This window comes from Mustelus asterias, chromosome 19 (genome assembly GCF_964213995.1).
Source record: "Mustelus asterias chromosome 19, sMusAst1.hap1.1, whole genome shotgun sequence".
NCBI lineage: Eukaryota > Metazoa > Chordata > Chondrichthyes > Carcharhiniformes > Triakidae > Mustelus > Mustelus asterias.
The window spans coordinates 30028312-30100400 of NC_135819.1; the positions used below are offsets into that span (position 1 = coordinate 30028312).

Here is a 72089-nt window from a genome sequence, read left to right on the forward strand (position 1 = left end):
TGGAATGTAACAAGCCTATTTAGTAGCTCATTGTTATCAATTCATTATGTTAACATAATAAAATCTTAAAATAAGATTTTTTCATCTTATTATTACCAACTTTGAGTTTTAAATAATTTGAATTGAATGGCTACTCTTTCAATCGACAAGTTTGAGATATGTGTCCATGTGAAGGCAGATGGAGATGAACTGGGCACCATTGATTTAAGACCTAACCTAGACTGTCTTGTCACTCCCTGGGGGCTTAATTCTATGTTTTTTCTGGATTGAGTAACGACAGAGTGCACCTAGAGACAATTGTATCAAAGGCAGATGCTGCAAAAAATACTGACAAGTATTCCAGAGAATGGGTATTGCAAGGTAGTGACAAAAGCAATGTTAGGATTAAGGAATCTAAATTATGTTAAAACGTTTTAGGAAGTTGGTCATGTCCTCTTAAAGACTCAGAAACGACTGAAAAGAAGCATGCTCTTCACCCCGGAAGCCTCGGATGAACCTGTATCTGGGGGTCACCATTGAAGATGTCAGAGCAGCCTTCTCGAAGGTCAACCCACAGAAAGCGACTGGCCCGGATGGGGTACCCGGACCAGCACTCGGATCCTGTGCAGATCAGTTGGCGGGGGTATTCGCAGACATCTTCAACCTCTCTTTACAACAATCTGAGGTCCCTATCTGTTTCCTGAAGACGACCATCATCCCAGTACCAAAGAAAAGCCAAGCAGCGTGCCTTAATGACTATTAGCCAGTGGCTCTGACATCCATCATTATGAAGTGCTTCAAAAGGTTAGTCATGGCATGAATCAATTCCAGCCTCTCGGATCCACTACAGCACGCCGCAACAGGTCCACGGCAGACACCATCTCTTGGCCCTATACTCAACCCTGGAACACCTAAGTAACAAAGGCACCTATCTCAGTCTCCTATTTATTGACTACAATTCAGCCTTCAACACCATTATTCCTACGAAACTCATCTCCAAACTCCGTGGCCTGGGCCTCGGCTCCTCCCTCTGCGACTGGATCCTGAACTTCCTAACCCACAGACCACAATCAGTAAGGATAGACAATAACACCACCTCCACGATCACCCTCAACACTGGTGCCCCACAAGGCTGTGTCCTCAACCCCCAAGTATACTCCTTTTATACACCTATAACTGTGTGGCCAAATTCCTCTCCAACTCAATTTTCAAGTTTGTTGATGACACCACCGTAGTAGGTCGGATCTCAAACAACGATGAGACAGTACAGGAAAAAGATAGAGAATCTGGTGTGACGACAATGATCTCTCCCGCAATGTTAACAAGATGAAGGAGATAGTCATTGACATCGGGAAGTGTAGTGGAGAACATGCCCCTACATCAATGGAGACCAAGTAGAAATGGTTGATAACTTCAAGTTTTTAGGTGTCCGGATCACCAACAATCTGTCCCGGTCCCCCCCATGTCGACACTATAGTTATGAAAGTCCACCAATGCCTCTACTTTCTCAGAAGACTAAGAAAATTTGGCATGTCAGCTACGACTTACAAATGCACCATAGCAAGCTTTCTTTCTGGTTGTATCATAGCTTGGTATGACTCCTGCTCTGTCCAAGACCACAAGAAACTACTAAGAGTTGTGAATGTAGCCTAGCCCATCTCGCAAACCAGCCTTGCATCCATTGACTCTACACTTGCTGCTGCCTCTGAAAAGCAGCCAGCATAATTAAGGACCCCATGCACCCTGGACATACTGTCAGTCACTTTCTTCCGTCAGGAAAAAGATACAAAAGTCTGAGATCACGTACCATCCGACTCAAGAACAGCTTCTTCCCTGCTGCCATCAGACTTTTGAACGGACCTACCTCGCATTTTGATCTTGCTCTACATTCGAACTATGACTGGAACACATTCTGCGCACACTCCTTCTCTATTAACGGTATGTTTTGTCTGTATAGCGTGCAAGGAACAATACTTTTCACTGCATACTAATACATGTGACAATAAATCAAATCAAAATCCAAATGATAAAAATGCCATGATTTTTAAACTATTTTATTGCTCTGCTAATGTCATTGAGTTCTCTGTATATGACAGTCATTCACATGACACGAGTACATGAGATTAGTTACAGTACTGGTAATACAGAGGTCAGAACAATTGATCCAGAGACATATGTTCAAATTCCATCATGGCAGTTCGGGAAATCAAATTAATTTAAGTAAATCTGGAAAAATAGATAATAGTGACTATGAAACTACTGGATTATCATCACAACCTGTCTGGTACACCAAAGTCCTTTTTGGGATAGGAAAGCTGCCATCCTTACCCAGTGTGGCCTTTGTGACTTCAACTCCACAGCAATGCCCAGGGCACACAGGATATGATGCACCCACAACATTATGGATGGTCTTGCTGGTCTTGCTGGCAATGTCCTCATCTCATGAATGAATGAATTTACAAACAATGTAGAATATTTGCAGAGGTTCACAGATCTTTAGTTTTGGAAGATCAGCATAAATGGCAGTTTCTTCAGAGTTTCCACCAAAGTTCATTGAGAAAGCATGCAGCAATTCTACCCCTGTGTTTCTTTGACAATATTATGCTTTGACCTACTACTTTTGGAAAAAGTGAGAGGGCATGGGATCCCAGGGGCTGCTGCCCGGTGGATCCAGAACTGGCTTGCCCAAAGGAGGCAGAGAGTGGGTATAGATGGGTCTTTTTCTAATTGGAGGTTGGTCACCAGTGGTGTGCCCCAGGGATCTGTTCTGGGACCCTTGCTGTTTGTCATTTTCATAAATGACCTGGATGAGGAAGCGGAGGGATGGGTTGGTAAGTTTGCCGATGACACGAAGGTTGGTGGGGTTGTGGATAGTCTGGAGGGATGTCAGAAGTTACAGAGGGACATAGATAGGATGCAAGACTGGGCGGAGAAGTGGCAGATGGACTTCAACCCAGATAAATGCGTAGTGGTCCATTTTGGTAGGTCAAATGGGATGAAGGAGTACAATATAAAGGGAAAGACTCTTAGTACGGTAGAGGATCAGAAGGACCTTGGGGTCCAGGTCCATAGGACTCTAAAATCAGCCCCGCAGGTGGAGGAAGTGGTTAAGAAGGCGTATGGTGTGCTGGCCTTTATCAATCGAGGGATTGAGTTTAGGAGTCCGGGGATAATGATGCAGCTATATAAGACCCTCATCAGACCCCACTTGGAGTACTGTGCTCAGTTCTGGTCGCCTCACTATAGGAAGGATGTGGAAAAGATTGAAAGGGTGCAGAGGAGATTTACAAGGATGTTGCCTGGATTGAGTGGCATGCCTTATGAGGATAGGCTGAGGGAGCTCGGTCTTTTCTCCTTGGAGAGACGTAGGATGAGAGGAGACCTAATAGAGGTGTATAAGATGTTGAGAGGCATAGGTTGGGTGGACTCTCAGAGGCTTTTTCCCAGGGTGGAAATGGCTGCTCCGAGAGGACACAGGTTTAAGGTGCTGGGAGGTAGGTACAGGGGAGATGTTAGGGGTAAGTTTTTCACACAGAGGGTGGTGGGCGAGTGGAATCGGCTGCTGTCAGTGGTGGTGGAGGCGAACTCAATAGGGTCTTTTAAGAGACTCCTGGATGAGTACATGGAGCTTAATAGGATGGAGGGTTATAGGTAGGTCTAGAAGGTAGGGATGTGTTCGGCACAACTTGTGGGCCGAAGGGCCTGTTTGTGCCGTAGTTTTTCTATGTTTCTACTACAGTTTATTGGAAAATGCTGACCATTCAAATTTTCCAACTTCAAATTTACCATTTTTATACTCTGCTGGACCATGTTTAAAGTTGGTGAAGTTTCTTCAGTTTGATTCTGTGATTTTATCTTGGAAATTTATGTCAGAGAAGGACGTTAATGCTGGGAGTTTGGTTAAATAAGGTTGAGTACAAATGAGCTGAATCAAGATCTACAGAGAGATGATATTGGAACTATTAGGTTACCATTGCTCTAGGGATCAATAATTTCAGCTTTGTTTGGATCTGCATTATATATTAGCTGTCCTCCAAGCAGAGCATTAAAAATAAATGTTCCTTTGCAAAGCAGGACCTGTATAATAATTGTACTCAACAAATGGGAAAGCTAAGTGTGACATTGAATGAGATTGAGAAGTGTTAGTAGACTTTCACTTCACATTGTCATTGAGAAGTTGTAATTAAGCAAACAAATACAACACTATTAGAATATAAAATCAGTAAAATTCAAATCAGAGGATGTTAGTGCTGTAATATAACAGCTTGGATACTCTGACTAGCTTTGAACACTTAAAGACACAAGGGAGATTTAAAGTCTCAGGATCAAAGGATTGAGCCACCAGAAAAGTCTGGAAAAAAACTTGGGCTTTTGTAAAGTGTGAATAAGATAAAATGTCAGAAACTGAAGAAACTTAATAGTGTATTAAAAAAATTAATCTGAAACACTTTCAAATTGAACTATTAGGCTAGAGCACAAGTTCAAATTAATGAAAATTTCCTGGAGGAGACCCATACTGACACAGGGAGAACGTGCAAACTCTACACAGACAGTTACCCAAGGTTGAAATTGAACCTGGGTCCCTGGTACTGCAAGGCAACCGTGCTAACCACACACCATGCCACCCATGTGTTGGAGATACTGAGAGGGCCATAATTATTCCCCATTATTAATTGCTCTGAGAAAGTGGGGTTGGTGGGCCCTTTTGAAGCGTTCTATCATAGAACATAGAGCAGTACAGCACAGAACAGGCCCTTCGGCCCACAATGTTGTACCGAGCTTTATCTGAAACCAAGATCAAGCTATCCCACTCCCTGTCATCCTGGTGTGCTCCGTGTGCCTATCCAATAACCGCTTAAATGTTCCTAAAGTGTCTGACTCCACTATCACTGCAGGCAGTCCATTCCACACCCCAGCCACTCTCTGAGTAAAGAACCTACCTCTGATATCCTTCCTGTATCTCCCACCATGAACCCTATAGTTATGCCCCCTTGTAATAGCTCCATCCACCCGAGGAAATAGTCTTTGAACGTTCACTCTATCTATCCTTTTTTTCTAAAAACAAATCCCCTTCATCATTTTATAAACCTCTATTAAGTCTCCCCTCAGCCTCCTCCGCTCCAGAAAGAACAGCCCTAGCTCCCTCAACTTTTCCTCATAAGACCTACCCTCCAAACCAGGCAGCATCCTGGTAAATCTCCTCTGCACTCTTTCCAGCGCTTCCACATCCTTCTTATAGTGAGGTGACCAGAACTGCACACAATATTCCAAATGTGGTCTCACCAAGGTCCTGTACAGTTGCAGCATAACCCCACAGCTCTTAAACTCCAACCCCCTATTAATAAAAGCTAACACACTATAGGCCTTCTTCACAGCTCTATCCACTTGAGTGGCAACCTTTAGAGATCTGTGGATATGGACCCCAAGATCTCTCTGTTCCTCCACAGTCTTCAGAACCCTACCGTTGACCCTGCAATCCACATTTAAATTAGTCCTACCAAAATGAATCACCTCACATTTATCAGGGTTAAACTCCATCTGCCATTTTTCAGCCCAGCTTTGCATCCTATCTATGTCTCTTTGCAGCCTACAACAGCCCTCCACCTTATCCACTACTCCACCAATCTTGGTGTCATCAGCAAATTTACTGATCCACCTATTCTGCCCCCTCCTCTAAGTCATTAATGAAAATCACAAAGAGCAGAGGACCAAGCACTGATCCCTGTGGCACTCCGCTAGCAACCTGCCTCCAGTCCGAAAATTTTCCATCCACCACCACCCTCTGTCTTCGATCAGATAGCCAGTTACCTATCCAATCGGCCAACTTTCCCTCTATCCCACACCTCCTTACTTTCATCATAAGCCGACCATGGGGGACCTTATCAAACGCCTTACTAAAATTCATGTATATGACATCAACTGCCCTACCTTCATCAACACACTTAGTTATCTCCTCAAAAAATTCAATCAAATTTGTGAGGCACGACTTGCCCTTCACGAATCCGTGCTGACTATCCCGGATTAATCCGCATCTTTCTAAATGGTCATAAATCCCATCCCTAAGGACCATTTCCATCAATTTACCAACCACCGAAGTAAGACTAACCGGTCTATAATTACCAGGGTCATTTCTATTCCCTTTCTTAAACAGAGGAACAACATTCGCCACCCTCCAGTCCTCTGGCACCATCCCCGTGGACAGTGAGGACCCAAAGATCAAAGCCAAAGGCTCTGCAATCTCATCCCTTGCCTCCCAAAGAATCCTAGGATATATTTCATCAGGCCCAGGGGACTTATCGACCTTCAGTTTATTCAAAACTGCCAGTACATCCTCCCTCCGAACATCTATTTCCTCCAGCATTTTAGCCTGTAACACCTTCTCTTCCTCAAAAACATGGCCCCTCTCCTTGGTGAACACTGAAGAAAAGTATTCATTCATCACCTCGCCTATCTCTACTGACTCCATACACAAGTTCCCACTACTGTCCTTGACTGGCCCTAACCTCACCCTGGTCATTCTTTTATTCCTCACATAAGAGTAAAAAGCCTTGGTGTTTTCCTTGATCCGACCCGCCAAGGACTTCTCGTGTCCCCTCCTAGCTCTCCTAAGCCCCTTTTTCAGCTCATTCCTTGCTAACTTGTAACTTGTAACCCTCAATCGAGCCATCTGAACCTTGTTTCCTCATCCCTACATAAGCTTCCCTCTTCCTTTTCACAAGACATTCCACCTCTTTCATGAACCATGGTTCCCTCAGTCGGCCATTTCCTCCCTGCCTGACAGGGACATACCTATCAAGGACACCCAGTATTTGTTCCTTGAAAAGGTTCCACTTTTCATTAGTGCCTTTCCCTGACAGTTTCTGTTCCCATCTTATGCCTCCTAATTCTTGCCTAATCGCATCATAATTACCTCTCCCCCAATTGTAGACCTTGCCCTGCTGTACGGCCCTATCCCTCCATTGCAATAACGAAAGACACCGAATTGTGGTCACTATCTCCAAAGTGCTCTCCCACAACCAAATCTAACACTTGGCCCGGTTCATTTCCCAGTACCAAATCCAATGTGGCCTCACCTCTTGTCGACTTATCCACATATTGTGTCAGGAAACCCTCCTGCACACACTGCACAAAAACTGCCCCATCCGAACTATTCAACCTACAAAGGTTCCAATCAATATTTGGAAAGTTAAAGTCCCCCATGACAACTATCCTGTGACCCCCACACATATCCATAATCTGCTTAGCAATTTCTTCCTCCACATCTCTATTATTATTTGGGAGCCTATAGTAAACTCCTAACAATGTGACCGCTCCTTTCCTATTTCTAACTTCAGCCCATATTACCTCAGTGTGCAGATCCCCCTCGAAGTGCCTTTCCGCAGCCGTTAAACTATCCTTGATTAACAATGCTACTCCTCCACCTCTTTTACCAGCTTCCCTACACGTACTGAAACATCGATACCCCGGAACATCCAACAACCATTCCTGTCCTTGTTCTACCCACGTCTCCGTAATGGCCACAACATCGTAGTCCCAAGTACCAATCCACGCCCCAAGTTCATCTACCTTGTTCCGGATGCTCCTTGCATTGAAGTAGACACAGTTCAACCCACCTTCCTGTCTACCGGTACCCACCCTTGACCTTGATACCTTCCCCAATACCTCACCACCCTCAACACTGACTTCTGGACTACAACTCCTTTTCCCACTCCCCTGACAAATTAGTTTAAACCCCCCTGAAGAGCCGTATCAAATTTCCCTCCCAGGATATTGGTGCCCCTCTGGTTCAGGTGCACCCGTCCTGTTTGTACAGGTCCCACCTTCCCCAGAATGTGTTCCAATTATCCATGTATCTGAAACCCTCCCTCCTACACCATCCCTGCAACCACATGTTTAACTGCACTCTCTCCCTGTTCCTCAACTCGCTATCACATGGCACCGGTAATGTACCAGAGGTGACCACATGTTTTGTCTTGGCTCTCAGCTTCCAGCCCAGCTCCCGAAATTCCTGTTTTAAATCCCCGTCCCTTCTCTTACCTATGTCGTTGGTACCAATGTGTACCACGACTTGTGACTGTTTCCCCTCCCCCTTAAGAATCCGGAAGACACGGTCCGAGACGTCATGACCCTGGCATCCAGTAGGCAACATACCATCCTCGAGTCTCTTTTGCTGCCACAGAACCTCCTATCTATCCCTCTAACTAACGAGTCCCCAATAACTATTGCCCTCCCGCTCTCCCCCTTACCCTCCCGAGCCACAGTGCTGGAGATCCTCTCACTGCAGCTCACCACTGGTATGTCGTCCTCCTCAACCGTATCCAAAGCGGAATACTTGTTGCTAAGGGGAACGACCACAGGGGATCCCTGCACTGACTGCTTCCTCCCAGCCCTTCTCACCGTCCCCCATCTATTTTCATTCCTCGGAGTAACTGTATCCCTAAAGCTTCTGTCTATGGCCACCTCTGCGTCCCTAATGATCCTAAGTTCATCCAACTCCAGCTCCAGTTCCCTAACACGGATTTGGAGGAGCTGCAGATGGGTGCACTTCCCACAGGTGTAATCAGCAGGGACACTGACGGAGTCCCTCACCTCAAATATACTGCAAGAGGAACATTGCAATGCCTGCACACCCATCCCCTCTAGATACCTTGCCAGTACCAGGTAGAAACAGCAAAAATGAATTAAACTCACCCCTGCTCACCCTGTCCCCCGAAGCCCTGTGAGCCAAAGCCCTTACAGCTCACACTCTACTTCCCACACACTCCACTGCCCGCTCCCGACGCAGCCCGCTGTATACTGCAGCCTACCTTTTATACTTCGCGCGCTTAAAAAACCCTTCCCAGACTCCTTAGCAGCCCACTTCCGGTTTTCACTTTAAACTTAAGAAAAATACTACTACAAAAGTAAAGGCCAAAAAAATACAAACTAACTGACTAAATAAATAAATAAATAATTCAATCAATCTCTCACCAGCACTCCTGCCTCAAATCACTCCCTCTCTGCTTGCTCCAGTGGAACAATCAAAAATCTAACTAAATCTATCCTAACTCTGATATTCCATTTGCAGCCCTCAAAAAATGCTTCAAGACTTGCATTGAGAGGGGCACCAAAGGGCCTGCACATTGACTAATAGAACAACTGAAACCTTTGCAGATTTTCATGTCAAATCCCAGATTGATTAGAAACATAAAAAAACTACAGCACAAAACAGGCCCTTCGGCCCCACCAGTTGTGCCGAACATATCCCTACCTTCTAGGCCTACCTATAACCCTCCATCCTATTAAATCCCATGTACTCATCCAGGAGTCTCTTAAAAGACCCTATTGAGTTTGCTGCCACCACCACTGACGGCAGCTGATTCCACTCGTCCACCACCCTCTTCCCCCTAACATTTCCCCTGTACCTACCCCCCAGCACCTTAAACCTGTGTCCTCTCGTAGCAGACATTTCCACCCTGGGAAAAAGCCTCTGAGAGTCCACCCAACCTATGCCTCTCAACATCTTAAGGCTGGAAATTTGGGCAAAGAAATGGCAGATGGAGTTCAATCCAGATAAATGCGAAGTGATGCATTTTGGTAGAACTAACATAGGGGGGAGCTATACGATAAATGGAAGAACCATAAAGGGTGTAGATACACACAGGGACCTGGGTGTGCAAGTCCACAGATCCTTGAAGGTGACGGCACAGGTGGAGAAGGTAGTGAAGAAGGCATATGGGCATGCTTGCCTTTATAGGACAGGGTATAGAGTATAAAAGTTGGGGTCTGATGTTGCAGTTGTATAGAACGTTGGTTCGGGCGCATTTGGAATACTGCGCCCAGTTCTGGTCGCCACATTACCAGAAGGACGTGGAGGCTTTGGAGAGAGTGCAGAGGAGGTTTACCAGGATGCTGCCTGGTATGGAAGGGCTTAGTTATGAGGAGAGATTGGGTAAACTGGGGTTGTTCTCACTGGAAAGACGGAGGATGAGGGGTGACCTAATAGAGGTGTATAAAATTATGAAAGGCATAGATAGGGTGAACGGTGGGAAACTTTTTCCCAGGTCGGTGTTGACGTTCACGAGGGGTCATAGGTTCAAGGTGAGTGGGTGGGAGGTTTAACACGGATATCAGAAGGACGTATTTTACACAGAGGGTGGTGGGGGCCTGGAATGCGCTGCCGGGCAAGGTGGTGGAGGCGGACACACTGGGAACGTTTAAGACTTATCTAGATAGCCACATGAACGGAGTGGGAATGGAGGGATACAAAAGAATGGTCTAGTTTGGACCAGGGAGCGGCGCGGGCTTGGAGGGCCGAAGGGCCTGTTCCAGTGCTGTATTGTTCTTTGACCTTGTCCAGGGATACAGTTTATCTTGGGTAATGATATAGCTGGATCACAGGAGGGAATGATGCCAGTGGAAAATCAAACAACTGAGTTACTAAAGGATGCTAGTTTGATAGAATTTGATATAACAAATATAACATTTGATAGAATTTTTTGAGGAGGTAACTAAGTATGTAGATGAAGGTAACGCAGTTGATGTCATATACATGGATTTTAGTAAGGCGTTTGATAAAGTCCCCTATGGTCGGCTTATGAAGAAAGTAAGGATGTGTGGTATGGAGGGAAGTTTGGCCGATTGGATAGGTAACTGGCAATCTATCAGAAGACAGAGGGTGGTGGTGGATGGAAAATTTTCGGACTGGAAACCGGTTACCAGCGGAGTGCCACAGGGATCAGTGCTTGGTCCTCTGCTCTTTGTGATTTTTATTAATGACTTAGAGGAGGGGGTTGAAGGGTGGATCAGTAAATTTGCTGATGACTCCAAGATTGGTGGAGTAGTGGATGAGGTGGAGGGCTGTTGTAGGCTGCAAAGAGACATAGATAGGATGCAGAGCTGGGCTGAAAAATGGCAAATGGAGTTTAACCCTGACAAATGCGAGGTGATTCATTTTGGTAGGACAAATTTAAATGTGGATTACAGGGTCAAAGGTAGGGTTCTGAAGAATGTGGAGGAACAGAGAGATCTTGGGGTTCATATCCATAGATCTCTGAAGGTTGCCACTCAAGTGGATAGAGCCGTGAAAAAGGCCTATAGTGTGTTGGCGTTCATTAAAAGGGGGTTTGAGTTTAAGAGCCGTGGGGTTATGCTGCAACTGTACAGGACCTTGGTGAGACCACATTTGGAATATTGTGTGCAGTTCTGGTCACCTCACTATAAGGAGGATGTGGAGACACTGGAAAGAGTGCAGAGGAGATTTACCAGGATGCTGCCTGGTTTGGAGGGTAGGTTTATGAGGAAAGGTTGAGGGAACTTGGGCTTTTCTCTTTGGAGCGGAGGAGGTCGAGAGGAGACTTGATAGAGGTTTATAAGATGATGAGGGGGATAGATAGAGTGAACGTTCAAAGACCATTTCCTCGGGTGAATGGAGTGGTAACTCGGGGGCATAACTATAGGGTTCATGGTGGGAGATATAGGAAGGATGTCCGAGGTAGGTTCTTTACTCAGAGAGTGGTTGGGGTGTGGAATGGACTGCCTGCAGTGATAGTGGAGTCAGAAACTTTAGGAACATTTAAGAAGCTATTGGATAGGCACATGGAGTACTTCGGGATGATAGGGAGGAAATAGCTTGATCTGGGTTTCAGACAAAGCTCGGCACAACAATGTGGGCCGAAGGGCCTGTTCTGTGCTGTACTGTTCTATGTTCTATGATGCATAGCCTGGGATTTTTCCTGATTGTATGGCAACAAGGTCACAAAGCCACAGGTTAAGACAAGAGGAGACATCAAAGAGTGAAGATAAAGAGGTTGAAGTTCAATTATCAGAAACAAGTTTTGATCAGATAGTTGGAAAAGAACATGAACAGGTGGAGCATGAAGTGGATATTTTTAGTTCAGGAAAGCTGGCAGTGTTACAACAGGAAGATATAGAGATAAAACAGTTGCATCAGAAAGCATATACATAAGAAAAAGAATCTGTGTGTATACCAGAATGTTATTACCTTAAAAATGATGTCTTAATGAGGAAATGGAGACCTTTACATATTCAGGTGGATGAAAAATGGGCAGAAATTCATCAAGTGGTATTACCAGTTGGTTATAGAAAGGAGGTGTTGCATGATGTGCCAGTAGGAGGTCATTTGGGAGTAAGGAAAACGCAAGCTATAATACAAAAACATTTTTATTGGCCTGGATTGCATAAAGATATGGTTGAATTTTGCATGTCACACATCAGGTAATAGGGAAATCTCAAGCGGTGATAACGCCAGCATCCATAATACTCATTCCAACATTTGAGGAACTATTTACAATGGTCTTAATTGATTGCGTAGGACCCTCCCTAAAATGAAAAGTAGGAATCAATATCTATTGACCATAATGGATGCATCTATAGATTTCTAGAAGCCATTCCATGACAATTTGGCTGTAATATTACCACTGTAAAGGATTGTGGAGGAGTTACTTAATGTTTTTTACAAGCTACAGACTGCCCACAGAAATACAATCAGATCAAGGATTAAATTTTACAGCAAGGCTAATTAGGGAAGTTATGAATAGTTTAGGAGTAAAGCAATTTAAATCAACTGTGTACCATCTAGAATTGCAGGGAGCTTTGAAACGGTGGCATCAAACTTTAAACACCATGTTGAGGGCCTATAGTAAGGATTACCCAGAGGATTGGGATAAAGGAATTCCATTTGTACTTTTTGCAATTAGAGATATATGCAATGAATCAACTAAAATCAGTCAATTTGAATTAATTTTTGGTCATGAGGTAAGAGGACAACCTAAATTGAACAAGGAGAAATTGGTGAATCAGCGTTCTGAGACTACGTTGTTGGACTGTGTGTCAAACAGTAGGGAGTGATTAACTATGGCTGGTGAGTATATATCTTAGAGTACTAACAGTGTGAATACTAGAAGTTTTGAAAAATGAAGCCATCCTTTCATATTGTTGGTTCATTTTTTTAAGGGGGAAGGTGTAATGATACTGTACCTTTAAGATGTGTATTCATATCATTTTTCTTGAGGGGTATGTTTAAAATTAATCTGTTTTACACGGTGCCAATTTGTCTGCAAAACAGGCAGCCAGCTCACATGCTGAGAATGCAGGTGATTGATATTAGCTAGGGATGTGTTTGTGTTAACCTGAGTTAATACATTTTTGTTTATTCAGTTTTCCCCCTGGGGTTTCAGAGTAGGGTTTTTTTTAAAACAGAGACACTCATGTTCTTGATGGGAAGAACCAAGTTTTCAGGAAAACACACAGTTCTCTTTCATTTTAAAACAGTCAGTTTCTGCCTGGTTTTTCAGTGCATCTTCCTTCAAGGAAAATCTTCTTTATGTTTCAGCTGGCTAATCTGCAGACAGTTGTTCTCCTCTTCGAGTGACTTGCAAAATGCCATGCTAGTTCTTAAATATTGATAACCATTCTTTGCTGGCTCCAACTCTATTGGGGTGCTGGTATTTTCATTCATATGATGGCAAAAATTCTTAGAGCAAGCTTGAATTACAGGGTTGGAAATGCTTGCAGTTTTGGCTCTATGCTGGGTGAACCAAGGTGTATAAAGTGGACAAGAGGTGTCTTGTCAGCATTTTGGGTTTTCTTTCCTGCTTGGCCATCTACATGCATCTCCATTGACACCCTACTCAACATCTTTAAGCTCATAAAGCACTGATCCAACGATTTCCAGTGCTTGTGAAATGAATGTTTGCTACTGCCTTCCTTGATATGGGTATCAGTTTCTTGGCGATTGTGCAAGATTTCATCTTTCATAATTTGGTACTCTAGGGACAGAATTGTTCGAATACTGGAATTTCCCACCCCATAAGCAGGGAACACAGCCCTGCCAATTTTGGCAACCACATAGCCATTTACCACTGCTGGCTGGAGATAAGACCTCTGACCCTCACTCAGGAAGAAGTCCTGCCTCAGCCAGCTGGTGGCTCTGTAGCCTCAGATGTACCACCGGAGAGCTTCCTACTGTTGGGACTGCAGACAGATGCCAGATTCTAAGTGCCAGGAGTCCAGGACAAAGGTTGGTTTGGATATCTTGCAACAGGTATAAGAGAAAGTCCTGAGAGTGGAGAGGGAGGGAGCAGGCAAGAGGTGATGGAGGTTGTGAAGGCCAGAGTGGGAGGGACACTTGGGAAAGTGGGGCAAATCTCGTCAAGAATGAGCAGGAAGGCCACTTGCAAATCCATTAGTGAAGGCCCGTAAAATTTTGCCCATGATTTTCCATTATTGTTGCATGGATATCTGTAAAGTAAAATTTTTAAAGTTTATTTATTAGTCATAAGTAAGGCTTACATTAACACTATGCAAATTTGACTGGTATTTATACATAAAGTTAAGTCATGAGGCTGCCAGTTCATCGTATTTATACTTCAGTGTTCTGAATAAGTTCCACAATGATAAATTTAAATGAAAATCAAGGTCTAAGTTGAACCTGCATTATCCAGAATTGACTATAACGTACCGTGTTATGGAGTACCAGGGTATTTAAAGTAAAGTTTATTTATTAGTGTCACAATTAGGCTTACATTAACACTGCAATGAAGTTACTGCAAAAATCCCCTGGTCGCCATTCTCTGGCGCCTGTTCAGGTACACGGAGGGAGAATTTAGCATGGCCAATGCACCTAACCAGCACTTCTTTCGGACTGTGGGAGGAAACCAGAACACCCGGAGGAAACCCACGCAGACACGGGGAGAATGTGCAGACTCCGCACAGTGACCCAAGCCAGGAATTGAACCCGGGCCCTTGGTGCTGTGAGGCAGCAGTGCTAACCACTTTATTCACTGTTTTCCTACCCTAATAACATAAATGCATAAATTATCGAAATTAATGTTATAAAAATTAACTCTATAGATGGTTTATTGAGGAGCACGTAACATGACATCTCAATAATTTCATGCTGGTCTTTGTAATGCAGAAAAAGAAATTAAAACAAATATCTTAGCCCTTCATACATTCCACTAGTGATGATAATATGAGATGAGGGCAATGGTGAGCCCTCTGTTAACATTGATAGAGAAGGAGAGGACTTGCATCAACCTCCTCCTCTGCTGTTGACAAGGAAATCATCTAACGAAGGCAGTGTAAGCTTAAACTGAAATCAATCTAAACCTTAGCACAAACAGATATTATGAAACCACCATTGGCTCTAATCAGGTTTTAGGAGCTCGGGGAAACCTCCAAAGGTTAGTCTTAGATACTGCAGCGATATACTTGCAATACCACAGCTCAGTCACTTGTTACTTCTACGAGAAAATGCTCCATAATTGCACTAGTCAGTGCAGCTTTTTGGTATTATTCCCATTAAAATACTATATTTGAGTAAATTTTATTCAATTTTGCATACGTTTAAGTAAACAATGGCAATGGCAAACATTCAAGGAAGGCATGGGGGAACTGCAGAAACTGTTTATCCCTGTGATGCAGGATTGCAGTCCCATTGAGTGGATTCCACTACCTCTCCCAGGTGGCCATTCTTTATGTCAGCCTAGAATGAACAGTAGGCTATTTGCCCAATTCTCTTTAGTCATGCTGCATTTTCATCAAGCCATGGAATAATAATCAAGTAGGAACAAGTCAATTTTTCTCCCTTTTTAGCTACTCACTGGGAATGGTAGCATAGTGGTTAATCTAAGGGCTTGGTCTAATATTCTAGAGACACAAGTTCAAATTCAGCAAGGCAGCTGGAGCATCTAAATTCAGTAAATTAAATAGCCTAACATAAAAAGCTAGACTCTCTAACGATTACCATGAAACTAATGACCAGATTTTCATAAAGAACTATCTATTTCACTATCTTCCATGGGGAAGCAAATCTGCCATCCTTGTGGTCTGGTCTATATGCAATTCCAGACCCATGGCAAATGGTTGACTCTTAACTAAGCTCTGAAATGTCTAGCAAGTTACTCGGTTACACCAAATTGCTACGATGAAGGACTGTAGTGGTTCAAGAAGGCTCACCACCATCGTCTCAAGGGAAATAAATACTGACTTCATCAGTTTTGCAGCACTCCTATTATTTAAGGTCAGCCCAGATTACTAAATATTTCAAATGAAAAATATGCACCCCCTAACATTTTTGAGACCTCTTGTTAGAAAGTGTTCAAATTTCTCACACAGAACACAAACATAATCGTCTCATTTCCCAGTCTAGCTGATTTTAATGGGAGGACATTTGGGATCGACAATTGGTGCCTATGCCCTGCACTAGTTAAAAATAGAAAGAAAACTGCATTGAGTTTAAAAATTGGCAACTCGATGTTGCAGCTTTATAGAACCTTAGTTAGGCCACACTTGGAATATAGTGTTCAATTCCGGTCGCCACACTACCAGAAGGATGTGGAGGCTTTGGAAAGGGTACAGAAAAGATTTACCAGGATGGTGCCTGGTATGGAGGACATTAGCCATGAGGCAAGGTTGGAGAAACTTGGTTTGTTCTCACGGAGGTTGAGGGATGACCTGATAGAAGTCTACAAGATTATGAGGGGCATGGACAGAATGGATAGTCAGAAGCTTTTTCCCCAGGGTGGAAGAGTCAATTACTAGGGGTCATAGGTTTAAGGTGCGGGGTGGGGTGGGGTAAAGTATAAAGGAGATGTATGAGGCAAGTGTTTTTTTTGCACAGAGGGTGGTGGTTGCCTGGAACTCGCTGTCGGGGAAGGTAGTGGAAGCAGATACGATAGTGACTTTTAAGGGGCATCTTGACAAATACATGAATAGGATAGGAATAGAGGCATATGGTCCCCAGAAAGATAGGAGGTTTTAGTTCAGACTGGCAACATGATCGGTGCAGGCTTGGAGGGCCGAAGGGCCTGTTCCGGTGCTATAATTTTTTTTGTTCACTATCTGGAGACCCCGTACAGGGAAGTGCATGCAAATTGATGTCAGGTGATGCTGAAATTGCATTGAGGCATGATGACAAATAGATTGTGGGTACAAGCTGTCTGAGCTCACAAAAATGAAAAAGAGCCACTTGATTAAGGTTCAGGATGCTGCTCAGTGTTACCAGCATGAATCAATGCTTTCAAGTTGAGGTAGGAGGTGGAGCAGGAAGGAGGAATTGCAATTGAAGCAGTAAGAAAATATAAAAATTCTATACCAGTAATTACATTCTGTACCCATTGAGTCACCATTGTGCCAAAGGAAATGGCTTTTTTGCCTAAGGCATTAAAGCAAAGGTAGCATAGCTTCCTGGAATCATAGCACTACTCTCAAATCCTCTTGCCATCACAACCAAAAAGCTTGGAAGATTATGTTCTGCAGCAAGAAGAAATCAGCTTCCGTTACACTGTTGTAAATTGTAGCATCAAAAGAAAAATTAGCAAGACTCAAATTGTGTAATAACTTCTTTTCATGAAGAATTGTTGGGAACATGGAATACTTTGCTATTTGGAGTAGTTGAGACGGAGACTAGTGCATCTTATGAGAGAATATTTAATAAATACTTGCAGCAAGGGAATGCAAGGCTATGGATAGAGTTGGGCAGTGAAATTAGTTTTTAGTTGATACGTAAATTGGGAGAGCTGTATAGGGGATTAATTAATGTGTAGGTTGGGTGGATTGGCCATGGTAAATGCGCAGAGTTACAGGGATGGGGCCGGGGAAGGGGTGGGCCTAGGTAAGGTAATCTTTTTGAGAGTCAGTGCTGACTTGATGGACCGAATGACCTCCCTCTGCACTGTAGGGATTCTGTGGTTCTATGGGATTGATGGAGGGCCAAGGGGAGACAGAAGGTAAGTGTAAATATTCCAAGAGTGACATAGGGCTTCGGGGAGTGTGACATTGGGATTACTCCAGCAGATCCAATGGGCTGAATGCGTCCTTCTGTGCTGCAAATCTTTACAGATCTTTAGCTGATGATATTGTACTTTGCAAACTCCTGCAATCTCATTCCCTGCTATCCATATTCTCCTTATACTGGAGGTTAGAAAACTGAAACTCAAATAGTTTGAATGCTTCCTTATCTACCACAAAACATAATAGCAAAATCGAAAAGAATGCCTCAAGCCCAGCCTCCTTCCTTCCTCTATGTTATGCAACCAAGGTCAGGAAACTCTCAGGGATATTGGAATGTGAACAAAATTCAAGGCTGGAATTTAAGTTTACATTGCCTAACAAAGTCCAAATCTGGTTTCATTACCTTACACCATTCACTAATGTTCATTCTGCAAACCTTTTCCAGCGGTCAGGATACCTCCTAAGCATTCTTATACTGTGAGGCAAATATATGCATGGAAGGAAGTGCTAGTCAAAGAATTGTTGAAGCATAGGAGGCCAATCCAGCTATGATCTCACAGTCCATTGCCCTACAAAAATTTCCCACAGAAGCTTATCCAGTTCCCTTTTGCAATTTTCCCTCATGATTTTGAACACGTCTATCAAAAAAAACCTCACAACCTTCTCTCTAAAGAGAACAACCCCAGCTTCTCCAATCTGTCTACATAATTGAAATCTGCATCTTTCTGAACCATTTTTGCAAATATTTTCTGCATCCTCAAAAATGTGGTGCCAGAATTGGACACAATACTCCAATTTAGGCTTAAAAGTGTTTTGTAAGGATTCATCAAAACTGAGTCGATTTTGTACTTCATATTGCCCATCCCTAATTGCTATTGAGAAGGTGGGGCTGAGTAGCATTCTTGAATCACTGCAGTCCATGAGCTGCAGAGTACACCCTCTGTCAGTGTGCTATTAATCACAGTGCATGGCAATAAGCTTAAGGGAATTGGTAGTTAAACATGTGACATTAATTGTCCTCGAATTAGAGACAGCTGGAACACTGTAGGGAAAGCTTTTGAAGATTAGTAGGACTGACAAAGTGTCTTACAATAAACCAGTTTGAACCTAAAAGACCAGTTTGAATTGATTCTGCCATCACAGCCACCCTTGTTGGGAGTAACAGTGGTGGCAGAAGCTTGGTGATTGATTGCTATATATAGACTTTTGTCTCAATCTTGTTGCTGAAGTTACAGAATGGCAGAAGGACAGTGCAAAATTGCAAGTTCTGACTATCCACCAATTTTGACTGACTCTGGACCAGTTGCGGGGGTCTGCAGCCTGAGATATAGCCCCAGCCATCCCCCCGACGCTCAGACCGATTGCAGACCCTCCCTCCCCACATCGATCATAGGCCTGCCGCCCTCCGCCCCACCCCCAACGATCGCGGATCACAGAGTGGCAGTGGTGTGCTCACCTGACGAAGGGGCAGCGCTCCGAAAGCTAGTGGATTTTGCTACCAAATAAACCTGTTGGACTTTAACCTAGTGTTGTGAGACTTCTTACTGTGTTTACCCCAGTCCAACGCCGGCATCTCCACATCATTAACCAGATGCCAGACTGGCATTGCCCAGGTTCCAGGGTGGCACTGCCAGTCAGGCACGGCCCAAGGGGCACCCGCCCTTGCCCTCGGCCTCCCCAGGGGCCTCAATGGCCTCCAGTTCCACCAGCGAGGCCAAGTCGGCTGCTCCCCATTCATGGGGAGCATGTCTATTCCTTGCTGCCGTGAACCTTTCCCGAAATCATAAATATGGGGGGGGGGGCTAGATGATTGAGCGCCAGGCTCACCAAGCAGATGTAAAACAGCATTATAATACATTACCATATAGGAACCTACCACCCGCCCATCACAAGCGTGAGACTGACTGCGCCAGAAATACGGCACTCCTAAAATGGCACCGGTCACGAAAACTGGCGCCAATCGCACTAAGCGTTTTGCACCTGACTTTACCACCATGTTGCACCTGAAAACAGGCATAACGCGATGGTAAAATCACCCCCATAGAGTCATAAAGGTTTACAGCATGGAACAAGGTCCTTCAATCCAACTTGTCCATGCCACCCAAGCATGCCGAATGCCTTCTTCATCACCCTGTCCACTTGTGACTCCATTTTCAAGAAGCTATGAACGTATACCCCTAGATCTCTTTGTTCTGTTACTCTTTCCAACGCCCTACCATGAACTGAGTAAACATAAGAACTAAGAGCAGGAGTAGGCCATCTCAAGCCTGCTCCGCCATTCAATAAGACCATGGCTGATCTTTCTGTGGACTCAGCTCCACTTACCCGCCTGCTCACCATAACCCTTAATTCCTTTACTGTTCAAAAATTTATCTATCCTTGCCTTAAAAACATTCAATGAGGTAGCCTCAACTGCTTCACTGGGCAGGGAATTCCACAGATTCACAGCCCTTTGTGTGGAGAAGTTCCTCCTCAACTCAGTCCTAAATCTGCTTCCCCTTATTTTGAGGCTATGCCCCCTAGTTCTAGTTTCACCCGCCAGTGGAAACAACTTCCCTGCTTCTATCTTATCTATTCCCTTCATAATCATAGAAATCATAGAAACCCTACAGTGCAGAAGGAGGCCATTCGGCCCATCGAGTCTGCACCGACCACATTCCCACCCAGGCCCTAACCCCACATATTTTACCCGGTAATCCCTCTAACCTACGCATCCCAGGACTCTAAGGGGCAATTTTTTTAACCTGGCCAATCAACCTAACCTGCACATCTTTGGACTGTGGGAGGAAACCGGAGCACCCGGAGGAAACCCACGCAGACACAAGGAGAATGTGCAAACTCCACACAGACAGTGACCCGAGCCGGGAATCGAACCCGGGACCCTGGAGCTGTGAAGCAGCAGTGCTAACCACTGTGCGACCGTGCCGCCCATAATCTTACACGTTTCTATAAGATCTCCCCTCATTCTTCTGAATTCCAATGAGTATAGCCCCAGTCTACTCAGTCTCTCCTCATAAGCCAACCCTCTCAACTCCGGAATCAACCTAGTTGATATCCTCTGCACCCCCTCCAGTGCCAGTATATCCTCTCTCAAGTAAGGAGACCAAAACTGTACACAGTACTCCAGGTGTGGCCTCACCAGCACGTTATACAGCTGCAACATAACCTCGCTGTTTTTAAACTTCATCCCTCTAGCAATGAAGGACAAAATTCCATTTGCCTTCTTAATTACCTGCTGCACCTGCAAACAACTCCTTGAGATTCCTGCACAAGGGTACGCAGGTCCCTCTGCACAGCAGCATGCTGCAATTCTTTACTATTTAAATAATAGTCCATTTTGCTGTTATTCCTACCAAAATGGATGACCTCACATTTGCCAACATTGTACTCCATCTGCCAGACCCTTGCCCACTCACTTAGACTATCTATATCCCTTTGCAGAGTTTCAGCGTCCTCTGCGCACTTTGCTCTGCCACCTATCTTAGTGTCATCTGCGAATTTTGACACACTACACTTGGTCCCCAACTCCAAATCATCTATGTAAAATCAAACAATTGTGGTCCCAACACTGGTCCCTGAGGCACACCACTAGTCACTGATCGCCAACCAGAAAAACACCCATTTACTCCCACTCTTTGCTTTCTGTTAGTTAACCAATCCTCTATCCATGCTAATACATTACCCGTAATACCGTGCACCTTTATCTTATGCAGCAGTCTTTGGTGCGGCACCTTTCAAATGCCTTCTGGAAATCCAGATACACCACATCCACAGGTTCCCCATTGTCCACTGCACATGTAATGTTCTCAAAGAATTCCACCAAATTAGTCAAACATGACCTGCCCTTCATGAACCCATGCTGCGTCTTACCAATGGGACAATTTATATCCAGATGTCTCGTTATTTCTTCCTTGATGAGAGATTCAAGCGTTTTCCCTATTAAGTCCTGCCCTGGTTTGATCTACCAAAATGCATCACCTCGCATTTATTAAATTAACTCCATCTGCCATTCATCAGCCCATTGGCTTAATTGATGAAGATCCTGTTGCAATCCTAGATAACCTTTTCACTGTCCACTATGCCATCAATCTTGGTGTCACCTGAAAACTTACTAACCATCCCTTTTAAATTCTCATCCAAATCATTTACATAAATGACAAGTAACAGTGGACGCAGCACCGATCCCTGTGGAACACTGCTGGTCACAGGCCTCCAGTTTGAAAAACAACCCTCTACAACCACCCTCTGTCTTCGGTCATCAAGCTAATTTTATATCCAATTGGCTACCTCACCCTGGATCCTGTGAGACTTAACCTTTTGCAACATGCGGTGGTACCCTGTCAAAGGCCTTGCTAAAGTCCTTGTAAACAACGTTGACTGCACTGCCCTCATTTACCTTCAGAAAATTCGATCAAATTCGTGAGACATGATTTTCCACTCATAAAGCCATGCTGATTGTTCCTAATCAGTCCTTGCCTCTCTAAATGCCTGTAGATCCTGTCTCTCAGAATACCTTCTAACAACTTACCCACTGCAGACGGTCTTTTCCCTGCAGCCCTTCTTAAAGGCACACAGTTGCTACCCTCCAATCTTCAGGCACCTTATTTAAATGTGGACCCACATTACTTCCTACCCCAAATGAAACAAGGTATGGCATTGACATTACCAATTCCCAAAAGTAAGCGAATTAGGTATTTTCAGCGTGGAAATGGATGATCTGTATTAAGAAATGGGATCAAACCTTCTGTTCAAATTTTTGGATATATTTTACAAAAAGGACAAGATATTGAAAGCATGTGAAGATTGGGCAATATTTGATACAATTAGGTAATCAGAGGATCGATCCATTGAAGAATATATAATGGATTTTGATAAATATGATAAGAGACTATAAAGATTTGAAATTCCAGAATCCGTATTGGCGTTTAAATTACTGGACTATGCCTGGATTTACCATGTTGATTATCTTTTGGTACTAACAAGGGTTCAATTTCTGGGGAAAGAATCTTTCCTAGATCAAAGGCTGCAGCCCTAAAAGAATTTCTGGGAAAACGGTTGTTCCCACTCTTAGCAAATGCAAACAAAAATGCTGTGAAACAAAGGATAGAGGATTCAATGGTGGCTCAATTTCAAGGTTGACCAAACATTAAGATGAAAATTCCAATATAGTGATGAAAAATCATGGGTAAAATCCCTGTTTAAGAAGGGAGGGAGGCAAAAGATTGGAAATTACAAGCTGGTTAACCTGATCTCAGTTGTTGCTAAGATTTTAGAATCCATTATTAAGGATGAGATTTCAGAGCACTTGGAATTGCATGATAAAATAGGGTGAAGTCAGCATGGCTTCATCAAGGGGATGTCATGCCCAACAAATCTGTTAGAATTCTCTGAGGTAACAAACAGGTTAGACAAAGGAGTCAGTGGACATTATCTTCTTGGATGTCCAGAAGGCCTTGACAAGGTGCCGCACAGGAGGCAGCTGAATAAGATAAGAGCCCATGGTGTTAGAGGCAAGTTATTAGCATGAATGGAAGATGGACTGACTGGCAGAAGGTATCGAGTGGGGATAAAAGGGTCCTTTTCAGGATGGCAACCAGTAACTAGTGGAGTTCCACTGGGGTCAGTGTTGGGACCACAACTTTTCACTTTTATACATCAATGATCTAGATGAAGGAATTGAGGGCATTGTAACTAAGTTTGCAGATTATACAAAGATAGGTGGAAGGACAGGTAGTATTGAGACTGAAAATGATGGTAACTGCCATGATGGAATTTTTATTGGTCAGTTTGAATCCAGTAATGAGCATACTGATGGTTGATTCCTGTGCAGGTTTGGACACTGGTTGCACTTCTACAGTATGTGGTGTGGACTGGCAAAACAATGTAAAGATGTGGAAACCTAAAAAGTGTAACATCAGTTCTGACACTGAACCAGAAAGTGGCCATGACCCCAGAAGAAAAAAAATCGCAACCTACGGATGAAGTTCTGTTTGTATGGGAGAAAGATCAAAGAGTTATAGTCCAGAAATGAACAGGAATGAAAGTAGAGACCATTGTGTAATGGCAATGAGGCCTAGAGAATAAGCTAGTAATCTCAATAGAAGCAAGAAGTCCTCACGACAGAGATTTTAGTCGCTGCTAATAAATCGAAAAATAAGTTAATAAAGGAAGCCAAACAGAAAGAGTTAGGGATTTGGAGTATACACTGAAGTACCTGACGGCCAACTTTATCTTACCAGTGAATCTGTACAGAAAACATACTCCCAGACGGTGCGTATAAGGCTAAGTGAGATTAGTAGCCTGAGGCTTTGAAAAGAGATGACAAGCTCTAACACTAGAAACATTAGAGCAAAGTACCATGATGAAATATGCTTCAGTTGAGGAAATTTTGAGAGCAAATAAAACACTAACAAAAAGTTATATTTGGAAAGATGTGAACATGTCGTCTATATGGACTTTAGTAAAGCGTTTGACAAAGTCCCTCATGGTAGGCTGGTGAAAAAGGTTGGATCTCATGGGATAAAGGGGGAGGTGGCTAGATGGGTGGAAAACTGGCTTGGTCACAGAAGACAGAGGGTGGTAGTGGAAGGGTCTTTTTCCGGCTGGAGGCCTGTGACTAGTGGTGTTCCGCAGGGCTCTGTATTGGGACCTCTGCCGTTTGTGATTTATATAAATGATCTGGAAGAAGGTGTAACTGGGGTGATCAGTAAGTTTGCGGACGACACAAAATTGGCAGGACTTGCAGATAGTGAGGAGCATTGTCAGAAGCTACAGAAGGATATAGATAGGCTGGAAATTTGGGCAAAGAAATGGCAGATGGAGTTCAATCCTGATAAATGCGAAGTGATGCATTTTGGTAGAAATAATGTAGGGAGGAGCTATATGATAAATGGCAGAACCATAAAGGGTGTAGATACGCAGAGGGACCTGGGTGTGAAAGTGACGTCACAGGTGGAGAAGGTGGTGAAGGCATATGGCATGCTTGCCTTTATAGGACGGGGCATAGAGTATAAACGTTGGGGTCTGATGTTGCAGATGTATAGAATGTTGGTTCGGCCGCATCTGGAATACTGCGTCCAGTTCTGGTCGCCACACTACCAGAAGGACGTGGAGGCTTTGGAGAGAGTACAGAGGAGGTTTACCAGGATGTTACCTGGTATAGAGGGGCTTAGTTATGAGGAGAGATTGGGTAAACTGGGGTTGTTCTCACTGGAAAGGCGGAGGATGAGTGGAGACTTAATAGAGGTGTATAAAATTATGAAAGGCATAGATAGGGTGAATGGTGGGAAGCTTTTCCCCAGGTCGGTGGTGATGTTCACGAGGGGTCATAGGTTCAAGGTGAAGGGGGGGAGGTTTAACACAGATATCAGACGGACATATTTTACACAGAGGGTGGTGGGGGCCTGGAATGCGCTGCCAGGCAAGGTGGTGGAGGCGGACACACTGTGAACGTTTAAGACTTATCTAGACAGCCATATGAACGGAGTGGGAATGGAGGGATACAAAAGAATGGTCTAGTTTGGACCAGGGAGCGGCGCGGGCTTGGAGGGCCAAAGGGCCTGTTCCTGTGCTGTATTGTTCTTTGTAACATGTTCCCAGCTTTGGGTGAGCCAGAAGATACAAGTTTGACATGTGAAGCATCACTAAAAATTACCATTGTCCAGTACTTTAGCACAGCAGAGTTTATCATAGTCTTGGTGGGAAAAAAATTGCAAGTGTGTGTGTGTGTGTGTGTGTGTGTGTGTGATGTGGGGGGAGGGGGGGCCAAGAAAATTATAATAGTCATAAACAGCACATTAGCTGCTGCTGAAACACTGGCATTGGGAGAAGCATTGGATATTGGGGGGATTTACTTATCCATTGTCAGTAATATTATATAAAAGGACAATGTGAGAAAAGTTTACCCATAGAATGTTATGTTGACAACTGGTCTCTTTGGGTTAATGTTCATTCAACAAAGAATGAAATTGAGAAATGACCAAGAACAGACCAGCCAGCTTAACAAAATGACAGAGACAAGGGAAATCTCTAAAATACAATGGATTAAGACAACTCACCTGCTATCAGACTATTTTATAAAAAGAAGTGCCTGCTCTAAGAAATTATTAAATATATTAGAAAAGGGTTATCTTATGTCATAATGATGAAATGAAAAACTAATTTCTATTTTTAATCGTGGCTTATGTATACCTGGTAAAGGAATTATGAAATTCATAGATATGGAAATATGAGATCATTTATTTCTGCTTAGATTCAAAAGAATAATCATTTTTTATTTTTCTTTTGAAGCTTTAATTTAGAAAAGAAATGTACTATTAATTACAGTGTATGGCAATTCCCTTGTTAAGGCTAGTTAAACATGTGACATTGCTTGTCCTATAAATAAAGATAGTTGGAACATTTTGTGGCGAAAACTTCTTGTAGATTAGTAGGATTGACTAAGTGTTTACAATAAACTGGCATACCCTAAAAGATTAGTCTGGATTGATTCTTCCACCACATCTATTTGTTGGGAGTAACACCCAGTTCCAGAATTTTGACCCAACGGCACAATAAACCAACTATATTATTGGAAGGAACAACAACATAGTTCCAATTCAGAATGGTGTGTAGCTTGGAGGGGAACTTGTTGGTAGAGTTGTTCCCATGCATCTGATTCCCTTGACTTTCTAGGTGGTAGAGGTCACAGGTTTGATAGCTGCAGTGCAACTTGTAAATAGTGCATAGTTATAAAGTTTATTTATTAGTGTCACAAGTAGGCTTACATTAACACCGCAATGAAGTTACAATAAAAATTCCCCAGTTGCCACACTCTGGTGCCTGTTTGGGTACACTGGGGGAGAATTTAGCATGGTCAATGCACCTAACCACCACATCTTTCAGACTGTGGGAGGAAACCGGGGCACCCGGAGGAAACACACGCAGACACAGGAGAAAGGTGCAGACTCCGCACAGTGTCCCACGCCAGAGATTGAACACAGGTCCCTGGTGCCATGAGGCAGCAGTGCTAACCACTGTGTCAATGTGCCACCCCCTGCTGCCACTGGAATTAATATTGAAGGTAGTGGATGGGGTGCCAAATAAGGTTGCTTTGCCTTGGATGTTGTTGGTGTTTCTCGATTGTTGTTAGAGCTGCACTCACCCAGGCAAAAGGAGAGTATTTCATCACATTCCCAGGTCCCTCTGTTCTTGCACTCTCTTTAGAATTGAACTCCTTATTTTATATTGCTTTTCCTCATTCTTTCACCATGGTTCCAGCAGCATCTTCTTATCTGGTAGAGACAGATGCAAAGTAGTCACTTAGCAGCTCAGCCATGCCCTTTGCTTTCATGGTCCTTTTCAGTCCCTGATCAGCCCCACCCCTTCCTTTTACTGTTCATTTGCCAATAGAAGACCTTTTGGGCCGGATTTTCATGAGGGAGGTGGGAAGGTAGAGTCGTGAAGCTTCCTGATTCAGCAGACCTCTCTCTTTTTAAAAAGGCTTGTCATTTTTTCATCTGGGGAGGCAGAGTGGGCTGGAATCAAGCCGGCCACCTTTGGAGGCAGGCCCGAGGCAGCAATAGAAGAGGACAGATGGTGAGGCCAGCAGGTTAGAATACTTGCCTTAGTTTACTGGGCACTGGCCCAATTGCAGTGATGAATGTCAGACCCACAAGCCCTTTCCCCCTCCCCCATGCCCCTCATAGCTCCCCTACTCTTTCGTACCTTCCATGTATCTCCACAGCCACTCAAACAGTATTCATTCTGTACAATGTTCAAGAGCCATGTAATAACAACGGGAATCCTTTGAAATGGATATTAAAAAGTACTCTTCTCATAAGCTAATAGAGCTTTCTCATTTTTAAAAAAAAAATCCTGACAATTGAAAAAATGTAAATCCCCTCAAGTTTTCATTTGGCTGTAAAAGCAAACAAACATCTATTCAGAAACCACATCAAAAGACCGATTATCCTTTAATAACCACTTAAAACCAATTAAGCTGTGCCCCCTACTGAGGTAAGTGGTTCTGTAGCTTTTGAAACTCAGCCAGGCATTCATGACACCTCAACCCGACAAAACAAACACTTGGAAATTCAAACAATGGACCCAATTGAAACTGCAAAAACAAATGGCCCTTTTTTCTCCCAAGTTACATTGGATGCTCTGTCAATCAAAGCAGTCCAGGAGCAGGTGTCTTTCCCTGCCCAAGTGAAAAACTGCAGACCAATTTTCCCAATAAAGAGCTGTGGACATTTAAATCATTTAATATCATAACAGTAGCATTCCCAAACATGATATTTCTTTTCAGTTTTGAATGCATAATTGCATTATTTCCAATGGGAAAATTATTCTAATACATCCCAACACTTACTCAATGCTGATCAATGCTATGGTCAACTTACCTTTGCAGGACAGAACCCTATATAATCAATCAATGCAGTAAAAACACAAATTTAGGGTGGCATGGTGGCACAATGGTTAGCACTGCTGCCTCACAGCGCCAGGGACCTGGGTTCGATTCCTGGCTTGGGTCACTGTCAGTGTGGTGTTTGCACATTCTCCCCATGTCTGCATGGGTTTCCTCCAGATGCTGAGCATCAATTAGCAGAGTATTGCTAAACAATTGCCACTTATCTCACGAGTAAAGGCTAGACAGACTGTGATGTATGCATCGGAATTGAGAAAATTAAGCAGTAATCTTATTGAAACATATAACATCCTGTGGGAAATTGACAGGGTGGATGCAGAAAGAAGGTTCCCCTGTGAGACTAGAACTAGGGGATGAAGTTTAAAATTTTAAAGTTTTAAAGTTTATCAGTGTTGCAAGTAGGCTTACATTAACACTGCAATGAAGTTACTGTGAAAATCCTTTTGTACTGTTTAAAAAAAGGGCTCTTCCAATAAAGACTGAGATGAGAAGAATTTTTTTCTCGGAGGGTCACGAATCTTTGGAACTCTCTTCCCCAAAAGAGGTGAAGACAGGATCAATGAATATTTTAAGGCAGAAGGAGAAGAATCCAAGGTTATTGAGGTCGGTGGAATGTGGAGTTCAGGCCACAATCACATCAGGCATGATCATATTGAACGAGCAGGATTAAAGGGCCAAATGGCCTACTCCTAATAAGTATTTGCACATCACTCCTGAGCCTGCTTACTATCACTATAGGCTTTTCTACAGACTAACATGCCCCTCTTGTTCTCCAATATTCCCAGATGAATTTACTAGTGCTTGTCCTAGCTGACATGCCAAGCTTACATTACACTCTACCCACACCAAAATCTGCCACTGACCTCATTGCTCAGGTCTGTCTGCCACTGGCTACTGTGCCAGCCATTCCAGCCAATTACCTAAGCCTGTTTCTAGTTTTAATTATGTTTACAGGATACTTATCTACATGAAAGGCACTGTGGGCATTTGCAGCAGTAAACTGTTTGTTGGCCAATTGTTGGAAAATTGGTGAAGGTGAATCACCTGGCCAAATGGGAACTGGAAAGAGCTTTGTACTATAGGCATGGGGTGTGAAGCTGAATTTGGAACTTAAGAAAGAATGGTTAGTGGGGAAGCTAGAAGTGGATAAAAACAAATTACTGGGGATGCTGCAATCTGAAAAAAAGTGCAAAATGCTGGAAAATCTCAACAGGTCTAACAACATCTGTGGAGAGAGAATAGAGTTACCGTTTCTAGTCTGGATGACCCTATTCAAAAGGTGATCCAGTCTCAAAGTTTTAAGATAGATGAAGATATGGGGAATAAATGCAGCCAATCTGCAGATTATATTCTTGGTGTTGGTAGGGAAGCCCAAACCCTGGAAAATGCTGTACCAATCAAATAATGCAATAAGATCTTTAAACTCCACTCCCACATTTGGAACTGGCAAAAACATTTTTGTATGTTTTTTTTAAAAAGAGAGAATGATGATGTTGTACATTGGTAAGATAACTGATACAAGTTTTTCAAGATATAGACACTGCAAGCTGCTTGCTATACTGTTGTACAGGGAGGGGGGGGGGGGAAATGGGGTGCAATACTAAAGGTTCAACCAAAGACAGGTGGCTACTAGAGCATCAGTTTGGACAGAATGGGAGCTGGGAATTTGGAGAGAGTGGCTACTACCAGGAAAGTTTCTGCAGGGTTGCACAATATAGAGTTGACTACTACTAGTTTTTAAGTTCTAGAATTGGGATAGTGTAGGATCAGGAGGGGTGTTGTGGGAGTAGATTACTGTAGGGCTGGAAGCCAGACCAGGAAAGGATGGTGAAGGACAGGAACTCGTTAGCAGAGTCAAGCATGGTTAGGACAAACTAAATGCTAGATTGGGCAAGCTGTGAGGTGGCCAATATGAGGATATACTGGAACTAGTTAGTACTGTCATGTAGGCCTTGATGGTGAAGGTCAAATGCAGCAAACTTTGAACATTGCAAAATAAGCTATTGTTTTGTATTATTTAACTAAAATCTAGTTTGCTTAAAAACTAACGAGTGTTGAAATTATCCTTAAATTTAAGCATGGTGTTGAAAAGTTTCTTTGTCACATTCGTTAGCACTGCTGCCTCACAGCACCAGGGACCCAAGCTCAATTCCGGCCTCAGTCACTGTGTGTGGAGTTTGCACATTCTCCCTGTGTCTGCGTGGGTTTCCTCTGGATGCTCTGGTTTCTCCCACAGTCCAAACATGTGCGGGTTAGGTAGATTGGCTATGCTAAATTGCCCCTTAGTGTCAGGGGATTTGCATGCAAATACGTGGGGTTACTGGGCTAGGGTCTGGGTAGGATTGTGGTCTCGATGGGCCAAATGGCCTTCTTCTAGTAGGGATTCTATGATTGTAACTCTTAAGCCACTGGGAAAAAATGGTAAATAGGTGTGGGTATCCACGCGGGGTGGTGCTGGTGATATAACTGGTCTTTAAGCAGCATTTCACAAAAAAAGTTGGTTGCTGATTCTAGTGAAATGTTGATTTCGAGATGGTGCCTAACTGGCAGTATTTCCATACTTCGACACCAGACACGCACAATCATTTTCATTTCCCCGGCCCAACACACAGCACAGGGGCCAAGCCGCCCGTGGCGGAGGGGGGGCCGCGGTGTAGCTTGGGAGTTGTAGTCCACCCGCGCGGTCAGCTGAAGGGGCGGAGCCGGCTGCTGGACTACATCCCCCAGCAGCCCCCGCGCGGACCGTCCGACGCACGCGGAAGGGAGGGGGGAAGGGCAAGAAAAAAAGGACAGAGGGAGAGAGACGACAGGCTCCGGCTCCTCCCGCAGTTTTTGTGGGAAGAGAGAGAAAAAGAAAGAGAATCGCTGTCTAAACATCGAGTTACAATGGCAGCCGGGCTTCCCAGGCGCATCACCAAGGTACGGCACTGGAAAAGGCTGCTTTTTATACGTACAGATTTAACAATATATTGAATTACCTGTTGAGGCGGTCGGGCATTTTTATTTTCTCTCGCCGCCCTGCCGAAACCACTTCCGCTTTCAGACAGCCAAAGCCCGAGAAAGAAAGCCTCATGGCATCGACATGGCGGCTGGGCGGGAGTGAAGGGGAGGAGGGAGTTCGGGTACTCGCTGAAGCCAAGCGTGCGAGGCCCATACGGCGGAGGGCCCGAGGCGAGGCTCAAGAGAAGGCCTTACCTGCCCCGCTTTACCGGGAAGGGTTGCATCAGAGCAGCCTGGTGACCGAGCGGGGGTGTGGGGTAACTGACTGACTGACAGGGGGGAGGGGGGGAATGGCAAGGCTCGGTACTGTTTTCCCGACTCGGTAATGGCTTCAGTGAAGATGAGTGTCGGCGACTGAGGGGGTTGGGAGGAAAGACCCCGGCGCGTGTGGCCGGCGCTGCCTGAGGGGATGGATGGGCGGGCGGGCGGAGCGGCCGTTGCATTTGAAAGAGGCGCTCGCGCCGCCCGGGCGAGGGGGGGGGGAGGTGGTTCGCGAGCGCTGAGCCTGCCAGGTGTGGGGGAGGGGCGGGGGGCGATGACCCATGGGGGCTCGCGCCAGGGGTACGTGATCACGGCCAGGTGTGGGGGTGGGGTGGGGCGGTGAACACGTAATCCGCGGGGTGGGGGAGGGGACCGCGGCTGTCTTCATTCAGCCATGTTGTGGCGGCGCAGATTGGCTGCCCGGGGATCGATTTCGGAGGGGGGAGGCTGCGTGACATTTAAACTGCTGCTGCGACATTAGCGTTTCCGTTTCGGCTGCAGTGGAAGCTTCTAGCACTTTCCACATCTATTCTCGGCTCGCCTCCCTGGGAGTTGACCCCCAGCCGCCGCCATCGTGCCAACAGCACCACCAGAGCAAGAGTGTCCCGGACAAGAACAAAAAGGCTTAAAATGGAGTTCTCCATTTGGCTCCTTGCCTGAACTGACCCTCTGAGAGACATTGTGGCTCATGAGTGAAGGAGCCTCAGTAGAGTAGAAACGGGAGCGTAGAAAATAGAAGCAGTAGACCCTTTGAGCCTGGTGCACCATGCATTTCGATCATAGAATCCTGCGGTGCAGAAGGAGGCCATTCGGCCCATCGAGTCTGCACCGACCACAATCCCACACAATGCTTCAGCCTCAACTACTTTCTGTGGCAGTGAATTCCACAGATTCACCACTGTGAATGAAGAAATTTCTCCTCATCACAGTTCTAAAAGGTTTACCCCTTACCTGAAAACTCTGACCCCCAGTTCTGGGCTCCCCGACCATCGGGAATATTCTTTCTGACAGAATGTAATGCAGTAATTCAAAATGTGTCAAAACAAAATCCAGTACAAATATATTTGGTCAATTCCGTCATTTTACAACTATGGGAGTCAACCAGAAGATTAAAAGGTGCTAACGGACAATAGAATCATAGAAACCCTACAGTTCAGAAGGAGGCCATTCGGCCCATCGAGTCTGCACAGACAACAATCCCACCCCAGGCCCTATCGCCGAACCCCACACATTTACCCCGCCAATCCCTCTAACCTACACATCCCGGGATACTAAGGCACAATTTAGCATAGCCAATCAACCTAACCTGCACATTTTTGGACTATTTTTAAAGCCACAGTAGTGTGGCTTTAAAACAGGTCCAGTCTAAACAAACCTTTTGAGGCAGTGACAACCTAAGTAAATTCACTATGATGTGCTACTCTTTCAAAGGACAGAATCCGATTTATGTGGCTTTTATTGCCTTGTTTGTGGTGATTTGAAGCAAACAGGCATTTCCTACTTTGCTGCTGCTACTTTACATTACTGATTGAGTTTCAAATGTATTTCACCGGCTGTAAAGCACTTTAAGATGCTCTGAGGTTGTAAAAGATGCAGTGCATTTGTCTTACATTGCATCAGTAGTTTAGGTTCAGAATCTGGATGGATACTGGAATTGAGAGGCAGCCCAATGTTTACAGAATAAGTAAGACAAAATACATAAAAAGTGTTCTGAACATTGGCAGATGAAATGTTTAGTATTGCAATCAGTTGCAAAAAGTGTGGCATATATCATTCCACGAATGGTGAATTTTGGTGAAGTAATAAAGAATGATGTTGGCTAGGCGAAATAGAGAGAAACCTTTTCTGTGGTGGGAGAGTCCAGAAGATGGCTGTATAACCTTGAAATTAGAGTGCTAGACTTTTGTGGTGTAAGGGACCTGAGACGCAAGGTGGGTAACTGGCATCAAATGGCATTCTTCCATGAGCTGCATAAATTCTACAAGGAGTCATGGGGTCAAATTGCATCTTTCGTAGTGTGTCCAGTTTTGCTAGACAAAAAAAAGAGGGATATTTGGGTGTTTGACAGCTTGGAAAACCTAGTTTTGTGTAATTTAAGACATTGACAATTTCTAGTTCCTCTCTTGCCCAAGGGATTTCTGCAGTTATATACCTGGGTTAGAGTTTCAGTTTTAGGTACAATTGGACATGACAGTTTTCCACCACAGCAACTGCATGAAAAAATACCAGATATGACAGGAGACAGGTTAGATACACCACCCACAATCATTGAATTTATAGCACAGAAATACCTTCAGCCCAGCTGGTTCGTCTAGGTGTTTATACTCTTTTTTTTGCTTAAAAAAGAAATAAGAATGATAGTCCTGCTGGGGCACTGTAACAACATTCAAAACAGGAAACTTATCCAATCAAACCAACATGTTGTTTCCAGTGGTGATTGGCACCTGCTAATCATGGAAGGTTTGAAGTGTATTGTAGGACACCACATGTTTCCTTTTTAGGTCCACCCATCCGCAAACATACCTGCAGTAGAGGAGCAGCCAGAGGGGTCAGAATGACCTCCTTGACTGCCTGCTACCTGGACCTGTTGATGGCCGCTTTGGCCAAAGTCAGGAGCAGGCCTAACTAGGAAGTCCTTATCCTTTCCTGCCCCCTTCTGCACCAGGTGTGTGTGTGTTCATATGTGCTTCCTCTCAATACCTCATATCCTATCTGCATATCAATCCATTTCTTTCATGCACCTACCTAGGTTCTCCATAAAGGTATTTATGCTATTTGTTTCACTTGCACCATGTGGTAGCAAGTCACATTCTAATTGCAGTCTGTCTGAAGATGTTTTTCCTGACTTTATTGGATTTACTTTGTTATATTTGGATTTTGCTACAAGTGGAAATACTTTCTGCCCATCTATCCTACAAAATTTTTTTCTGACCTCTAGATCATCTCTCAGCCTTTGAGAAAAATCTCCAGACTGACCTGTGGTTTGCAATTGTATCCGTTAGATCTAATTGCACCCTTTCCAGTGTCTCTATATCTCTTTTGTAATGAATGGTGCACAATACCCCAAGTGTGGTCTAACCAAGGGTCCATATAAATGTTAACATTATTTTTGTGTATCCATGACCTCTCTTATCTACTCTGGACCACAAAGGTCTAGGTCATTTAGTCTCAGCACGTTGGTCAATAAATGAGGGGATAATAGACAAGTAAACATTTCACATGTAGAACTTTCACTAAATTCCAAGTATTTTCTTCCTTCACACCTCCCTTCTTGCAAGTAAGGCCTTGAATTATCTTTATATCATTGTTCTTTATCAACGTTCTTCTGCTAGACTTCTAGCCACATATAAATGTTGTCCAGTGTTTTGCTATTGCTCCTCAGCTTTTATTGGGCGTGACTTTTTAAAAATTTCTGTTGACATGCATTATATTTATGAATCAGGTGCTGATTTGCACCATTCCAACCCAACATCATTCTCAGAACTAGTAGGCTTACCCAAAGCACACTCTTCAGTGCATTGCCTTGCATCACTTCTAAAACTGTTTTTTTTCATCCAATTCTTTCTCTTCTCCCAGGGTTTTTTGCTTTTCAGGAAGTCAGCATTTCCCTCTTCGGTAACAATATTGTCTGCCCTCTGTTAATTTGGCAACTGATGCAACTATTAATAGTTATAATATTTCTTGGGATTGTTTTGTCATCTGGTTGAAAATAAGTTGCTGTGTTGACCTATTTCCAATCCCTTGAGACTCCTCCTGTATTCATTGACTAGCATAATGATGGTACTTTGTAGATTTTGCTACTTCTCTCATGCCTTTGGGGTATATATGATCCATCCCTGAGGACTTGCTGGTTTTGAGATGTCTGCATCAATTTGCCAGTGATGTCAAAGTTATTAAGCTTGGTTGTAGTCTAGTAAGTATTGTCTTCTCTGGTGCACATTCCAAGTATTAATCATTTAATGAGAGTTGCATGCATAGAGCTGGTGAATGGTGATAGAAATTTGGTTTTGTTGAGAATTCAGCGTGAGCCTGGCAGGAAGAAGGTACTAACTCGCAAGGACCAACAAAACAAATGTAAATAATTGCACCATAGGATGTATTCAAAGTGACCTAAGCAACACAGGAGCAATCTATAGTATTTTTTGCATGTGTTTTCTTTTGTGATTAATGTCAAGTTTGACTTGAAGATTTAATATTAGTACATGTAATCATTAGTCAAAGGAAAATGAGTTAGTGATTAAATTCTAACTGCATTTAAAATTGCATTTTAAATTAATTACCAAACAATTAACCACAATAACTATTTAACACCAAGCTAAAACCACCTATTTAATAAATCTGGTTCAGAAATAAACTACAGATAACTAATTAATAGTTATCTGTAGCGCGTCAGAAACAGAAAATGCTGGAGTCCAGACCCAAAATGTTGGTTCTATTCTCTCTCCACAGATGCTGTCAACCTGCTGAGTTTCTCCAGCAATTACTGGTTTTGTTTCAGATTCCAGCATCTGCAGTATTTTGCCTTTAAATTATGGTAGTGCATCTGTTATGTAGTATGGGAGAGTTTGTGGAAACTGACTCAGGCTGCCACATCTCCAGGGAATGTGTCCCATCTCAACACTCAAGCTCATAGCTGTTGAGCAGGATTCTGAGCTTGAAATACTCTCCAGACATACAAAGGAAGAAGAATTGCTAGATAATCTATTCCAATGTACAGCCACATAAAAGGTGTAAGAAGGGAGAATTGGTGGTGGTTGTTCAGCAGCCACTGCTGCTGCCCTCTCCCAGTACAAAGTAATTGATCAATTCCAGCGCGGGTATGGAGACAGTGAGTAAGCAGCTGAGCCAGAATGCTGATTAAGGCAAAGCATGAGGCTGTCCCAGGCGGAGGAGATGCAGAGTAAAAAAGACTACTAAGGGGATAGGTAAGATCATATGAAATAGGCCTATCGAGTCTGCTCTGGTATCTGATAATATGGCTGATCTAATTGTGGTCTCAACTGTCTGTCTCCCATAAGCATCTTTTATTCTTCTAAACTCCAATGAGTATTGGCCGTCTGCTTATCCTGTCCTCCCAAGACGACCCATTCATTCTAGGATGACAATTACTACTACTTCCGGTATCTGTAACTTTCTTTCCTTAATATTACAACGCAGAAATATTGTTGTTCCCCACAGTGCAAACTAGAATTCAGAGTGCATTAAGATAAAAGCCAAATGCTGGAAAACTCGGCAGGTCTGACAGCATCTGTGGAGAGAGAAACAGAGTTGGCATTTTGAATCCAAAACGCGACTTACGAACTTTTAGTTTTTAATTCAGAATGCTTGGCCTCAGGCACAAAATTAGTAAGAACATCAGAACTAGGAGCAGGAGTAGGCCATCTGGCCCCTCGAGCTTCTCTGCCATTCAATAAGATCATGGCTGATCTTTTTGTGGACTCGGCTCCACTTACCCGCCTGCTCACCATAATCCTTAATTCCTTTACTGTTCAAAAATTTATCTATCCTTGCCTTAAAAACATTCAATGAGGTAGCCTCAACTGCTTCACTGGGCAGGGAATTCCATAGATTCACAGCCCTTTGTGTGAAGAAGTTCCTCCTCAACTCAGTCCTAAATCTGCTTCCCCTTATTTTGAGGCTCTGCCCCCTAGTTTTAGTTTCACCTGCCAGTGGAAACAACTTCCCTGTTTCTATCTTATTTATTCTCTTCATAATCTTATGTTTCTATAAGATCTCCCCTCATTCTTCTGAATTCCAATGAGTATAGCCCCAATCTGCTCGTTCTCTCATAAGCCAACCCTCTTGACTCCGGAATCAACCTAGTAAATCTCCTCTGCACCCCCTCCAGTGCTAGTATATGCTTTCTCAAGTAACGTCTGACTCGATTTTCTCCGCCGCCGCCCCCCGCTGTGTGCTGGTAATATAGCTCCTAATTATATAGACTAAAGCAATGGTTCGCAACCTGTGTACTGCAGCACACTGGTCTGTCACGAGAAGTGTCTAAATGTGTCGTAAAATTTTGTACAAAATTACAAAAGTTCCACGTTTTGAGACTGGCACAGTTCCACTGGAGAGGGAGTTCTGGGACAGGGGAGTCTACACCGGGTCCAGATGGAGTAATTATGACCTGCCCATTTCCCTGACTGGTGGAACTCCCAGTCATTAGTGGCTCAGGGATGGGGGTGACATCACAATGCCTGAACTCTGGCTTTGAAATGCACTGCACCCCAGAGCCCAAGGTGCGCTGCCCAGAACCTGGCACATGAAATCTAACTAGAGTTTCATACAACTGGAACTGAACTTCTAGTGTTATGTAACACGGCCCCTACTGGAGAGAGAGGCTGAGATTCCATTGACCTCTTTAATTGCTTTTTGAACCTGTTCCTTGATTGATTAGTCTTTAAGTGGATGAGCCATGGAATTGCTTGTCTTATTGAGGTGTGCGATGTTACTGAAAGGGTTGGGAACCACTGGACTAGAGTGACCAAGCTTGTTTTTATTTTGTTTATTATTTCTTGATGCATTTTCATGATGATTTTATGTACACTTTGCCAAAATGAACAGTGGTATTTTGGAATTTCACACCTTCAATATCTTTGCTTCCACTTGGGATGGGGGAAGAACCAAAGCTAAGGGCTATAAATGTGGAATGGTCACCAGTGAATTCAAAGGGAATTCAGGAGAGTGTTTAGGATGTGGCATTCATTCATGATTAGCTGAGCTAAGAGCATGGATACATTTAAGAGGGAGCTAGATAAACATGCAGAGAGAAAAAGAATAGGTTTTGTTGACTGGGATAAATGGAGGGTGCGAGGAGGCGCATATGGAGTATAGATACAAGCATGGGCTGGTTGGCCCAAATTACCTTTTCCTGTGTTGTTAACTTTCATCTGTTGTCCAGCTCTGTGGGACTGCCCTTATCCATTTAATTATAGACAGGACATTTCCCTGCTTCTTTCCCTGCCCCCGTATCATTGCCCCTGCACTCCCGATTGTTGGTCCCCTCCTCTTCCTGATCTGTAAGTTATCCTTCATTGATATCACTCAACAGTGATGACTGGTGTCACATGCAGGGTGATGGCATCCTACCTCTCCATCACCTCTCGAGATTGGAGTTGCCAGCTTGCTTATCTAACATTAGTCCTGGGTGAATCATAATTTCCCCCAAGAACAAAGTCACTGTCTTCATCCTCCACACAAGTTCCATTCCTTCGCCTCCAGCACACTCCTTGGCCACTGTTTTGGGATCAAGCTGACTGCAGCCTTAGCCCTGAACTTCTGATTCCATATATTTCACTTGTGCCACTGTAACGCTGACCATCTCTGCCCATTGCCTCCAATCTCTTGTGGTAAGCTTCATCCATGCGTTTGTCCCTCATGACTCAATCTGGTTGGCCTCCCGTCATCTGTCATTCTTTAAACTTTAAAATGCTACTCCACCTGCACCTAGTGCATCTCACTCACATCCTTACAATTAGGGTTGGAACCAGTCGAATTTAAAATTCTCAGCCTTGTATTCAAATATTTTCCAGATATTGCTGCTCCTTAACTGTAAAGTTCTGTATTTCTGCAAGTTTGTAATATAACTTACAGTGCTTTATGTTGCACAGCTGAGAGTGAGATTCAAAGATAACTTGTTCATTCAGATGTGAAACAGAAAGCAGCTTTTGTTAATCAACTCAATCTCAAACCTAACTGGTACTGTGCAATCAGTCAGTATTTTGTAAATTCTAACCATTACTGCAAGTGCAAAAAATCCTGCAGTACACTAGGTTATTTTCTCCATATAATAGTTTAAACTAATGCTACATACCTTATTGTGCAAACTAAAGACGCCTCAGCCCAGTAAATGAACAATAGTCTCAAACCTTATTTACAGACACCTCTTGTATTGCTTTACTGGCCACAATTAATTAGAACATAGAAAAAATACAGAACAAACAGGCCCTTCGGCCCACAAGTTGCGCCGGTCATGTCCCTACCTACCTAGGCTTATATATAGGCTTACCTATAACCCTCAATCCTATTAGGTCCCATGTACTCATCCAGAAGTCTCTTAAAAGACCCATCGAGTTTGCCTCCACCACCACTGACGGCAGCCGATTCCACTCACCCACCACCCTCTGAGTGAAACACTTACCCCTGACATCTCCTCTGTACCTACTCCCCAGCACATTAAACCTGTGTCCTCTCATAGCAGCCATTTCAGCCCTGGGAAAAAGCCTCCGAGAATCCACCCGATCTATATCTCTCAACATCTTGTACACCTCTATCAGGTCACCTCTCATCCTTTGTCTCTCCAAGGAGAAAAGACCGAGCTCCCTCAGCCTATCCTCATAAGGCATGCCAACCAATCCAGGCAACATCCTTGTAACTCTTCTCTGCACCCTTTCAATCATTTCCACATCCCTCCTGTAATGAGGCGACCAGAACTGAGCACAGTACTCCAAGTGGGGTCTGACGAGGGTCTTATAAAGCTGCATCATTATCTCCCGACTCCTAAACTCAATCCCTCGATTGATGAAGGCCAGCACACCATACGCCTTCTTAACCACCTCCTCTACCAGTGAGGCCAATTTTAGAGTCCTATGGACCCGGACCCCAAGGTCCTTCTGATCCTCTACACTGCTAAGAGTCTTGCCCTTGATATTATACTCCTTCATCCCATTTGACCTGCCAAAATGGACCACTACACATTTATCCGGGTTGAAGTCCATCTGCCACTTCACCGCCCAGTCTTGCATCCTATCTATGTCACGCTGCAGCTTCTGACATCCCTCCAACCTATCCACAACACCACCAACCTTCGTGTCGTCGGCAAACTTACCAACCCATCCCTCCACTTCCTCATCCAGATCATTTATGAAAATGACAAACAGCAAGGGTCCCAGAACAGATCTCTGGGGCACTCCACTGGTGACCGACCTCCATTCAGAAAAAGACCCGTCGACAACCACTCTCTGCCTTCTGCAGGCAAGTCAGTTCTCAATCCACAAGGCAACAGCCCCTTGGATCCCATGCCCTCTCACTTTCTCGAGAAGTCTTGCAAGGGGGACCTTATCGAACGCCTTGCTGAAGTCCATCTAAACCGCATCTACCTCTTTTCCTTCATCAATGTGTTTAGTCACATTTTCAAAGAACTCCAGCAGGCTCGTAAGGCACGATTTGCCTTTGACAAAGCCGTGCTGACTACTTTTGAGCATACTAAACTTCTCTAAATGTTCATAAATCCTGTCCCTCAGGATCTTCTCCATCAACTTACCAACCACTGATGTTAGACTCACCGGTCGGTAATTTCCTGGCCTATGCCTGTTCCCTTTCTTGAATATAGGAACCACATCCGCAATCCTCCGGAACCTCTCCCGTCTCCATCGACGACGCAAAGATCATTGCCAGAGGCTCTTCAATCTCTTCCCTCACCTCCCACAGTTACCTGGGGTACATCCCATCCGGTCCCGGCGACTTATCTATCTTGATGCTATTCAAAATTTCCAACACATTCTCTTAATGTCCACATACTCAATCTTTTCAGTCCGCCTCGATCCTGTAGTACAACCACCCAGGTCTTTTTCCACCGTGAATACCGAGGTAAAATATTCATTAAGCACCTCTGCTATTTCTTCCGGTTCTGTACAGACTTTCTCACCTTCACCTTTTATAGGTCCTATTCCTTCACATCTCATCCTTTTACTCTTCACATATTTATAGAACGCCTTGGGGTTCTCAATCTTACCTGCCAAGGCCTTCTCGTGACCCCTTCTGGCTCTCCTAATTTCTTTCTTAAGTCCCTTCCTACAAGCCGTATACTCACCTAGATCCCTATCATCACCTAGCTCTCTGAACCTTTTGTATGCTTTCCTTTTCTTTTTCACTAGGTTCAGCGCAGCTTTCGTGCACCACGGTTCCCGTAACCTACCAACACCTCCTTGTCTCATCGGAATGTTGTCATGCAGAACTCCAGACAAACATTCCTTGAAAATCTGGCACCTTCAGTACTTTTCCTCGAGAATGCCTCCTTCCAATTTACGCCTCTAATCTCCTGCCTGATGGCTTCATATTTCCCCTTACTCCAGATAAACACTTTCCTAGCTTGCCTGATCCTATCTCTTTCCGATGCTAGCGTAAAGGAGATAGAGTTATGATCACTATCCCCAAGATGCTCCCCCACTGAGAGATCCGACACCTGTCCAGGCTCATTAGCCAGTACCAGATCGAGTACAGCCTGTCCTCTTGTAGGCTTATCCAGGAAACCATCCTGAACACACCCAACAAACTCCTCCCCATCCAAACCCCTTACCCTAGGGATATTCCAGTCGATGTTTGGGAAATTAAAGTCTCCCATCATGACAACCCTGTTATTCCTACATCTCTCCAGGATCTGTTTCCCTATCTGCTCCTCAACATTCCTGTTACTATTGGGCGGCCTGTAGAAAACACCCAGCAAAGTTATCGACCCCTTCCCGCTCCGAACTTCCACCCACAGAGACTCCGTAGACAATCCCTCCACGGCTTCCACCTTCTCTCCAGCTGTGACACTATCCCTGATCAGCAGTGCCACTCCCCCCCCCCCCCCCCCCGTCCTTTCTGAAACATCTGAAACCCGGCACCTGAAGTATCCAGTCCTGTCCCTGTCCTCAAGTCTCCGTAATGGCCACCACATCACACTTCCAAGCATCGATCCACACTCTAAGCTCATCCACTTTATTCGCTACACTCCTGGCGTTAAAATAGACACATCTCAAACCTTTGGTCTGAGCTCTCCCCTTCTCCATCACCTGTCTGTTCTCCCTCTTACACTGTGTACAATCCTTCTCTATTTGCGGGCTAACCTCCTCGCTCTCAGTCACCTCATCACAATTCCCTCCCCCAACCAATTGTTGCCAGATTTATTGGTATTCTGTTACTGTAGGCTATTATAGCATTTAACTGCATTCAGGTTTTGGCAGACTTGAGAATGCAATATTTGTCATGGTGATGTGCTCATTCTGAGTAGTGAGTGCTGCTGATGGTCTGCAACTTTTAAAAATCTGTTAACTATGCAGTTTGTTTGACAGTGATGAAATGAAGTCTGCTCTAGATCTGTTTGGATTTTGTTCATTTGTATGTCTTCTTGCTTAAACTCCTCAATTCATGCAAGCCTGCTGAATTGTTCCCAAATCCTTTACAAATCATGCAGTGCAGTTGATGTTGCCTGCATCCATGGACTTTAGCAAGACCTTTAGGTACCACATGGTAGGTTGTTCCATAAGATTAAATTTCATGGGATCCAGGGTGAGGTAGCTAAATGGATACAAAATTGGCTTGATGACAGAAGCCAGAGGGTGGTTGTAGAGGGTTGTTTTTCGAACTGGAGGTCTGTGACCAGTGGTGTGTCTCGGATCGGTGCTGGGTCCACTGTTGTTTGTCATTTATATTAATGATTTGGATGAGAATATAGGAAGCATGGTTAGTAAGTTTGCAAGTGACACCAAGATTGGTGGCATAGTGGACAGTGAAGAAGGTTATCTCGGATTGCAACGGGATCTTGATCAATTGGACCAGTGGGCTGATGAATGGCAGATGGAGTTTAATTTAGATAAATGCGAGATGATGCATTTTGGTAGATTGAACCAGGGCTCAGATACTCAGTTAGTGGTAGGGCATTGGGGAAAGTTCCAGAACAAAGAGATCTAAGGGTACAGGTTCATAGCTCCTTGAAAGTGGAGTCACAGGTGGACAGAGTGGTGAAGAAGGCATTCAGCATGTTTGGTTTCATTGCTCAGAACATTGAATACAGCATTTGGGACGTCTTGTTGAAGTTGTACAAGACATTGGTACGGCCACACTTGGAATACTGTGTACAGTTCTGGTCACCCTATTATAGAAAGGATATTATTAAACTAGAATGAGTGTAGAAAAGATTTACTAGGATACTACTGGGACTTGATGGTTTGAGTTATAAGGAGAGGCTGGATAGATTGGGACTTTTTTCTCTGGAGCTTGGAGGCTGAGGGGCGATCTTATTAGAGGTCTATAAAATAATGAGAGGCATAGATCAGCTAGATAGTCAATATCTTTTCCCAAAGGTAGGGGAGTCTAAAACTGGAGGGTATAGGTTTAAGGGGAGAGATACAGAAGTGTCCAGAGGGGCAATTTTTTTCAGAGGGTGGTGAGTGTCTGGAACAAGCTGCCAGAGGTGGTAGTAGAAGCGGGTCCAATTTTGTCTTTTAAAAAGTGGTTAGACAGTTACATGGGTAAGATGGGAATAGAGGATATGGGCCAAATGCGGATAATTGCGACTAGACTAGCTTAGGGGTTTTTTTTTTAAATGGGCAGCATGGACAAGTTTCCATGCTGAACAAAAAAAATTATAGTTTACATATGTGCAAGGTCATTATTAGTTTGCTGCTTTCACTAAAAAGCAAAGAGGTTAAAAAAAATTTTTTAAACTGCATTTGACTTGTACACTACCAGGTTTATGATTCAGTAGTTACTCAGTTTCCTATGAGGCTATTGATCATGGAAATGTATTCAGTGGAAAATAAATAACACACCTTCGTCGGGGAAACATTGGAATGCACATCTTTGGAAATGGCATTGTGATCTATTTTGCTGATCCCAGTGGTGTTGGATTGAGCAAGTAAAAAGATTCTTCCCATTTGCTTTTTAGCCCTTTCTTCCCCACTCTCCTTCCATTTCCTTCAACCAGTTTACCCAGATAACATATTGAGGCTGATTAAATTTATTTGAATGGATCAATACTGGCAAAGTACCACGTGAGATTCTTGGTGTGGAAACCCAAGGAACTGAGTGTTGGGGCAGTCATTCTGCTCTGAATCAGAAATCAACCTTGTTTTGATATCCAGGATAGTGTACATGCCACCACAGATAAGGAACTGAATTGGTGATTTCTTGACAGTTCCACCCCAAGTGTGTGTTTACTTGCTGAGCTATTGAGTGCAACATCGTTTTTTTTTGTCAAGTCTGACTAAGTTCAAAACACTGATTGCTTTGGCCACCATGAGAAATTACTGTGCTGTGATAGTGAGTCATTGTTAAATACGTGGCTTATAGCAAATGATTTCTCATCAGGCAGAAACAGACATTTTCATAGAAACCAAAAATAGGTGCAGGAGGAGGCCATTTGGCCCTTCGAGTCTGCACCACCATTCAATATGACCATGGTTAATCATGCACTTTCAGTATCCCACTCTTGCTTTCTCTCCATACCCCTTGATGCCTTTAGCCCCAAGGGCCACATCCAGCTCCCTCTTGAACATATCTAACGAACTGGCCCACAGCTTTCTGTGGTAGAAAATTCCACAGGATCATAACTCTGAGTGAAGAAGTTCCTCATCTCTGTCCTGAATGGCTTGCCCTTTATCCTTAGACTGTGACCCCTAGTTTTGGACTTCCTAACATTGGGAGCATTCTTCCCTCATCTAGCCTGTCCCGTCCCATCAGACCGTATATGTTTCTGAGATTCCCTCTCATTCTTCTAAATTCCAGTGAGTACAAACTGTTGATCCAGTATCTCTTTATATGTCAGTCCTGTCATTCCAGGAATCAGTCTAGTGAACGTTCGCTGGACCCCCCTCAATAGCATCAATGTCCTTCCTCAGACTAGGAGACCAAAACTGCACACAATACTCAAGGTGTGGCCTCACCAAGTATTGATGCAGCAAGACAACTTTACTCCTATACTCAAATCTTCTTGCTATGAAGGCCACCATGCCATTAGCGATCCTCCCCTTCAGTGGCTGTTCCATTATGACGCCCAGGTCATGCTACACTTCCCGTTTTCCTAAACTGCCACCATTCGGAAAATCATCTTTCTCCTTGTTTTTGCCACCAAAATGGATAACCGTACATTTATCCACATTATATTGCATTTGCTAAGTATTTGCCCACTTTGGCCACCATGTCTAAGTCACCCTGCAGTCTCTTGGCATCCTCCTCACAGCAAACACTGCCACCCAGCTTAGTGTCGTCTGCAAATTTGGAGATATTGCATTAAATTCCTTTGTCCAAATCATTAATCTATATTGTGAATAGCTCTGAGTACCCCACTAGTCACTGCCTGCCACTCTGAAAAGGACCCGTTTATTCCCACTGTCTGCCAACCAGTTCTCTATCCACATCAATACATTACCCCCAATACGATTAGCTTTAATTTTGCTCACTAATCTCTTGTGTGGGACCTTGTCAAAAGCCTTTTGAAAGTCCAGATACACAACATCCACTGGTCCCTTGTCCACTCTATTGGTCACATTCTCAAAAAACTTCCAGAAGATTTATCAAGCACGATTTCCCTTTAAAGTATCCATGCTGACTTGGACCAATCCTGTCACTGCTTTCCAAATGCTCAGTTATTGCATCCTTAATAATTGACTCCAGCATTTTGCCCACTACCAATGTCAGGCTAACCGGTCTATAATTCCCCGTTTTCTCTCCCTTTTTAAAAAAAAATGGGGCTACATTAGCTACCCTCCAATCCAGAGGGTAGACTCTTCCAGAGTCTATAGAATGCTGGAAAATGATCACCAATGCATCCACTATTTCTAGGGCCATTTCCTTGAGTACTCTGGGATGCAAAACATCAGGCCCTGCGAACTTATCTGGTTTTAATCCCAGCAATTTCCTGACTAATAAGGATTTCTTTTATTCCTCCTCCATGCTAGACCCTCTGTCCCCAAGTATTTGTGAAAGGTTATCTGTGTCCTCAGTGAAGACAGATCCAAAGTATTTGTTCAGCTGGTCTGCCATCTCTTTGGCCGTTATGAATTCACCTGGTTCTAACTGGAAGGGACCTACATTTGTCTTCACCAGTCTTTTTCCCTTCACATATCTATAGAAGCTTTTGCAGTCAGTTTTTATGTTTTCTGCAAGCCTACTCTTGTATTCTATTTTCTCCTGAATTAAACCCTTTGTCCTCCTCCTGCTAGATTTTAAATTTCTCCCAGTCCTCAGGTTTGCTGCCTTTTCTGGCCAATTTATATGCCTCCTCTTTGGCTTTCACATGTCAATGTGCAATGTACTATGGGAAACATTATACTATGAATTTGTGCTGGCAAATTACTTTGCCCTGGTCAAGTGGGTTTACTAGTCTATTCCTTAGCATGCCATGCAGCAACTTGCAAAGCCTCCTTCATGAACAGCTTGCAACCTTCAAACTCTACCACCTAGGAGAAGGACACATGGGAACACAATCACCTGTGAGTTCCTCAAGCCACCCACTATTCTGCATTGGAACCATACCACCATTCCTTCACTGTCACTGGATCAAATTCTGGATCCCCACCCTGCAGCAAGCTGACATCATGAGGGCTGCAGCAGTTCAAGAAGGCAGCTCGCAAACCTTTCGAGGGCAAGTTGGAATAGGCCACAAACTAGCCAACGACACGTGCATCCCCATGAACCAGGAAAACAAATATAAATGAGCAGATCATGTTACAGTAAACAGATGTGTTGTTGATCCTTCTGGCAGTTTCCTGTTCTTCAATTTCTTCTGTTCCAAAATCACCTACCAAATGGCTTTAGAGTTTCATCAATGAAAATGAAGGCACAGGTTGGGTACCCATCCTTTCAGCTGGAGAACTTCTGATCTGTATAGTCCTATGATTCATATAAATATGCTAGTAAAATAGCAATATCTCAATTCAGTTAGGCAGTGTATAATCATTGTGAAGTAGAGATTAGATTGATGAAATTCAGTGGATATCTAGTAGTAGCCATGAGGGTCACTTGGCTGGAGATGGGTATTTGCCTTTAGATAGTACTTTATATTTCAGCTGCCCACAATTAATTAGTGTTGAAGTGCTGTTGGCAGTCATTCATCCACAGACAGCAGTTGCCAACTTATCTGAAATCATAAACCTTTAATTCTGCAATGCAGTATCTTTTTAAGACATTCATGGTTTTGTCATGACAGCACTACAGCATGAAATTGCAGAAGAATTTGCTTCAGCCACTTCAGGGAGTTTGGGGAGCAGCGTTTACTTTGAGAAATTTAGGGAGTTTTTTTATTTTAGATGGAAATTGTCTTCTGTACTTGCTGTCACATGATGCCTAATGCAGGTGTCCTACTTTTTCAAAACAAAATTGTAATAATTTGGAATGTACAAGTAGATTTTCTGGACATGACGCTTGCTCAAGCTTGCCTCAAACGGGATTGTAATCTTTTATCACCTTGAACAGACATGGAGTTATTTTAGAACATACATTATGGTGGTTTATTAAGAAGAGGAACATGTAAATCATCGTGTTATTTCAAATTGCCACAGGTGATCTATTAGTATACATCAAATATGAAGCAAGAGATCTGTATAATTATGTAAAATAAAGTTTTCTCCCCAAGACATCTCTTCTCATTAGCCACCACTACCTGTGAGCTGTAAATGATAATACAGATGTATTGATGTACTGACTGAAATCTGGCTATGTTTTTCTTTGGAGAAATGTCTACCTTTCTCCCTGCCATCTTGCCATTTACATACACACAGTATACATACACTCCTATTACTGATAAAGTTGCGTCAAAGTCCAAGAAATGCTGTGAGGCATATGAATACAAAATACTTGAAATGCCAATCTTCCCACAGTAACTTCAATGGAGGCAGTGAGAGCTGAAACTGAGCAATTTTTTCTGCACTGTGCACTCGCTACAGTTAATACAGCAGTCAGCCCAACATGACATTTCTCGTGAACAAACATTACCTGATGGTGTGTTAGTTGGCTATAAAAACATAAGAAATGGGAATAAGCCACAGATCCCTTCAGGCACGTTCAAGTATTCAATACAATCATGGCTGATCTTTGCCTCACTCAGGACCCCATGAAGTCTCATGGTGTCAAGTCAAACAAGGGCAAAGAAACCTATCCCTTTATTGAAGAGACCCTCAATGTATGGCACTACCACTGCTCAAGTGGATAGGTTTCAAACCGATCTGGCAACTCAAAATTGGGCATCCATGAGGCGCTGTGGACCATCATCAGCAGCAGAATTGTATTTCATCACAATTTGTAACCTCATGGCCTGACATATCCCCCCCTTTACCACTACCACCTAGCTGGGCAATCAACCCTAGTTCAATGAAAAGTGCAGGGAGGCAGGAGAGGGCCAGGCATACCTAAAAATGAGCTGTCAGTCTGATAAAGCTAAACACAGAGGATTAGTTGCATGCTAAGTAACCCCAAGGATTCAATCTAAGCACTGCATCCAGTTGTGAATGGTGATGGACAATTAAACAACTTGTTGGAGGAGGAGGGTCCATAAATATTCTAATTCTCAGTGATGGGGGAATCCAGCACATCAGTGCAAAAGATAAGGCCGAAGGACTTGCAACCATCTTCAGCCAAAAGTACTGATTGGATGATCCCTCTTTGCTTTCTCTTGAGGTCTCCACAGATGTCAGTCTTCAGCCAATTTGATTCATTCCACATGATATCAAGAAACTGCTAAAGGCACTGATTATTGTAAAAGCTATATGTTCTGACAATATTCCACCAATAATATTGAAGGTTTATGGTCTAGAACTAGCTGCACCCCTAATCAAACTATTCTGCTGCAATTATAATGCTGACATCTACCCAACAATGTGGAAAATTGTCCAGGCATGCCCTGTCCACAAAAAGCAGGACAGATCTGTGCCGACGAACTGCAACCTTATCAGTATTCTCGATCAGGGTCCTAATCACATTACAACCTTGGTCCAAACATGGCCAAAAGAGGTGAACTTGGTGAGAGTAACTGTCCTTGACACAATTTGACCAAGTGTGGCATCAAGGGACCTTAATAAAATTGAAGTTAATGGGGCTTAGGGGGAAAAACTCTAATGCTTTGAGTGATACCCAGCACAGAAGAAGCATTTTTAGGACAAACTGCCTTTTAGACTGGCTTGCTGAGAAGGTTGAAATAGAATACACATTTCACTGTGTCCGACGATAAGGCATTCCAGCACCAATCCCAGTCTGATGCTGATTGGTCTCCTGCTGTTGTTGGAGACCAATCATCTGAGCCATGGGATCTTTGCAGGAGTTCCTCAGTGTAGTGTCACAGGCACAACCATCTTCAATTGCATCATCATTAGCCATCATAAGATCAGAGGTGGGGATGTTTACTCAGCACCATTCGCAACAGCTCAGATACTGAAGCACTTGCATGTCCATATGCAGCAAGACCTGGACAATATTCATTCTTGGGCTAAAAATTGTCAAGTAACATCTGCACATTGGCAGGGAATGACCATCTCCAATAAGAGAGAATCTAACTTTCTGTCTTTGATATTCAATGGTATTACCATCACTGAATTGCTCTTTCTGGGGGAGGGGAGGTTACCATTGAACAGAAGCTGAACAGGACTAGCCATAAGAGAGCTGGGAAATCTGCAGCGAATAGCTTACCTTCTGACTCCCAAAGCCTGTGCATCATCTACAAGGCACAAGTTAGGATTGTGATGGAATACTCTCCACTTGTCTGGATGGATGCAGCTCCTGAAGTAGATGGACATTTAAAAAAAAAATAAAGTACCATCAGTGCAATTATTTATATCCAAATATAACAACTCTATCCCACACCAACTCCATGAGTTCTTTTGTGCAGTACTGTAACTTCTTATGTGACACTTTAATCGAATATCTTTTAGGAATCCAAATACGCTGCCTCTGCTAATTTCTCACATCCACTCGTTAGATCCTCAAAGAATTGTAATAAATTTATCAAACACTCTCTTCCTTTTCATAAAACAGCAATTATTTTAATGGTAGTATGTTTTTTTTAAAATGCCCTGCTATCCCCTTACTAATGAATTCCAGTGTCAGATGTTAAGCTAACTGGCCAATAAGTTCCTTGCTTTCTGTTTCCCTTGTTTTTTGAATAAAGGTGTTACACCTGCAGTTTTCCAATCCTCTGGGACCTTGCCAGAATCTGGAAAATTTTGGAAGATCTTAACCAATTTATTAGAATGCAGGCCATTAATCCTGGGGATTGTTAGCCTTAATTCATTTAGTTTGGCTGGTATGTTTTCTCTAGTAACCGTGATTGTTTTAAATTCTTTTTGCCTCTTCCCATGATTAATTCCTCTGTCTTGTCTTGTTTACTATAGCTATTTTATATACTTGTAGACACTCATGGCAAACAGTTTTATATTTCTTTGCGGTTTATTTCTGTAATCTAATACTCCTGGTTCCCAACTTCCTTTCCCCCTCCCCACCCAAAGAAAAAGTGAAGATCCAAAAAACCATAATTAATAAATTGAATGTCAGTCAGTTTTTAAAAAAGTCTCACTGATAAATTGACAAATTCCAGTGATACTTTAACCTTTCATTATCCTCACTTCATGAAATGTTTTCATGTCAGTTGAATTGCCCTTGTCCTCTGGAGTGATTTTTAAGTGCATCAAGTAAAACGGGTTTTTGGATACCTACGAAAAAGCTGCATGTACTGAGAATCGATGTTACTTCACACTAACTACAAAGGTTCAGGGCCTATGTTCTATGAAGAGCTTTCTGATCACATTGTCATGCAAGTTTTGGCCACAAGAGCCCCCCAGTGAGCTGTGTAGAGAATAAAGCTATTTGAATTTGCATAGAATGTGCTTTGTAATTTTTGTTCTTTAGTTTGTGTAGTCTGAACTCCTGTTCAGTGAAATCTTTGGATGAACGGGGACATCATATCAAATAAAATGATCTTAAATGATTTGAGTATGAATACTCACAGTTACATAACATTGGTTAAGCCCCATCTGCAGTACTGCATTCAGTTCTGAGCTCTGGGAAGGGCACACTGGCATTGAGAATTGATCAGAATGATATTTTGGCTGAAGGCTTTAAATTATAAGGCTATATTCAATCAATAAGCTAGTCAAAGGGTTGCATAGACTAGCCTTATTGATTGAATATACAGGATTAAGGACAGATCTGATTAAGTGGCTTGTTAGGCAGAGAGAGAAAAAGCAGCTACTACTTCTGGTGGGGGAAATCCAGCACAAGGGGACATAACTTTAGAGCCAGGCCATTCAGGGGTGTATCAGGAAGCACCACTTCACAAAAAGGGGAGGAATCTGTGAATTTTCTCCCCAAAAAGTAATTGAGGCCAAAAGTCAGTCATGTCTCCAGATCTTGATGTATCCACAGGATTATTTGATTTTTGTCTATTTGGTATTTGATTTGTCAGCACATTTCTATCACTAAACTCCATTTGAGTGTAGCAATGTTTGCAGTGGACTCTGCACAGAAAGACTTGAAAACCGCTATAATGCTCAATATAGTGGCCTTTCTGACTAATTGAGAGGTTAAAATACTCCAACTGATTTGATGAATAGAACAAGAGCAAAAATCATGTCCCATATCTGCTTTGAATTTTCTATAAGCACATGGCTTGAAATAAAACCTAGCCATGTTTGTGCTCCGTGTAACTGCTGGTTTTAAGTCTTTCTTAGTTGTAAGATAAGAAATTTCATGACCTCAAGATCCCCCCCCCCCCCTCCCCTTCACCAAGGTGCTTTCCAATCAAATACTTTAAAGTTTAGAAATTGTTGTAATGTAGGCAACCTAGCAGCTAGTTTGGGACGCAAAAGCAGCAGAGCGATAAATGATTAGGTCATCTGATGATGCTGGTTGGTGGATGAATGGTTCCCTACTGTTGTCCAAAACAGTGCCGTGGTGTCCGAAACACAGCATCTCCAACTCGTACTACACTGAAATATCAGCCTGGATAAGCTCTGGAGTGGGATTTGAACTCTTCAGTTTTCTGGCTGAGGTGAGAATCCTTCCACTGGGCCTTGACTGACACTTGAGAAGTTTTGTTTATTTTGGATGACTTGAATTCATGTTTGCAAGTGGACGTCACATTATGTAACAAGTGCAGTTGAATAAATCTGCTGTGAAGTTGAAAGCACAGCAGTAAACATGGTACTGTAACTCAATATGGAATATTTAATACCGCAAATGCTTTTGGCTCCCTTGATTCAGCAGTCAGTGGTAAGGGGGACATAACACTTGTTTGTGTGCATAACCATTTAGAAATGTAATTTCACATGTTATTTGGGAGTGTGCATTACTAACAATTGTCTTTCTTCATTGTTTTACAGGAAACCCAGCGCTTGCATGCAGAGCCAGTGCCTGGTATAAAGGCAGAAGCTGATGAATTCAATGCACGCTACTTTCATGTTGTTATAGCTGGTCCACAGGACTCCCCGTTTGAGGGTGGAACTTTTAAACTTGAACTATTTCTTCCGGAAGAATATCCAATGGCAGCCCCAAAAGTTCGCTTTATGACCAAAATATATCACCCAAATGTAGACAAACTGGGCAGAATCTGTTTAGATATTCTGAAAGGTAATGGCTACTTCCAATTTCTGCATCTTAATTTTAAGTGTACCAGCAAGAATGCTGATGTCACGGCTTGTATTGATGGTTTATGTTTTGATTCCACAGATAAATGGTCCCCAGCTTTGCAGATTCGTACAGTACTGCTATCAATCCAGGCATTGTTAAGTGCTCCAAATCCAGATGATCCATTAGCAAATGACGTAGCTGAACAGTGGAAGAGCAATGAAGCCCAAGCCATAGAAACAGGTACATGTGATCATTTGATTTTCAGCTAGTTAAAGGAAATTAAAATCATGAAGGGACAGATACAGCTACGTACTTGACATACCTTTAATTCTTAAACCGGTCTCAGTAACCCTGGTTACATGAATCTTTTGATATATTACTTGGCTGAGATGCTCTTGCCTTGTGTTTTTTCGGCATGCTACACAGACTGGTGGGGTGGCATTTTTCTTTTGTTCTTTCCTTTTTGTCTCCTCCCCTACCTCCCATGATATGGTTGTAGATTCCAATATGCACAACGATTGAAGCTCTGCATCTCTTTCCCCAGCTGGCCCAAGTCACTTTGCTTTCCTGGCACTTTTCTCGGTCTGCAATTTAATGCAGTCTCCAACAAAGAGTTAGTAAGTTTTGTGGAAGTGATATTTGCAAGCAGGAACAACCCTTGTAGCCAGAAATGAGCACTGAGATTTTCCTGATGTGCTTGGATGCATGGCAGTGGCAATGCTAATTATAAACTGGATGAAAGGCACTGTTTCTGGAAATATCATGTACATAGTTGGTATTGGTGGTATTTCACATATAAATATCCCAGTCAGCAAAAGGCTGCAGGTGTGGGAGGGTGGGGGGGGTGCTTCGAATGGGCTTGTTTTCATTATTACACTTCTAAAATTGTGTGTGATTGAAATTGGTTAAATGGTCAACCTGTTGCTGTTAACTTTGTTACTGTTACAGGTTGAGTATCTTTTATCCAAAACGGAGTCAATTCCTTTGGGTTTTCAGATAATTCTGTTTTTAAAAACTGCATATAAGCCCAGGCCTACTTGCATTACAATGGCCAAAACCTACATGAAATGGCTAGAAAAGTAAGATAAGTTTTAAAGTTTATTAGCGTCACAAGTAGGCTTACATTAACACTGCAATGAAGTTACTGTGAAAATCCCCTTAGTCACCACACTTTGACGCCTGTTCAGGTACACTGAGGGAGAATTTAGCATGGCCAATCCACCTAAGCACGTCTTTTGGACTGTGGGAGGAAACTGGAGCACCCGGAGGAAACCCACACAGATGCGGGGAGAAGGTGCAAACTCCACACAGACAGTGACCCAAGCTGGGAATTGAACCCAGGTCCCTGACACTGTGAGGCAGCAGTGCTAAACACAGTGCCCACTGTATAATAAATACAGGGTACTGGTTTCCACCCATGGCACCATCTGCAATCTTGCTTGTAGGGGAGGGTTCGCAAGGAAAACTGCAGCCAAACAAATAGATGCTAAAAATTGGATGTGGCTGAGGAGGGTCACAGGCTTCCCGCTCTAACAGGCGGGTGCAGTCGGTGAGATTCATGTTGGCTTGGCTTGGATCAGACTACCTGCACTAAAAGTCGGATGTGTCTGGTGAGGGTCATGTCATTGAAGGTCACAGACATCCTGCACTTGAGGTTGCATGTGGTTGGCAAGGTTTGTGTTGGCAAGGATTAGAGACTTCCTGTGCTAAAGGCCAATAAGGTTCCAAAAAAGTGGGTTTTGGATGTTTGCGGATAAAGATACTCAACCCGGAAAATCATGTAATAATATTGAAATATGTTTGAATGCACTTTCCACATGAGAATTATCTGCTTAAATATGTCTTTTATCTTTTCAGCCAGAACATGGACTAGGCTATATGCCAGTGGGAACAGCAATTCCAGATGAAGTTGAATGCACATCACAATCCTTGTTCTGCCAAGATCTTTCCTTGCATTCAAAGAACAGTCTTAGAAAACTGCAGAATAAACCCAGACAAATAAAATTCTTGGTGTTTAAATGCATATTAGAGACTATTTGTCATGTTCCAATTCACCATTAAAGCATGAGCAGAGTCTATACCACTTTGCTTTTCTATTCCCCCCCTCGCCCTCCCAGGCTCCCACTTAATTTGAAAGCAGCGATGCACCTCTGCCGTATTTACAATGACTGGCGTTTTTTTTTCTTCGCACTGTGAATGAAAATCTGCTTAGTTAGCTGCCCTTTTGTGTAAGTTTTTATTTTCTAAGTTTTGTTTTTTGTGATGCTAAAAGCATTTTGAAAGCAGCTAACTTGCACACAGTAAATCATGCCCTTCACCAAGAGTAGTAACTTTTCTTTTTAGGTGCAATAGATTAAGCAGCTTAGCTGATTATTAGTTTGTCCAGTCAGTAAAGGAATGGAAAAAGCAATGCATCAATATTGTGACTCTCAAATGTAGATTCTGAGAAAACTTGTTACTTTGTATGGCTTGTCTGGGGGGTTGGTGTGGGGGAAGAGATATTTCTGTAAAACTTTGTTTTAGTAAACTTTTTTTGTTCCATTTGACTGTTGTACCTGTGTTAATCTTTCCACAGCACAATACAGTAAATAAATCTTAGAGGTTTTGGTGGTTGGTTTTGTGCTTATCAATGAAAATATCTACATCCATTCTTAAGATAAACCCCTGTGTTCATTTCATGACAAATGTTCAGATCTTAACGTTGCCCTACTGAACTCCACTGCTGTCTTGGAGCGCTGCAGAACATTTCTAACCACCTGTAACATGCATTTCCACCTCCTAATGATAATAGAGCTGTGCTGGGCTAAGGGCAGGTCTGGGACTGAGCGTGCCCAAGTCTGTATTCACTGTTGTTTCTTTGAAATAGCCATCTCAAATATGTTGCAATCATTCAGTTCAAATCTTAATTTGACATGTCCAGTTTTCAGATTTCTATCCATGCTTCTCATTAGGGTTACTGAGTGAAATTGGTGTCTGGAATCTGCAGCCCTGCTGGATTAGAAGAAAAAAATTAAAAATGGCTGCCTCCCTGATAATATCAGCCCCGAGTCCTATCAGTGATAGGACTCTCGCCTCAGTCAAAAGCTGAAGGACTCAAGCCCTACTCTAAAAGAATTGACTTCTTCATCCAAGTTAATACTTGACTGCAATATTGAAGGAGTGCTGTCTTTTAATATACTAGCAAAATAACAAGACACTGAGAAATATTTTTATGTAGCCAGTTATCTGGAATGCACTATTTGAAAGGTTGGTAGAAACAGATTCAGGAGTGGCTTTCAGAAGGGAGTTGGATACATACAGAGAAGGAAATATTTACAGGGCTATGGGGATAAGAGTGGGGAGTGGAAACAATTCTCTTTGTAAATTTCCCCAGCTCAAACAATTGAAATGTCACAAACCCTGTGTCTCACTTTCAAATAGCTGCGGAATCACCTGTACTGCATACATGTCTCTGAGCCCAAGCTGCATGTTTGAAGTTGCTTGTACACTCTTTTGCTGGTGTGGTTCCGAGTCAGAAATTCACTTTTTCCTGTGCTTTTCCTCAATCTTACACTGACATTAATCCACTGTATCACTTTTTCTACTCCATGATCACTTCTGCCCCTCAATTATGTCTGTAATTTTTCTTTAGGGAGCATTAAATCTTTACTCATATTTGGCTTCAAAATTCCTGGTTTATTGTGCCACCTACATTCTCTACCATCCAAGTCCATTTCCCCATCACCTCGATCTTAAGGATAGATTCAAAGATGCTCACAGCACAGAAGGAGGCCATTTGGTCCATGTCAGTCAAAAAACATCTGACTATACGAATCCTATTTGTCAGTGCTTGGCCCATAGCCCTGAGGGTTATGACAGCATATGTGAATATCTAAATACTTATTAGATGTTATGAGAGTTTTTGACTCGGCCAACTTTAAGGCATAGGGTTCCAGACTCTCACCACCCTCTGGGTGGAAAAAGTTTCTCCTGCTTAGCCTATCTTATCTTGACGCTGATCCACATCACATTGTCTTTCTAATCCATGATTACTTATGCATAACCACCTGGCTCCTCATCCCCATGGAAATATCTCAATGTGTGTCATTTTCAAATAACTGGAATCACTTGCCACTGCATACATGTCTCTGAGCCCAGTTCATCAATGCTCCAAATTGATTCCCCGCTATTTGTATCAACTTTTATTCCAATACAGAAGCTTTTCCTTTAACTCTAGACTCCCTCCTAGTGTCTCCTCTCACTTGTATTACCAGGGCATAAATATCATGACCTTCCTATGTAACTTGAACTTCCCTGTGTCCTTTCATGTTTTGGCTGCTGCTCTGGATATAAGCTCTCCTGTTCTCGTGTTTCCTTTTCGATTTCTCCCCCTCTTGGATATTCTGCCTACCCTAACCCTGTAGCACACTCTGACCTTCTACTCTCCTAACTGTTCCAGGCTTAACTCTTAATAGACTTACAGCTTCCCGTGTGTCTCTGCAAACTCCAAAGGGCCTCCGGATGAATAATAACTGCCTGTTCCCACTTGCCAACCTTGCTGTCCAGTAGGTTCTGCCAATGGATCAGTTATCACTGCATCTCCCTCCATGAGATTCACTCTTATGGGGGGGGGGAAAGAGACCATTGCCATTAATGAGCATGTTCTGGATGATTGCATCAACATCATGATAGAAACTTGCACCTTTTTCCAAGCCTCCATACCTGACTTTATCACACATCACCCTGCCAAATTACTGGGTTCTTACTACAAATCACATCTTGACCTGTCCTGCTACTCTGGTACCTTTTCCTCCTTTTGAGTCTCTTTGTTCCATCCTTTTCTCTTTTTCTACTGCTCACCCAAATACCATGCCATGTTTCCCACTGAGATCTTCACTGTTTTCCTCTATCAGCCTCTGCACTGAATGACCATAGAACCATAGAAAATGACAGCTCAGAAACAGGCCTTTTGGCCCTTCTTGTCTGTGCCGAACCATTTTATGCCTAGTCCCACTGACCTGCACTTGGACCATATCCCTCCACACCCTTCTCATCCATGAACCCGTCCAAGTTTTTCTTAAATGTTAAAAGTGCATTTACCACTTTATCCGGCAGCTCATTCCACACTCCCACCACTCTCTGCGTGAAGAAGCCCCCCCTAATATTCCCTTTAAACTTTTCTCCTTTCACCCTTAACCCATGCCCTCTGGTTTTTTTCTCCCCTAGCCTCAGTGGAAAAAGCCTGCTTGCATTCACTCTATCTATACCCCATCAAAATCTTATACACCTCTATCAAATCTCCCCTCAATCTTCTACGCTCCAGGGAATAAAGTCCCAACCTATTCAATCTCTCTCCGTAACTCAGCTTCTCAAGTCCCGGCAACATCCTTGTGAACCTTCTCTGCACTCTTTCAATCTTATTTACACCTTCCTGTAACTAGGTGACCAAAACTGTACACAATACTCCAAATGATGTCTCATCAGCAGCAATTTCAACTCCATCTTAACTTATTATGTCCTCTTTGAGTTCACTATGGTCCTACCTCTAATCTCACCCTCCATGTGAATTCTGCTATGCACATTTGTAACCAACTTATTGACTGCCATCTCACATCAGCTTTCTACTTCGGAGATAATGCCATTTTTAATTACTTTGTATCTCTTTCCACCTATATCCCTCTTTCAACACTGCTTCCTTGTGAATCCACCCTTATGCTAAATACTCTCTCATAAATCATTTGCAATAAGCTCTTAAAAGTTCCCATATGTATTATCTACCAATTGCGCAGTCACACCCTCGCCTTTTGCTTTAGTCCTTGTTTAAAGTCATTCCTCCTCGGGTACTGTTCACCCTCACTTCAAATCTGTTGTCATCATTACCCATAAGAGATATCTTTATGCCAACACCATCACCATTTCATCTGCAATTTATTTTGAGGGCTTTTTCACCCCCAAATCTATGCTCATCTTTCCTGAAATTCCATTATGGAACTCCTCCCAATTAGGTTTCTGCCCCTGCCGTAGCACTGTAATGGTCTCTAATCAAATAAAAGTCACAAGGGATATCCTGTGTAACTGATCATGGTAACTATCCTTGAACAGTTGGCCACACCATTCTTCTCATGTTTCTACTCCATTGGTTCGGTGAGATTTCATTGCTAGAGAATCACCTGCAATGACTTCACTTCCTGCTCCTGCACTGTTGCCTGTGGTGTCACTAAAGATATATCCTCAGCCACCTCCTCTTTCTGATCTACCTCTTGTTCCTTGGTCATGGGATCTGAAAGCACAGCTTCAGATTCTGTGTACTGACAGTACCCTCACTCCTTCAGGTACTGTGCCCTAGGAGGGCATTGGTAACTACTGACAATGCTTGGCAAAGCACTGCATTGGTTCTTCTACAGAATAGCTAACCAGGAAACTGCCTGCTCTGGTGACTTCTGGCAACACAGTGGTCAGCACAGCTACCTCATAGCGCCAGGAACGCGGGTTCAATTATGGCCTTGGGTGACTGTGGAATCTGCACATTCTCCCTGTGTCTATGTGGGTTTCCTCCGGGTGCTCCAGTTTCCTCCCACACTCCAAAGATGTGTAGGTTAGGTTGATTGGCTATGTTAAACTGCCCCTTAGCGTCAGGGGGATTGGTTAGGTAAATACGTGGGGTTACGGGGATAGGGCCTATGGGATTGTTGTCAGTGCAGGCTTGATGGGCCGAATGGCCTCCTGCACTGTGGGGATTCTATGATCTGCTGTCAGGCAAAGTGGAAAGGATCTAAACTGGGTCATGTTATGAACACACCTTCCATTGCCATCAAGTCCCAGAGAGGCACTCAAACCCAGAGTTTCTGACCCAGATGTAGGGATGCTATGACCATGCTACAAGCGATTCACTAACTCACCACTAGTTTTTGATTTGACCTCATCTTGGATGAGCAGAAATGATCTCGAACTAAATCTCAGGAAGCTTTTGTCTTTGATCCCTGCCACAAATCCATTTCCTTACAACCAACTTTATTCCCCCTGGTTGCTGTCTGGCTGAAGAAAATATTCACGAACTTAGTGTCATAATAAGCTTCTTGAGCATCTTGATTGCCCTCAATTGGGAGGCAGAACGAAACATCATACCCTGGTGAACATTGCTGTTGCTAGGACTGGTCTCCTGAAACTGACTCAATGGATTGTACTGCTATTTTCAGGCAATGTGCAACCCTTCTCTCACCCTAGCTTCATTCCTGATTTGGTTTGGGAAATGGTAGCTGGGCTGAAAATTCAGCTGTGTTTGCGCACTTGAATATTAAGAACATTTTCCAAATGTGGATAAGGTATGCCCAACTGTGTGCCAAGGGGAAAAGTATTTAGGGTCAGAAATTGTCTTGAGGCACCTAGATACAGTGCTTCACTTACAGATGTAAAGACTTTAATGATGCTATGATTACTGATTACAAATGGACTTCTAGACCAGCATGTTTGGATGTAAATGTGAAAACTACATTAATGAATGAGTTGAACATGGTGTCACCTCTGCTGATGGAATCAAAATTCAAGCTAATTGTACAATTTGGTTTATCTATCTTTTATTCATTTGTGGGACATGGGTGTCGCTGTCTGGCCAGCATTTATTATGTGGAGATGAGCATTTATTGCCCATCCCTAGTTGCCCTTGAGAAGGTGGTGGTGAGCTGCCTTCTTGAATCGCTGCAGTCCATGTTCTGTGGGTTGACCCACAATGCCGTTAGGGAGGGAATTCCAGGATTTTGACCCAGTGACTGAAGGAACGGCAATATATTTCCAAGTCAGGATGGTGCTTGGCTTGGAGGGGAACTTACTGGTGGCGTTCCAGTTTATCCCTTCTCCTTTTAAATGGAAGTGGTCATAGGTCTGGAAGGTGCCTAAGGACCTTTGGTGAATTGCTGCAGTGCATCTTGTAGATAGTACACACTGCTGCTACTGAGCGTCGGTGGTGGAGGGATTGAATGTTTGTAGCTGTGGTGCCAATCAAGCAGGCTGCTTTGTCCTGGATGGTATCAAGCTGCTTGAGTGTTGTTGGAGCTGCACCCATCCGGGCAAGTGGGGAGTGTTCCATCACACTCCTGACTTGTGCCTTGTAGATGATCCTAAAATGCAGGCCACATCTACCAGTCAACAGACATGATTGCCAATGAATATGCCCAAACTTTGTATGGTCTGGGGAAGTTGACAGAACATGGTAAATGTAGGTCTGAGGAATCGGATGAACTCTTACGGGACTCTTGGAGTCAATGGACTGGTCAATATTTAAAAACTCTGCGACCAGCCTGAACGAGTACGCCACTACAGTAACTGACTTTATTAGTAAGTGTGTAGAAGACTGTGCCAAAGAAGCAAATGGTTCCCCAACTGGAAACCATGGATGAACAGGGATATCCACTGCTTGCTGAAGTGTAGGTCTGAGGTGTTCAAGTCAGGCGACCTTGACCTATGTAAGAAAGTAAGAAGTTTAACAACACCAGGTTAAAGTCCAACAGGTTTATTTGGTAGCAAAAGCAAAGTGTGGCTTTTGCTACCAAATAAACCTGTTGGACTTTAACCTGGTGTTGTTAAACTTCTTACTGTGTTTACCCCAGTCCAACACTGACATCTTCACACTATGTAAGAAAGCCAGATACAATCTAAGGAGATGCATCAAAGATGCCAAAAGACAGTACCGACCAAGCTAGAGTCCCAGGCTAGCCACACCAACCCCTGCCAACTATGGCAAGGTCTGCAAGACATAATAGGCTACAAGATGAAGGCATATAAAATTGCCAGCTCCAACGCACACTCCCTGATGAGCTCAATACATTCTATGCCCGTTTTGAGCAAGAGGTCAGCAAGAGCATACCCCCCACCCTTGAAAGCCCTGGATGAACATATATCTGAGGTCACCATTGCAGATGTCAGAGCAGCTTTCTCGAAGGTCAACCCACTGAAAGCGACTGGCCCGGATGGGGTACCTGGACAAGCATTTAGATCCTGCGTGGATCAGCTGGCGGGGGTTTTCACAGATATCTTCAACCTCTCTTTACAACAATCTGAGGTCCCTATCTGCTTCAAGAAGACAACTATCATCCTGGTACCAAAGAAAAGCCAAGTAGCGTGCCTTAATGACTATCGTCCGGTGGCCCTGACATCCATCATTATGAAATGCTTCGAAAGGCTAGTCAATTCCAGCCTCTCGGACTACCTGGATCCACTACAGTTTGCCTACTGCTGCAAAAGGTCCACAGCAGATGCCATCTCCCTGGCCCTGCACTCAACCCTGGAACACCTAGATAACAAAGACACCCATGTCAGACTCCTATTTATTGACTACAGCTCAGCTTTCAACACCATTATTCCTACGAAACTCATCTCCAAACTCCATGGTCTGGGCCTCGGCTGCTCCCTCTGTGACTGGATCCTGAACTTCCAAACTCACAGCCCACAATCAGTAAGGATAGGCAATAACACCTCCTCCACGATCATCCTCAACACCGGTGCCCCACAAGGCTGTGTCCTCAGCTCCCTAATATACTCCTTGAACACCTATGACTGTGCGGCCAAATTCCCCTCCAATTCGATTTTCAAGTTTGCTGATGACACCACGGTGGTGGGTCGGATCTCAAACAATGACGAGACAGAGTACAGGAATGAGTTAGAGAATCTGGTGAACTGGTGCGACAACAATAATCTCTCCCTCAATGTCAACAAAATGAAAGAGATTGTTATCGACTTCTGGAAGCGTAAAGGAGAACGTGCCCCTGTCTACATAAACATGGCCGAAGTAAAAATGGTCAAAAGCTTCAAGTTTTTAGGTGTCCAGATCACCAACAACCTGTCCTGGTCCCTCCATGCCGACACTATAGTTAAGAAAGCTCACCAACGACTTTCTCAGGAGACTAAGGAAATTTGGCATGTTAGCTACAACTCTCACCAACTTTTACAGATGCACCATAGAAAGCATTCTTTCTGGTTGTATCACAGCTTGGTATGGCTCCTGCTCTGCCCAAGACCGCAAGAAACTACAAAAGGTCGTGAATGTAGCCCAATCCATTACACAAACCAGCCTCCCATCCATTGACTCTGTCTACACTTCCCGCTGCTTCGGGAAAGCAGCCAGCATAATTAAGGATCCCACGCACCCCGGACATTCTCTCTTCCACCTTTTTCCGTCGGGAAAAAGATACAAAAGTCTGAAGTCATGTATCAACAGACTCAAGAACAGCTTCTTCCCTGCTGCCATCAGACTTTGGAATGGACCTACCTTGCATTAAGTTGATCTGTCCCTACACCCTAGCTATGACCGTAACACTACATTCTGCACACTCTTGTTTCCTTCTCTATGAACGGTATGCTGTGTCTGTATAGCATGCAAGAATCAGTACTTTTCATTGTATGCTAATATATGACAATAATAAATTAAAGAACAAAGAAAATTACAGCACAGGAACAGGCCCTCCAAGCCTGCACTGACCAAATCAAATAAAGATAATGCCTACTTTTATAGAATCGCTACAGTGCAGAAGGAGGCCATTCAGCCCATCGAGTCTGCACTGACCACAATCCCACCCAGGCCCAATTCCCATAATCCCCCTGACACTAGGCTCAATTTAGCATGACCAATCTTTGGACTGTGGGAGGAAACCCACACAGACACAGGGAGAACATGCAGACTTCACACAGAATGACCCAAGGCTGGAATTGAACCTGGATTCCTGGCGCTGTGAGGCAGCAGTGCTAACCACTGTGCTGCCCTTCTCAGAAGCTTCAATAAATATCATTGTATTTGGGGTTAAAAGAAATGGCAAATTACATGGCGTGCTTCCTCCCTAGTATTCCCTTATATTACTGTCAAGTCAAATTGGCAATGGCATTTTCCTTACATTAACAAAAGGCATGAGGGGCAGTCTTGCTTATGTAGCACCAACAAAATGCTGGAATCAGGATACAAATGAGATATTTGTCACCATGTTGGATGTGGGAGTCGGTCAAGGCTCAAATTTTACATCATTCTCAAATACAATACACCCAAGCCCAGGAAATGGTGTAGGAAACCACCTAATTTACAAAGGAACTAGGGGCTTTTGGCTCAGGTCACAATTGATATACCAAGTATGACAGACAACACCTCAGCGACTGTGATAATCATTATGGATTGAGCTCAAGTGCTTTAACAAGGATTAGGATGGTTCCACAAACGTACTACCAGGAGATTTTGGGGAGCAGAGGGAGAACATTCATCACGCTCTTGCCCCAGAGACGTCCATCATATACTTGGCGCTTATGTAACCACTGCAAAACCATTAACAAATTACAATGACGTGTTCTCTTAAGCAGTTTCAATTGTAAATGTGTCCTTGCAGTCCTCTTGCTCCTCCCTCTCCAGGCATTCGAACAGGCTCAGTCCCAGCTTCCTCTCTCTGTTGCAGGCTGTCAAAGGGAATGAATTCTTCCACCAGAGATAAATGAAGGACAGTGGCAGCCTCCTGCTGCCCGAGTGCAAGTCCCTCCCAGGAAAAAAGGCAGTCACAGCAGCAGAAACATCCCCAGTAGTTGCAGCTCTGCAACCAACTCCTCACAACAAGAAACAGCAGCAACGGTGCTTCCCAGTCTAATCAAGGGTCAACTGTTGGCCTCCACTAAAGTGCTTTTTGGCTGCACACCATTTAATGGCATGATCACTAGTAAGGGGAGGCCGCGTGGAAGTTCAGCCCAGTGTCTGCCTCGTGGCACAGCTAAATCAGGAGGTCAGTAATTAGCATATCCAACTCATTCACAGAGTGCACCCTGTTTCTCACAGATCACGAGGGGTGCAGAGCTGAGCTGAGCAGCCTTCCATGACCAACCACAGGACAACTTAAGTCATGAAGGTAAAAGGCCATAGGATCCAAGGAAGAGTGGCAAGTTAAATTCAAAATAGAAGCAAATGGTAATAATCAATGAGGGTTCATTGACTGGAAGGTTGGTTCCAGTGGAGTGCCCCATAACACCTGCATTCACCATGGCTAATTCCCCTAACCTACACATTGTTTTAAGTTTATTTATTAGCATCACAAGTAGGCTTACACTAACACTGCAATGAAGTTACTGTGAAAATCCCCTAGTTGCCACACTCCGGCACCTGTTCAGGTACACAGAGGGAGAATTTAGCTTGGCTATGCACTTAACCAGCACATTTTTCAGACTGTGGGAGGAAAACAGAGCACCCGCAGGAAACCCACACAGACACAGGGAGAATGTGCAGAGTCTGCATAGAGAGTGACGCAAGCCAGGAATTGAACCCAGGTCCCTGGTGCTAACCACTGTGCCAGCATGGGTCCTTTGCTTTTTTTTTAAAAAAAAAAGAATGTTTTTATTGAAAGTTTTCCATTTACCACAAGATGTAACAAATTCCCAAAATCTAGTACAATAGGAATAATCATTATCCCACATAAACCTTCAGAAAAGACAAGCGAATATTCATACAAATGATTCCCAGTTGACGCACAATTCTATCAGATTGCAATCTCTGATCATTTCAACAAGAGAAGCATGTGTTCTCGGTTTTCAAAACCCAAAGCACATTAATATCTCTGTTGTGGGCTCAGAAAACTTGGAATACGTTATCTAGACTGACATGCTAGACACAGGGCCCTCTCTGATAAGCAATTTAAAGATCCCAATGCAGTATTTTGAAGAGGGCCAACTAAAGCTCCCCAGACTAATATCTATCCCGAGTGATAAATTATCTGGTCAGCACATTGCTTTCTGAGAGTTTGCTGTGCACAAAATGGCTGCCCCCTTTTTCTACATTACAACAGTGACAACATTAATTACTTCACTGACTGCAAGGGGTTTGTGATTTAAAAGCAAAACACAACTCACCAGTGATATTCAAAGTAGCAAGTAGTTTCCCACTAGCTAAAGTTCCTCTCAAGAGAAATCTTTTTCAGAGAAGCTTTAAAAAGCAGTTAAATGCCCTGTCAAATACCAGCAATCTGCTAATTTAAAGTATCACATCACACTGCGTAAGAGTGGGGAGGAAAGATAAGCTGTACTGAGAATAGCCACTAAGTATGGAACAGCAGTTTTAGCAGAGGTACAGCCATACAGTGCTGAAGGATGATCTATTCAGAACAAGTTATAAAGAGTTTACTTGTGTTTCCAAATCACTGCTATTTTCAATATAAAATGGAGAGCCACTTCAAAAAGGCAAACCTTTTAGGGAGGGTGGCAAGGTGGCAGTGGTTAGCACTGCTGCCTCAGTACCAGGGACCCAGGTTTGATTCCCAGCTTGGGTCACTGTGCGGAGTCTGCATGTTTGCCTGTGTGGGTTTCCCCTGGATGCTGTATAAATGGACATAGGTTTGGGGCGGCAGGGTGGCACAGTGGTTAGCACTGCTGCCTCTCAGTGTCAGGGACCAGAGTTCGATTCCAGCCTCGGGTAACTGTGTGGAGTTTGCATGTTCTCCCCATGTCTGTGGGTTCCCTCCAGGTGCTCCGGTTTCCTCCCACAGTCCAAAGATTGTGGGTTAAGTTGATTGGCCATGCTGACCCTGGTGTCGGGGGGTTAGCAGGTAAATATGCGAGGTTATGGGAATAGAGCCTGGGTGGGATTATGGTCGATGTAGACCCAATGGGCCAAATGGCCTCCTTCTGCACTATATATTGAAATGCCAGTTCATTGGCTCAATGTGAATTATAAGCAGTGTCCTTCCAAGAGGGAAGAGTCAGTTTTGCTGGATGTGATGACAATGGATAAATTTAAAACAATGTACCATTTGTATCTGCTCCAGCTCCACCCAGGAGTTTCTTTTCTTTCTTCAATGTTTAACTAATCAAACATTTCACCCTCATGACCAAGGAATTTTTAAAAATTTAATTTATGGGTTGTGGATACCATTGGCAAGGCCAGCAATTGCTGGCCATCCCCAGTGCCCTTGAGGTGGTGGTGGAGGAGCTGTTGCAGTCTGTGCAGTATAAGCACACCAACAGTGCTGTGAGGAAGGAGCTGGAGGGAAACTTGCAGGCAGCTGGGTTCCAATGTATCCGCTGTCCATATTGGAATAAAAGAACAAATCATTAATCGAAACAAGTGAAAGAACACATTTTGTTCAAAATTCAGTTTTATTCAAGACTATTAGTCTCATTAAGAAAATGATTTTTTTAAAATCAAATACAGTAGACTCTCTCGAATGGTGTCTTTAGGATTGTACAGGAAGCTTTAAGGAAGGTGACAAGTCTTTATAAATGGAGTTAGAAACCGATAGATAGTGAGAGCACTAATTAAATGAAATATTGAATTCTTAAACATAGCAGACCGACTGCATAAGGCAGGTTCCTTTGCAAGTGTCTTTAGGCTACTGCTTTCAATCTCAATATTGCAATTTAACCACACATTTAACAAAAACTCCTTGTTGAACAACATAGGGTGAGAGGGCACCAAGCAACTCAAACAGATCAAAATGGAACACTTCCCTTCATGTTAGGTGTTCCAATTACATAGAGATCCCCAAATCCTTATACATCAAGGTGAAGTACGACAGGCTATGGGTAGCAAGGTATTGCTGAGACAGTTTGGTATTATTGTGGCCTTTTGCTCATCCTGGAGCTGGTAGAGACGGTCTACTCTTGAAATTCGTGTCACCAACAGAGCAAGAAGCTGATTAGTCAGAGCAGAATTCTGAAAAACCCACAACAGGTGAACAGAAAATCATCTCGCCATCCAATTCTTGCCCACACAAAGTTAAAAAGGCAAAGCAATCTTTGTAATTGCAATTTTAAAACAAAATGCTCCTGAATTGTCTTATATCATTTTCATCCAAGGAGCAGTCACAAACTAGAGACTCGAGCGCTACTTCATTTAAAACAGACCATCACCTCTTCCCATCAGCAAGGTACAAATGTATAGAAATAGAAACAAAACAGATCCAGGCAACTGACGCGTGAAAGTGAATTGATTTTTTAACAACTTCAAAATACCAAAATTTGAGGAAAACGATTAAATTTGGCACAGGCAATAGTAGAGATACCATTCAGCTTCCAGAGTGGGATCTCCGGACTACAGGATAGCAGTTGATGGATTGGAAATCTGGAATATTTGCCAACTCCAGCTGCACTTGAACTGCAGAATAAGAGGGGTTTTCCAACCACGGAGAGCAACATGACTAAGGTTGGGGGGGGGGGGGGTCGTCACATTTGAGATTGACAGAGAGCACAAGTGAAAAAGGGCAAATCAGAAAGGAACAAAATTACACAAAAATGGTGCAGGACGTGGAAAAGCAATAAATTTAGTACAGAAAGTTAAACTGGCAACTGTTTTAATTAGTAACAGAACTCTAAGAATATTGTGTTATTTAACATTGTGGTGGGTAGGGAAGGGGATATTGTGTTTAACAATAGGAAAACTGTGATGAAAGACATTTGCAACAGAAATTTAAATCAGGAATATGCGTATTTTAATTAGCACATAAAATGATCAATTTTGAAAAAGCTTCTAATCGGTTACCCAAACAATTCAAAAAAGGGGCAATTCATTTCTCAAGATTTATATTTTCAAATCATGTTGATCAGACTTTCAAATAGTTTGAGAATTTCTCAATTTAATTTTGATGTGGAAAACATTCACCAGATACCACATCACCATTGTAAAACACCAATATAGAAAGTCATTTTCACATCTGTGGCATGCTATGCATGGTAAAATTGAAACAGGATTAAATATACCCTTCTATATAATGCAATCTTAAAACAAGTTAGTGGCCTGCAAGGCATGTCTAACAAAATAATGCTAACATAAATCAGTGTATGGCTTTGGTTTTCAACACTATTTTACATCATAAAAAGTTTCATATCAACACTGCAAGTATTCATGCAAAGTATTTATACATATACAGTCTAACCTAGACCATTCTGCTTTCCAAAGCAGAATGCAATTTCCTAATTGACTGCACATGAGCAGAAAGGCCACATGTGAATGTCCATTTCATCTCAGCTCAGATGACATCCCTGATGTTTGGGAAGAGGTCACGTACACAGTAGCTGTGGAGACCAGAGAGTTTCCATTCGTGTTTGAGTTGCCCAGTTTCAGCTTTCGCAAGTACTCAGCGTGTACCGGTTTGTGACACTGCAAAACTCCAATTGCATCTTCAACTTTAAACCACTGCCTTTTCCTTCCTGTGAAAGCAAAATTCAAAAAATAAAAACTTTTGCTAATGATATCGATCAGAGGACTTTCAAAAGCCAAAATGAATGCCCACAATGACTAAACAGATACAAATTGAAGGGAGAGAGCACAGAGGGCGAATGGTTATTTTTCAGACTGGAGGGAAATATTCAGAGGGAATGCAGGTTGAAGAGCCCACATTTGGGGAAGCAGAGAGAAGCAGGGGATTAGCTCACCATCTCATGGATCAAGGGGGTCAAATTAAAAGTGATGTTCCCAAGGGCTTGACATTAGGGTCATTGCTCTTTGGCATTTAATAATGTCCTGAACTTGGGTATACAGAACATAAGTAGGAAGAGCCAGCATGGATTTCTAAAGGGGAAATGGTATTTAACTATCTTAAGAGTTTTGAGGTGGTAACAGAAAGGGTTGAGGAGGGTAACGCTGTTGATGCAGAGTACATGGACTTCAAATACTATTCAATACAATGCCACCAACAGGAGAAAAGTTACAGCTTATGGAAGAAAAGGGACAGTGGCAATGTGGATACAAAATTATCCCAATACATGTGACAATAATAAATCAAATCAAAAGTGCTGCAAGGATTTTTTTTAAAAATCACTGAGTAGTTTGTATCTGGAATACACTGCTGGAAGTGTGGTGGAGGCAGGTTCAATTGATCCATCAAGATGTCATTAGATTTCTTCAATAGAAACAGGAGTACAGGGAAAAGACAGGGGAATGGCACGAAGTCACGATGCTCACTTGGAGAGCCAGTACAGACACAATGGTCCAAATGACCTCCTCCTGCGCTGCAACAATTCTGAGATTCTATAATTTCAGAGCTTATAGATGAAAAAAAACAGTATGATATCAATGCACTGAATTGCAAAATTAGCAGCCACAGATGAAATTAACAAGTGCAGAATGAGGGAAGACAATAAGATTAAACTATTTAGATTTTAAAGGGAGTGGGGTGCAGGGGTAAAGATCTGGAGGTATATACATGAAGATCTTTGAAAATGGCAGGACAAGTTGAGAAAGTGCAAGAGGTCCTTAGTTTTGTGAAGAGGCAGAAGAGAATGACAGAGTGACTATCTTAAGAGTTTTGAGGTGGCAAGACAGAATGACAGAAGAGAATGACAGTAACAAAGGATACAGAGTTACGATGATTGCAAAAGAACCAAGGGTGGCATTTTTTTTATATATAAAAGTGAGCTTTGATCTGGAATGCACTGCCTGAAAGGCTAAATGGAAGCAAATTCATTGAGTAATTTTCAAAAAACAAAACTAGATAAATGCTTGGAGACATATGGGAAAGATTACAAGAGGAAAGTGCAATTTATTGGATAATTCCACTGGAGAGCAGCCATAGGCATGATGAAACAAAAATATAGGGGAAAAAAAAAAGAGGGCTATTTGGCCCTTCGAGTCTGCTCCGCCATTCATCATCATGGCTGATCATCCAATTCAGTAACTTGTTCCTATCAGTCCCAAGAGCGATGTCCAACTCCTTCTTCAAAACAATGTTTTGGCCTCAACTGCTTCCTGTGGTAAAGAATTCCACAGGTTCACCACTGAAGAAATTTCTCCTCATCTCAGTCCTAAATGGTCTATCCCTCATCCTCAGACTGAGACTCCTGATCCCCCCCCCCTCCCCTCATTGAGAACATCATTCCAGCAGGAGTTGAATGTTAAGAACCCAAACAGATCTTTTAAATATTTAAATAGCCAAACATTGCCCCCACAAGAGAACCCAACACACATCCACCAAGCTTCATACATTGTCACAACCCAATTCACATCTGGCAACACATCAAGTAGCAAGTGTCAACATACTTGCAAAGTAGGCTAGTCTTCAAAAAGTGTGTATAACTAGGACCTCTTGTCAACAGTGACTGAATAATAAATCATTTTCATTACATGGGCTTCTGGAAATATTAACTGGCCTGAGGATCACATTTCACCCTTAGAATTCCTACAGTGCAGAAGCAGGCAATCAGCCCATCAGGTCTGCACTGAATCTGACATAGCATCCCACTCAGATCTGACCCCACGCATTTACCTCACTAACCCTCCTAAACTATATATCTTTGGACACCAAGGGTCAATTTAGCATGGCTAATCCCCCTAATCTGCACATTTTTGGTGTGTGGGAGGAAACCAGAGCACACGGAGGAAACCCACACGGACACAGGTAGAATGTGCAAACTCCACACAGACAGCCAGCCAAGGCCGGAATCGAACCTGTGAGGCAGCAGTGCTAACCACCGTGCTACTCCAATTCGCCAAACCCCACTGAAAACAAGGCCATGTCTCCACAGTCTTTTGGAGGAACATTCCAAATTTTCCCTATCTTTTACACAAAGTGCTTCACAACATCCCTGAATAGCCTTGTTCTAAGATTATGTCCTCATTCTATTTTGCAGAATGATAGCTTCTCTCTAACTATCTTACCAAATCCTAACACCTTGATCAGATCAATCTCAAATCTATACTCGAGGGAATCCAAACCAAGTTTATTCAGCCTGTGGTCAAATTAGGCCCAAGATAAGACTGGACATTTTAAATTAATACAGCTAAAATCTGCTTCTGAGGTTACCACAGGTCAAAAGCCAACAGGGACACATACCAGAACACTCTCGCTTCACCTTAATAGGAAAGTCATCATGACCCAAAATCAGAACTCAGACCTTTTATGTATTGAATGGAGAGGCTAAAACCTCATAATGGAAGAGTTATTATGGGCCGAAACCCATCAGGAGGTGCTCTGACATTGTGTATTCCTAGCTTCAGTCAGACTCCATGCTACTAAAGAGATATGTACAACTAGGATGACCTGGCCCAACCTCAAGATCCACCTTCATGCTAAGAGGGCTCCGAGTTCAGTGAATTGAATCTCACAGCCCCAGTTGATTTCACCAGGCTGGGTAATATCTATTTCATAGAATCCCTACAGTGCAGGAGTGCCCATTCGGTCCATCGAGTCTGCACCGACCACAATCCCACCCAGGCCCTATTACCATAACCCCTCATATTTACTCATTAATCCCCCTGACACTAGGGTTAATTTAGCATAGCCAATCAACCTAACCCGCACATCTTTGGACTGTGGGAAGAACCCGGAGGAAACCCACGCAGACACAGGGAGACCGTGCAAACTCCACACAGACAGTGACCCACGGCCAGAATCGAACCCGGGTCCCTGGTGCTGTGAGGCAGCATTGCTAACCACGGCGCCACTGTGCTGCAGGCAATTTGGGGAAAGAT

General features: G+C 43.3%; 3 protein-coding genes and 1 long non-coding RNA gene across 4 annotated transcripts in view; 2 read left to right on the forward strand and 2 right to left on the reverse strand.

The window, feature by feature from the left end:
* Positions 1-2023, forward strand: part of mrpl42 (mitochondrial ribosomal protein L42) — a 16045-nt gene extending 14022 nt beyond the window's left edge. The window contains exon 5 of the mRNA XM_078235243.1: positions 1-2023. This exon is cut by the window's left edge and continues 213 nt beyond it. The gene's annotated coding sequence lies outside the window, so the exon portion shown is untranslated.
* A 9692-nt stretch (positions 2024-11715) lies between these two features.
* LOC144507851 (uncharacterized) lies at positions 11716-31635 on the reverse strand. The gene is made up of 3 exons (XR_013500152.1): positions 31102-31635; positions 26858-26987; positions 11716-14220 (listed from the first exon to the last, which is right to left on the reverse strand). It is a non-coding gene; the product is annotated as an uncharacterized LOC144507851 (long non-coding RNA).
* On the forward strand, positions 30719-55245 carry LOC144507847 (ubiquitin-conjugating enzyme E2 N-like). Its single transcript, XM_078235242.1, has 4 exons — positions 30719-31042; positions 52453-52699; positions 52799-52939; positions 54557-55245. The coding sequence occupies exons 1-4, from the start codon at positions 31010-31012 to the stop codon at positions 54604-54606; spliced, it is 471 nt and encodes a 156-aa protein (XP_078091368.1). The 5' UTR covers positions 30719-31009; the 3' UTR covers positions 54607-55245.
* An 11517-nt stretch (positions 55246-66762) lies between these two features.
* Positions 66763-72089, reverse strand: part of LOC144507846 (diphosphoinositol polyphosphate phosphohydrolase 2-like) — a 77346-nt gene continuing 72019 nt past the window's right edge. The window contains exon 5 of the mRNA XM_078235241.1: positions 66763-68830. Within this exon, the coding sequence (XP_078091367.1) occupies positions 68640-68830 (191 nt within the window). The 3' untranslated portion in view covers positions 66763-68639. The remainder of the gene's footprint in view (positions 68831-72089) is intronic.

Excerpts from the sequence above, each read along its gene's own strand:
- LOC144507847 (XM_078235242.1), top strand. The coding sequence starts at position 31,010 with ATGGCAGCCGGGCTTCCCAGGCGCATCACCAAG. Across the intron at positions 31,043-52,452 it reads TTCCCAGGCGCATCACCAAG|GAAACCCAGCGCTTGCATGC; the intron begins GTACGGCACTGG and ends ATTGTTTTACAG. Across the intron at positions 52,940-54,556 it reads AGCCCAAGCCATAGAAACAG|CCAGAACATGGACTAGGCTA; the intron begins GTACATGTGATC and ends TTATCTTTTCAG.